This window comes from Sinohyriopsis cumingii, chromosome 8 (assembly GCF_028554795.1).
Source record: "Sinohyriopsis cumingii isolate HCF-2022 chromosome 8, ASM2855479v2, whole genome shotgun sequence".
NCBI lineage: Eukaryota > Metazoa > Mollusca > Bivalvia > Unionida > Unionidae > Sinohyriopsis > Sinohyriopsis cumingii.
In genome coordinates, this window is record NC_142968.1 from 47,855,794 (window position 1) to 47,927,882 (window position 72,089).

At 37.6% G+C, this 72,089-nt stretch overlaps 2 protein-coding genes across 2 annotated transcripts in view; one reads left to right on the forward strand and one right to left on the reverse strand.

Moving 5' to 3' along the window:
- The first annotated feature begins 37,366 nt into the window (after positions 1–37,366).
- LOC149793438 (immunomodulatory peroxidase-like) lies at positions 37,367–59,290 on the forward strand. Its single transcript, XM_089968999.1, has 16 exons — positions 37,367–37,453; positions 39,807–39,991; positions 42,189–42,463; positions 43,228–43,354; positions 46,529–46,740; positions 47,629–47,805; positions 48,971–49,019; positions 49,676–49,809; positions 50,158–50,268; positions 50,555–50,614; positions 50,729–50,935; positions 51,041–51,504; positions 52,021–52,220; positions 53,773–53,939; positions 56,624–56,720; positions 58,751–59,290. Exons 2-16 carry the CDS (start codon positions 39,981–39,983, stop codon positions 59,079–59,081), a joined length of 2,622 nt encoding a protein of 873 aa, XP_089825125.1. The 5' UTR covers positions 37,367–37,453; positions 39,807–39,980; the 3' UTR covers positions 59,082–59,290.
- Positions 59,291–66,967: 7,677 nt separating this feature from the next.
- LOC149793439 (salivary peroxidase/catechol oxidase-like) overlaps positions 66,968–72,089 on the reverse strand; it is an 18,098-nt gene continuing 12,976 nt past the window's right edge. Inside the window, exons 11-14 of the mRNA XM_089967440.1 lie at positions 71,483–71,682; positions 70,602–70,768; positions 69,354–69,450; positions 66,968–67,323 (exon numbers count right to left, since the gene is read on the reverse strand). Coding sequence (XP_089823566.1) covers positions 67,266–67,323; positions 69,354–69,450; positions 70,602–70,768; positions 71,483–71,682 — 522 coding nt within the window. The 3' untranslated portion in view covers positions 66,968–67,265. The remainder of the gene's footprint in view (positions 67,324–69,353; positions 69,451–70,601; positions 70,769–71,482; positions 71,683–72,089) is intronic.

Below are 72,089 nucleotides of genomic sequence, written 5' to 3' on the forward strand. Positions count from 1 at the left end.
AACAATTTCAAATGAGCACGAGTATTTTCCAGGAAAAAAAGGATTTAATCCTTTTGAATCCAAGCAATTTAAAATAACTCCAAACAGCACAACATACAACTTCCAGTGTAAGAGCCCAACTAATCCTGAGAATCTCTCCAAAACAAAGGTTATATCGTATTCTAAAACGCAAAAAGAGGGTCACGTGATCGTGTTCCAGAACCTCGTCGAAATTATGTACTTGTTAAAGATTACGTATACCCAGTGTGGTCCTGACGAAAACCAATCGTTTTACTCTAGGAAATAAAACTAAAAATATATTATTTACATCTTAAACACGTAGTCCCATCATGACCTCAACAACCAATCATTTTAAAATGAAAATAGAACTTATTTAAGTGGTTGCTAATTTTGAATAAAGGTCGGGATCTAGATCAAAATCTGGTGTTAACAAAACAAAGTCAAGGTCAAACTATTTTCTGGAAAAAATATCTCCATTGTATAAATTTACATTACAATAGCATGTAATGAAAAATAAAAGTTAAAACTGACAATTAAATTGAAATAAATATATATTAAATCAGATATAATTAAATCAAATATACATAACAATAGTTATTTTACTGTCAAAACAAAATTTAGTCGGTCTTTTAATATCCGTAAGGTGCATTAGTATTGGCATTTCGGTTATGAAACATTATACAGAAATAACCCCACAAAAACCCAGCTGGAGCCTAATTGTCAATAAGGAAACAAAGTAAAAAGATATCAACTTTACAAATGAGATGCGGTTTGATTGATCCCTTTAGGAAAATACTTCAAGCAATGGATATATGTTCTCTCTCCAATCGACCGTGTGTATTTATCATCCAATGTTTACGTGGATTTTTGCATGAATGTATGTGCTTCACAATCCGATAAAAGGGTTCACTGTAAAGATTTGATTTTGATAGACCGAAAATGAATTTCTTCCAAACTTTTTTTAACTTTTTTAGGGGAAATAAATCTTAATGTCCAAAACGTGATTCCAAAGTTCATTTTTTTTGCATTTTGCTTCTAAGGTATTGCTCTTCATTGGCGGTAGGTTGTCAATGTGTTTGAGCAAGCGTCCCTTACCTGTTAATCTTGGAACTTGTGAAAACCGGTCTCTGAAACTGAAGCGTTGCTTTTTGTAATTCTTTCTTATATTGTACTTGCCTATTGTTTCATCCAAGTAACATTGTGACCCATGACGTTAAATGGTGCATCGGAAATAAAATCAATGCATCACGAACGCATCATAAATAAAATAACTTAGAATATGTAAAATACTTGACGTTAGAGCATCTTGTTGTCATGTGGACTCGGTGACATGGAGACAATCGCATAGTGGTATGTGAGCATTTTCAGCCTGCACAAAGAAAGTGATTTAGCATAACGTGAAATAGCACTTAATATTGTTAACAAATATAGACAAAATAGACAAAATATTTAAACATATGACTTGCTGTTCACATATGTATATAGTTTGAGTATTCATTTAAATAAGAGTTTGACTATAATTTCGCAAGTGATTTTAATTTTAAAGGATGGTACGATATGGGAGATAAATGACCATGAAATTAATTCGGAATCCTCGGTCGTTACACATTTGACTTGAATGACTTCATGCAATGTTAACTATAGACAATGATCGGAGCATTCAACCTAATATGGACAATGATTGGAGCATTCAACCTAATGAATACAGTATTGATGTACTATAGCTGGAGTCTACCGCAGTAAATCATGAAGGTTTGGATGGAAAATAAAAACATTTCCTGTTTGTGCAATTGATAAGCCGCGCCCGCATTCATAACATCATCACTTCCGAAAACATTCATTTTAAAACAATGCAAAACATTCGATGAATGAACAAACGAGCGAAAGAGATAACAAAGGAAAGCATTTACTACTATTGTATTTTGGACAACAATAACATTACTAACAGCAGAAAAAACTAGTGCAACTAATGGGACTACTCCAACAACTGTATCAACAGCAGCAGATCTGAAAAACAAATGACCAGCGATTAGTTGCACCTGAATTCAGAGTAAGTAAAAAATAGGTACTTGAATTCAGAGTAAGTAAAAAATAGGTACTTGTTACGTTTTGACAACAATAATTTATAATAACGAATCTTGAAATGCCGAGTATTAGTTTTAACTCCTGACATTTATTAGAATCTGTTCTCACAATTACCCGGATGTTCGTCCGCCAAAAACTTGCCAGTTTGGAAAATATCATATGGATGTCGCGAATGCATGTTTAGGTCATAACTCACGATGATTAACTTTCTTGTGGCTGGTGATGCGCATGAGACTTAATGCAACACGTGATCGTTTTTAGCAGCCACAAAGAAAACCATAGGAAACTTTTGAAACTATCCCACATTACACGTATTACTGTGCAATATATTAGTAAAAAAAAAACAACAAACTATGCTTGCTCTTCGTTCCAAACTGATTGTTTTTGACTTGTTCGACAATATTGCTCCGCGAAAGAGCAGTGATCGAAATCAGCATAATGATAGATCTTTGACTATTTTCTAACGCAAAAACTTTGTCCTGATTCTCAATAAACGTCCTATTGACGAACCACTTTTAAAGCGTGTACACTACGGAGAATCTATATTTTGGTACAAATTAATACCTTGCATATCAATTTTTAAAGCGCATGGTGGAAATGTAAACAAATAGTTGCTCACTTTACATTGTTACTAAATTTTGTGTCTCAAAATATTACACAATCAGGCTAGGTGACCAATCTAAAACACATTCTTGTCACACATCACTTTCTCATTCGCAAAGGTATTTTCTCGAAATCGAGCACCGGCTCGGAATTTTCAATGTATTAGGATGTCTAACTGACACAATCTCAAACACGATGCAAATTATAGCAACAATCCCCGAATAATACAATTTGAATATAATATGAAATAGGCAAACTGGAGGAGAAGCCATCGCAGTTTCAATGGTAGAGAACCAACAGACTGGCATGTTGTGTCGACTCACAGAGCACTTCATAATTCAGTGGAATACAACATCTAGACCAATAAATAGATATGCACAGCGTTTATTTTTTATGGCATTACTTGTTTTGGTTTGTGTGCATGTGTGTGATTTGAGCTTTAAACGTAACGTGGACAATATTTTTACCCATATACCTACGATGTCTCCACTGCGGTAGTTTATAATGATGTTTATCAATGAGGCATCTTGCCGTAGACATGTAGCATCATGTCCCACCCAGTCATATTATCATGACACCAGGCCGACTCTAACACCAACCTATTCATGATAAGCGCCTAGCGAGGCAGCTGTTAGTACCATTTTATAAGTCTTTGGTATTACTCGGCCGGTGCCCTAAGCCGCAACTTCCGGCATACGAGGCTGACGCTCTAATGATTAGGCCACCGGAGCGGTCCTGGTTTTGATGAAGAAAACCTGGGTGGTGCATATGATATCGATTCAGTTCTAAATAAACTATGGAAACACCATGATATTGACAACTCGGTGTCATTCAACTTCTAAATACGCAGGGCCAAACCTATGTCTCGCAGCATATAATCATCTATGATCGAAGAAAAAACCACAAGCGCTGCGGCATCTTTTTAATAAAATTTAAGTCCGTTTGAACATGTGTCACCTATTACTCACCTAAAGAATCCATTATTAGCTTGATTACGTATGATACCTAAACTAAGCTAGCAAAAGACTTCCAAAAAAATGCTCCGGTGGCCTAGTGATTAGAGCGTCCGCCTCGGGTGTGGAAGGTCGTTGGTTCGATCCCCGGTCGAGTTATACCAAAGACTTACAAAAAATGTTACAAACAGCTGCCTCATTTGGCGCTCAATATTAAGAGGTTAGTGTTAGGACTGGTAGGCCTGGTGTCAGATAATGTTGTGACTAGGTGGGACATAATGCTACATGTCTGCGACATGATGCCCCAGTGCAAGGCATCACTATAAACTGCCACACTGCAGACGTCGTAGCGATATGACTGAACAATTGCTAAACCTACGTTAAAAATCCTAATCACACACACACACACGCACTCAAAAACATAGCAGTCCATGAGTAAAAGTTATTCCTCCATTCATATATATATATATATATATATATATATATATATATATATATATATATATATATATATATATATATATATATATATATATATATATATATATATATATATATATATATATATATATATATATATGTGTGTGTGTGTGTGTGTGTGTGTGTGTGTGTGATAGAGAGATAATTATAAATATACACCAGACAGAACGGAAAATGCTGTCCCTGGATTCTACAGAAAGCTTGATAATTGTAGGCAGAATTCATTAATACAAATAATAATATCATATAATGTCATACAAGTTAAAGAATTTTCAATTCTTACTCTACGGAGATTCGAATCTAGGTCGGCGGGTAAACGGTATCCATCGCCTCGCCTGCGTACGCCAGCCCAATTTCCATTACGGCTAAGCACATATCACCAAAAAAAAATGATGCTACTTCATCGAGGATACATGCAATCGTGTGTAGCAAATATATATATATATATATATATATATATATATATATATATATATATATATATATATATATATATATATATATATATATATATATATATATATATATATATATATATATATATATATGTATATATATATATATATATATATGTATATATATATGTATATATATATGTATATATATATGTATATATATATGTATATATATATGTATATATATATGTATATATATATGTATATATATATATATATATGTATATATATATATATATATATATATATATGTATATATATATATATATATATATATATATATATATATATATATATATATATATATATATATATATATGTATGTATATATATATATATATGTATGTATATATATATATATATATATATGTATATGTATATGTATATGTATGTATATATATATATATATATATGTATATGTATATGTATATGTATGTATATATATATATATATATATGTATATGTATATGTATATGTATATGTATATATGTCTATATATATGTATGTATGTATATATATGTATATATATATGTATATATATATGTATGTATATATATATGTATGTATGTATATATGTATGTATATATATATGTATGTATATATATGTATGTATATATATATATATATATATATATATATATATATATATATATATATATATATATATATATATATATATATATATATATATATATATATATATATATATATGTGTGTGTGTGTGTGTGTGTCCTGCCTCACGTTTGACTTGTATCCTGAGTCGTGGACTATTTTAACGGTCTCTTGCAAGGATACAGAACACGATGCAGAACACAAAGTAGCAAACCTTTCCCAATTATCACTTGAACATTTTCCCACGAAAATTGATTAATAAAACGAGTCCATTTTAAGAATATAAAACTTTAATCTGGTATCCATACTTTAAATGGTACAATTGTGGAATATAAGCATAGTGTACGCATGTTTGTAGTTCTGTAGGTATGCAGATGTGTACATGATAAAACCGCCCCGGTGGTCTAGTGGTTAGAGCGTCCGCCTCGCATTTAGGAGGTCGTAGGTTCGATCCCCGGGCGAGTCATACCAAAGACTTACAAAAATGGTACTAGCAGCTGCCTCGCTTGGCGCTCAGCATTAAAAGGTTAGTGCTAGGACTGGTCGGCCTGGTATCAGGATAATGTGACTGCGTGGAACATCATGCTGCATATCTGCGGAATGATGCCCTAGTGCTAGACATCACTATAAAACTGTCACACTGCAGACATCGTAGCGATATGACTCAAAAATTGTTAAAGCTACGTTAGAAATCCAAATCACACACGCACACACACACACATGATACAACCTACAGCTTTCTCTTTTATCTGTCTTCATCTTCGTACAAGCTTAACAACTGACCCTGAAAGTGCAAGAACGGAGAGAGAGGGTGGGGTACAGATATAAAAAGAAAGTCAAGAGATCCTGGTTGATTAGGATTTTAATAGATCTTCTGTTACAAAACTTTTTGACGACATAAACAGCCAACCTTTTGACATTACAAGCACAGGAGTGTTTTAACCGGAAGACAAACACAACTACAGATGTATACAAATAGGACGACTGGCAGACAAACACAACTACATGTGTATACAAATAGGACGACTGGGCAGACAAACACAACTACAGGTGTATACAAATAGGACGATTGGCAGACAAACACAACTACAGATGTATACAAATAGGACGACTGGGCAGACAAACACAATTACATGTGTATACAAATAGGACGACTGGGCAGACAAACACAACTACAGGTGTATACGAATAGGACGATTGGCAGACAAACACAACTACAGATGTATACAAATAGGACGATTGGCAGACAAATACAACTACAGATGTATACAAATAGGACGACTGGGCAGACAAACACAACTACATGTGTATACAAATAGGACGACTTGGCAGACAAACACAACTTCAGATGTATACAAATAGGACGACTGGCAGACAAACACAACTACAGATATATGCAAATAGGACGACTGGCAGACAAACACAACTACAGGTGTATACAAATAGGACGATTGGCAGACAAATACAGCTACAGATGTATACAAATAGGACGACTGGCAGACAAACACAACTACAGGTGTATACAAATAGGACGACTGGCAGACAAACACAACTACAGGTGTATACAAATAGGACGACTGGGCAGACAAACACAACTACATGTGTATACAAATAGGACGACTGGCAGACAAACACAACTACAGGTGTATACAAATAGGACGACTGACAGACAAACACAACTACATGTGTATACAAATAGGACGACTGGGCAGACAAACACAACTACATGTGTATACAAATAGGACGACTGGCAGACAAATACAACTATATGTGTATACAAATAGGACGACTGGGCGGACAAACACAACTACAGGTGTATACAAATAGGACGACTGGCAGACAAACACAACTACATGTGTATACAAATAGGACGACTGGCAGACAAACACAACTACAGGTGTATACAAATAGGACGACTGGCAGACAAACACAACTACATGTGTATACAAATAGGACGACTGGGCAGACAAACACAACTACAGGTGTATACAAATAGGACGACTGGCAGACAAACACAACTACATGTGTATACAAATAGGACGACTGGGCAGACAAACACAACTACAGGTGTATACAAATAGGACGACTGGCAGACAAACACAACTACAGGTGTATACAAATAGGACGACTGGCAGACAACACAACTACATGTGTATACAAATAGGACGACTGGGCAGACAAACACAACTACAGGTGTATACAAATAGGACGACTGGCAGACAAACACAACTACAGGTGTATGCAAATAGGACGACTGGCAGACAAACACAACTACAGGTGTATACAAATAGGACGACTGACAGACAAACACAACTACATGTGTATACAAATAGGACGACTGGGCAGACAAACACAACTACAGGTGTATACAAATAGGACGACTGGCAGACAAACACAACTACATGTGTATATAAATAGGACGACTGGCAGACAAACACAACTACAGGTGTATACAAATAGGACGACTGGGCAGACAAACACAACTACAGGTGTATACAAATAGGACGACTGGGCAGACAAACACAACTACATGTGTATACAAATAGGACGACTGGGCAGACAAACACAACTACATGTGTATACAATAGGACGACTGGGCAGACTGACAATAAATAGATTGTCAATGAGTGAAAGAGATCGAACGGACAGACATACTTTTGGCGAACGGGTAGATGAAGGAACTGATGTACAGAAAAACCAAATTTATAGGCGAATGCATAGGATGGAGGGACGACGTACAGCTAGGGATGAAAAATTTAATAAACATAAAAATATACGGAAAAAAACGACTGTCTGATTGAGACGGTATACAAACAGAAAAATGCATGCCGATTGAGTGGAGTTTCGGACAGAGATCAAATATGTTAATGAATAATTGGACAGTATTACCGGTGGACTTTCCAATAATTATATAGTATTATAATGTCACATTATATCAGAAACACAGTATCAAGGATATACTGATACGATATTCCAACTTGTAGTCACCGGTATCATTTAAATGCACCCCCTACTCCGAGCAACCATCTTACGTTAAATATGGACTAGTTTTGTGTATCGAGGTCGTTTTTACCCATACTTTATTTAGCTTTAAAGCGATCAATACAAGTAACACACTTTCCTAGTGTTACGGTGTGTATCTGTGTGAACTTTAGTACGCATACTATATCATTTTACCTCAGGATGGTGGTAGCAATGGGATGATATATTGTAATTGCTTATGGAGTTACCTGTTTATATGTTGTAAACCGATCAAGACGTTCTGTCGTTTCACTGGCAACCCCAAATATCGGCAACTAGGCAAGCAAACGCGTCGCAGGCAACACAGGCGACTATAAACCCATTTTGTCCAACTTACAAAAATTCTCCCGTGGTCTAGTATAGGCGCATAGTTTTCTTCCACAAAACCCTATGAAATGTATTCCAAAAATAAAAGACATGGAAAAGCAAACCACAAACGATGGCAGGTAACAAGGCAAAGGAGGGAACTAAACACATAGATGCAAACATCGAGACTCTAAAATTTGCCATAGAAAACGCAGTCTTGTCTGCGATGCTCGTACCCCCACTAAGGTAGCGCCACTGAAGTTGCAGATATGCCAATAGTAGATTTTGCAAAGAAAAACACCAACATTCCAGACACACTAGCGGAAGTAGGAGAAAAAGTTGAATTTATCCCAATTGAGGAGAATCAAAACGAAAATGTATCAGGAAGATATATCTGGCAAGAACAAGCAATCGAAGACGCTATCCTGGGTACGTGGTGCAGATTGGTTTCTTTCTTTCTGGATATATAATCCATACATTTTATCAGAGAAATACCTTTTCCGATTCCCATTTACTTACAACTGACTTTACTGACTTTCGGTGTTTACATAATGACAGTAAACATAAAGATAAATATATAACACATAACACGCAGTAGCAAACGTAGTTTAAGATAGGAAGAAGTTCAACTGCTTGGCTTCTAATAAGTACATATAAAATATCAAAACTCCCGCAGAAACTATGTCTGTCCGACAAAATCCGTTAAAGTTAATCTCATTTGCACTTAGATTAGAATGACTAATTGGATGAGGTTGAAGCTGGTGTCTCTATCTGCATGACTGATCAATTAATCCTAGTATTTTACCATGCAAATTAAAACCTGCGACAAAAAAAAAAAAGAAACCGATGATACTGACACACTTTTAATAGCTGGTGAAAACATGACATTTTCAGAATAATGACTTTATTGCTAACTTCTGCAAATTTTCTGAACTAACTAGAATGTCTCGATCCCATGATTCGATTCATTGAACGTGAAAATGTTTTCCCGGTGAAAATCCAAAAAAGACACGTCACGTACATTGATCATCAATTGATAAAGAGAGAGCAATTAATTTTGGCTAGGGATGAGGATCAGTATGCCATGAGGAGAAAGAAATTTGGTAAACCAGTCGAAAGAACCATAGTAACAGGAAAATTATATGCAAATTAATTTTACAGGACTCACTGAATTATGAACAAATGAACTATCAACTAATATATATATATATATATATATATATATATATATATATATATATATATATATATATATATATATATATATATATATATACAAAAACCCACATAATGGCTCATCATTATGTTCAATGTTTTCTTCACTTAGTTTTATGCTTTTGCCCCTTTGATAACTGACTCTAGAATGTTCCAGATATATGAATAACATTTAAACATTATTGAATATCGATTAAGCTTAAGATATGAACCTGATTTCAGTTATACATTCTTCCTTCACGCAATATAATTCGTAAAATGCTAAATACACCATTTTATGCAAATAATTGCAATACTGGTTCAATTATCAGCATTTTCAATTCATAATTATATGTAGTTTCAGTAGGTGTGTCTACTCCTCTGGAGGTAACTTAATTACTTTGAAGAGTACGTGAGGATGGGCGGTGGCTTACTGAGCGTAAATGGCGTCTGGGGCGACGATGATGGCCCAAAGAAGTTATGGTGCCCCATGACCTCTGGAGTCAATTGGCTTGGCGCCCCAAGACCTCTGGCGCCCAGTTTGCCCCTCCCCCTCGAAATTAGTACGCTACTGAGGACGCGGTATCCAACTGAGTTCGTCTCTGCACTGAAATATGATAAATAATATTCTTTAAATATGAACGCATAGATTGCCACGTACAGAAAGTGCAAGAAATTACATTATTGTCCCCATTAATTTTCCATGTTTAATACTGCATGCCAAACACATGCTACTTTGTCATAATGGGAAAAGGTCTAACAGACATGCAAAACGCACTTACCTCTTCAGTCGTGTCTTCCGTACAGTATAGAAACATAAATTTGTACGAGACATGGTTGACGGCACCAATAAAAGACAGCAGTTTTTGCTTAAGTGTGTACAAGACAGTTTTTGTGTAAACATGGAATGCCACATCGATCTGCTAATAATAGAAAGAATTCCATAATGAGGTCCAAAAAGGATCAAACTTTTGGATTGATATAGTAACACACTACATAACAGTCAATGGCATTTCATAGCAAACGACGTTATGAACCCCAACTCCACATTTATACCTACACTTTTTCACATCTGGAGGTCAGCTTTGACAAAAAATGATGCCAACACTGCAAACTATGGTCTTAAAACAAGTAATAGAATAAAATAAGAAGCAACAAGACCCGTAAAATTCAACAAATAATTTATTTCCCTATAATAAAAAGTGAAAATTAAGAAACTTACGGCATTGCGAATTAAATCCGAAATAATACTAGAATTACAGACACAAGTCATATGATTAAAATTCTGAAACAACTTTATTGGAAATCCAAACTAAATCAAACGCTGGAAGTATTTATGTACATGTCGTGACACGCGTAGTGATGATGTGCCAACATAAGTTTCTTGAATCACAAGAATACAGTCCAAGAATTTATCGTTATTTCAGATTTCAATATAAATTCAAGCTCTATTTCCAGGAATAATTTTGCTTGAAAAGAACTTTGTATTTCCAGTAAATAAATAGTTTTAATAAATAAATTCCAGCCGAAATGAACTACTAAACATGATTTATACAATTGATTATGCTATGATTTTAAAGCACGAATAAATAATTTCTAGGAAGACAAGATTATAATGTCCTCTACTTGACCCCAGGTCATAATTAACATTTTCTAAAACTGAACTTATTTCCTAATGGAATAAAACTTTGTATTAGCTTCTTAATGTCTACGAAAACAAAACTTAGTTATAATTAGCAGGTCTGTAACTAAAATTATAACATATTGTTATGTATATTTAATATTTTCTGTAAACAACTAATACGTAGCTAGATTATCATCTATGTGTATGGGTTTAAAATCAGAATAATTATTAATAGAAGTAAAATATGTTATTTTGGGTCTAGGTTTAGGTTTCGAATTTCCTTAGTGTAATTGACATAGTCCGGGTTCTGGTTTCTAAAAATAATTAACATTTTATTTTGTAAACATCAGGATCATTCCAGAAGGTTATTTTGCCATTGGGCAATAAGTTTTTTTTTTAGCAACTGCTAATTGTGACCTGATGTCAAGTAGAAAACAATATAGTTTTGTAAATGATGGGATTGTTCAGTCGTGCTTTAACATCTAGTACTTTCATGTTGTATATTATATTGTAACCAGTTGGGCTGGATTTTATTTTGTCAAATTAGTGAATTCCAGAATTAGATATTCAAGAACGGGGACAAACTTTCTGATATGAACACGATCATCTCAAAGCAAGGAACAGCAGTGGAAATGTATCATTTTTTTAGTCTTACGGTGCAGTTTTGATGTCGTTGTCAGGTTTAATGTGTGCAGATTTCCTGAACTGACTGCGATTAGTAAAGAAACCGACGGTATTGTAAACAAAAGACTATAAAAGTTAGGACTGTGATCATTTTGCATTTTTATAACAGCCGGCAAAACAGTATGCGACTTTTTTTTAATACAAATTATCTCTCGGTCATACACTTCACGAACGATTTGCTGAATCGTTGGAAGGTAGGAAATATCCATTTTAACATTTCCTCCAATATGGTCCACAGAATATACCCTATGGGTACAATACTGCTTTATCAGTATACAAAGATGTCGTTGGATGTCATACACCGTCATATATATATATATATATATATATATATATATATATATATATATATATATATATATATATATATATATATATATATATATATATATATATATATATATATATATCACATGCATGTGTGTGTGTTTAATAACATATATTATATATCTCTGTGTGTGTGCTTGTACGTGTTTGTGCGTGCTTGTATATGATGGTATGTACACATAAATATGTATGTTTATATGCAATTATGCGTAATCTGTTTAAGAACGTGTTCTTCATGATATACTTTTGTCGCTGTGTTTAATATCATATGACAGTAATATACATCTGATTTCTCATATGCCTGTGAGTGTTTAATATCATACTACACTATGCACACCCGATATGGCATATGCCTGTGTGTGTTAATATCATACGACAGGTATGCACACCCAATTTGTCATATGCCTCAGTGTATTTAATATCATATGACACTAATGCACACGCAATTTGTCATATGCCTGTGTGTGTCAAATATAATATTAGATTAGCGCCCACTCGATCTATCGTATGCCTCTGTGTGTCTTTAATATCATATGACAGTAATGCATTCCCAGTTTATCATATGCCTGCGTGTGTGTGTGTGTGTGTGTGTTATCACATGACAGTAATGCACACTCAATTCATCATATGCCTGTGCGTATTAAATATCATATTACATTAATGCCCACTCGATCTATCGTATGCCTGTGTGTCTTTAATATCATATGACAGTAATGCATTCCCAGTTTATCATATGCCTCTGTGTGCGTGTGTATGTGTGTGTGCGCGTATTTGTGTGTGTGTGTTTATCATATGACAGTAATGCACACCCGAGTTAGCATATGCCAGTGTGCGTTTAATATCATATGACTGTAATGCACCCCGATTTATCATATGCCTGTCTGTGCTGTTTGAAAATTTTACAAGCACTATCTACGCACACTGCCACTTGATACTATAAGCATTAAGTTCTACTCATGTCTGTTGCTCGAGATTTCAATCTCAGATAAAGTTTCTCTTCTTTTCTGATCGTTGGTCTACTGTTGATAACATTCACTGGATTAAGAATACAGATTTAATGCATCATACTCAAAGCAGGTGTTTGGACGTTGCGGGATAAAGCATATTAGCTTACATGTAATCCGTGTGTGCGACTGTTGAGCTTGCGGTGTATTGGAGACAACCCGTGTAAAAAGCGATATAAACTATTGATGTTTGTGGCCCTATTACATCCAATCATTCGGCTGCTTCATACCTAACATCGTCTGTGGGTAAGAAGGAATTTCACACCTACCCAAACCATAACAGTACAAAGTATATTAATTACATTTTTATTTCTTCATTACGATTTCCAGCAATTCGTCTGCGCCTTTCAGAATTTCTTTGTACATGTACAAATCGGAAAAGGACACGTTTAGATACGTCCGCTAGTTGCACTTTTTCAGATATTCATGAGTAGTGAAGGGGGATATTATAGGGTCTATGGGATTTATCATTAAAAACACCCTTGGGAACATATAGGGTCTATGTAAATTTAACATGGAGAAAAATCGTGGGAACATATAGGGTCTATGGGAATTAACATGGAGAAAAACCCTGGGACAATATAGGGTCTATGGGAATTAACATGGCCAAAAACCCTGGGACAATATAGGGTCTATGTATATTTAACATGGCCAAAAAAAAACCTTGGGACTGTATAGGGTCTATGTAAAATTGAAACAGGGAGGGTCTCTATTTTTTTAAAAGAAATAAAAAAACAAAATAAAAAAGGGGTAGGCAATGGAAAGGCTATCTCTTTTCGAGAAATATGGCTGGCCCTGAAAAGGGCCTTTGGGTTTATGTTAATGTATTCATTAACATAAATGGCACCGCATTGGTCTTCTTCTTGTCCTTAGGCTGCGTCTTACTGTTGGTCCGTACATCAGTACTCTTTTCAGGCATCCTTGTCTTTCGACGTAGATCCTACGTATCCACAGGCTGGTGTTTGTCCTGTGGACAACGGTCCACTTGGATCGGACATACATGAGCAAGTCTGTCCGAAACATCATGGAAGACACAAGGGTGGATGACTCAACTGTAGTCCACATCTTGAAGCGACGAGAACAGGTGAATCAATGCATTGAACGGCGCTTATTTATAGGTACAGGAAGGATTGAAACGGATTGAGTTCATTCACCAATCCGAACACGCGTTACATAATTCAGTCAGCCCGCATCCAATCCGAAGAGTGCAGTCTGTGACGTCACGTAGTCTATATAGATTTGCTAGCGCTTGTGTGCAGTCAATCTATGCGACAGTGATTCAACATGACGGAAACTCAGAAAACGATCCATTGGGGTGTACCAGCAGGGGAGACTGCCCAAGGGAACTCGGACTTACTTTCAGAAGAGGTGAATTGGGATTTTGTGGATTTTCTCTCCTCGCAAGAATTTGTTCCGGAACCTTCGTTACCTTCTTCATTACCGCAAGTGGAGAATTTTAGACAGAGACAGAAAGAAGAATTGGAGAAATTTATACAACGACAAAAGGAAGCGGAACAGGCTTTTCTCCTACAGCAACAGCAACAAGAAGAAGAGGTAAGAAAAAAACAACAGCAAGAAGAAGTAGCAGCAAAGAAACAAGAGGGTGAAAATCAAACGGTCACGGTACTGTTGGACATTTTAGCGGAGTTAAGAAGTCTGAAACAAATGTATCAGACTTCTTTATTACGACCGAAGAGAATACGACCTTCCCGAGCTAAACACGTCAACCCTGTGACTAAGCCTACCGTACCACCCTTAGTGATTTCAACCCAATCATTATCATCATCAACATTACGCAGTCCAGAAGTAGGCCTTGGCCGTGGCAAAGGCATAAAGCAGTTAAAGTTGATTGCTTAAACTCACCCCTTCACCATGAAGAAAAAGGCCCTTTTCAGGGCCACCCACATTTCTCGAAAAGAAATACAATTTCAATTTGCCAATAACTCAAAAAAAAAAACAACATTTTACCCTTATAGTACGTGTCTGTGTATGAGTGCGTGAGTGTAGCTTCTTATTTTAAAATCACAACTCAAAGACACTTACCTTATATCATTCATTTATTCTTTTCTCCATTTTCTACAATCCAATTCACAATTCACAACACAACACTTTAATAGAAAGTTCATTGACTTCTTCTTTCTCCTTGTTTACTCTCTCTGTTTTTTAAATTTCTTCACCGTCTTTTCCTCATTTTCTTCCCTTCTTCTTTTCTTCTTCTCCTGTTTCTTTGCCTCTTGTAAATAGAATTGTCTTTTTTCTTCCTCTTCTTCCTCTGAAGAATCCCTCTCTTCTTCCGAAGAATCCCTCTCTTCTTCTGAAGAATCCTTCTTTTCTTCTGACTCCTCTTGTTTCTTTTTTGGGCAATCTGGAGACCAATGTCCTTTTTCTTTACAATAATAACAGGTATCTTGACTTTTGTCTTTTTTATCCCCTGTTTTTTTTCTTTTTTGACGGTCTGGACACTCTGAAGACCAATGCCCTTTCTTCTGACAGATATAGCAAGTATCTTGACTTTTATCTCGAAAGGAAGAAGAGTAGTCCGTAGGCTGGTCTGAAGAGAATTTTCTAAAGACCCCTCGCAAAGCTCTGACGAAACGTTCCATCTGGTTAGTCTCTTCCATCGTTGTGCTCGGCTTGAGAGTGAAATGAATAGTGAAAGGATAAGACACACACCCTTTTATATACGCTGGTCTGCTATGACTATAAAGTAGCTCATGGTGTTTGAACTTGAGTCATTTGACTTTTTGCTTTCAAGATGAAACGATCCCATTCATTTGAGAAGAAAGAAGAAGAAGAAAGTAAGAGGCAGAAACGTGATCTATCGCCTCGAACCAGGGGTGAAATCTTGGCACAAATTCATGCCAGTGATTTTGAAGAGGACATGAGTGAACCAGAATTTGAAACCTCTAAACCAAGTTCACCACCTTTAGTCAACCCTGAAAAATACTATTCCATTCGAGAGACGGAAAAGCGCTCCTCTAGAAAATTTAGAACCACGGCTTACAAATACACGGTGAAGTTTAAAGATTTCAAGTCTGAAGTACCGTTAGAGAAAGCAGAAGGGTTCATCACCGGAGTGTGGGATTCTCTGCTCACTGCACTCAAGCGACAATGTCAACCCAAAGAAGACGACCGCTTGAGACTTTCCATACAACACGACGGTTTGAAATCCCCTGTTTGGATCGAGTTTAGCACCCCTGCAGAATTGACCGCTTCCAAAGTCATGGACAAGATTCAACACGTGCAACAATCTAATGACCAGTTTGACATCACCGATGGAAAAGCCACATTGGACATGACCCACGTCTCTCCTCCTCAAGGGACCGGACGCAAAAAGATGTTATTGGTGAACGACCTTCGCAGCATTAAGCGTAGCCTTGTCCAAATTCACAATCCTCATGACCAGATGTGTTTAGCCCGTGCCATCGTGGTGGGACGAACCTATGCCAACAAGAACGACACGGTAGAATGGAAAAGAGACTGGGAGTACATTCGACAATCGGACCGAGCCAAACAACGAAGTGAAGCAGAACTCCTGTTACGACAAGCTGGCATGTCCAAAGACACACCCTGTGGCATTCCTGAGATGCAAAATTTGCAAGATGCCCTAGCTCCACGATACACCTTGAAAGTGCACCCTCAAGAAGTGCGCGGGCCTTTGTTGTTTCGAGGGCAAGACTTTAAGGACGGAAAATACATTCATGTCTATTATCACGATGACCATTTCGATACCATTACCACTATCACCGGATTCCTGGGATACGGTTATTACTGTGAGAAATGTGACCATGGTTATAATAATCGAGAGCAACACAAGCACTGTGGATTGAAATGCTCAGGATGTTTGGCCTCTTCACCCTGTCTGAGCGAAGAACCAGTGCCTTGTTCAACTTGTCTGCGCACGTTTGTTAGCCCTACCTGTTACCAACAACATCTGAAAACGCAAGGTTCACAGAAGAAATGCGCTTGTCAACTCCTGAGATTGTGCCCTACGTGTGAACAAGTCATACGTACCAATAATACCAAGGCACACGTATGTTCAGGAAAGAAAAAATGTCACATTTGTCACCACATCGTGGACTTGGAACACCAATGCTACGTGCAAAAATACCAGCCCCCACCAGAGAAAGAGGATGGTCACAAGAAGAAAGGCAATTTCATCTTTTTCGATTTCGAATGCATGCAAGAGACCGGCATTCACATTCCTAATTTCTGCGTGGCTCATCGAGCGTGCGAGAATTGCATTCAAGAACCTATCTTCAGTCATTGCCCTCACTGTAGCAAGATTCCTGGAGGGCGTGAAAAAATCTTTCGGGGACCGAACACGTTAGCCGATTTTGCCCAGTGGGTCTTAGACCCCATTGACAAGACGTGGAGCCAAGAGGACATCGAACTTTACGGAGATTGTCATCGTCATGCCACGGTGATGGCTCACAATTTCTCCGGATACGATGGACAGTTTCTTTTGAGGTACTATACGGAACAAGGCACCGAGCGTCCTAAAGTGACTTTGAACGGAGCCAAAATCATTTTCATGCAAGTGGGACAAGTGCAGTTTAAAGATTCGATGAGCTATTTGGCCATGCCTTTGAGTCGAATGCCTAAAACGTTTGGAATGACAGAAATGGCTAAAGGGTACTTTGCACACTTTTTCAATACGGAAGCCAATCAACACACCGTTCTACCCCATTTGCCCGAGGCTCACTATTACGACCCCGACAACATGCGTACCGAACAACGAGAAGCTTTCTACGCTTGGTACCAGGCTCACGCCTCGGACCCTTTCGACTTTCAGGAAGAAATGCTAAAGTATTGTCGTTCCGACGTGGACATTTTACGGCGTTGCTGTGGAAAATTTCGAGAACTGTTCATGGAACACGGAGGGGTCGATCCTTTGAAAGAAGCTTGCACCATTGCCAAAGCGTGTTCCTTAGTGTATCGACAACGATTCATGCCTGAAAACACCGTGGCTGTCATCAGCCCTCAAACGACCCACTATGTCAAACGTCAATACTCGGTCAAAGCCCTACGCTGGTTACATTACTTGTGCGACAAGGAAGACAAGTGGATTCAGCATGCCCGCAACGGAGGGGGCGAAAAGACCATCGGAACGTATTCGGTCGATGGCTGGGACTTAGAAAACCCCAAGATCGTGTACGAGTTTAACGGTTGCTTATTTCACGGATGTCCTGTTTGTTACCCTGACCGTGGCACTAAAAATCAGTTTTTGCAACGAACCATGGAAGACTTGTACCAGGACACTTGTCAGCGACGCCTAAAGTTAGAACAGCAAGGATACCAGGTGGTGGAAATGTGGGAACACGAGTACGATCACCGTATGAAAACCGATCCCGAGTTTAAACGCCTCGTGGTAAGTTACCAGTTCATGGACCCGCTGAACCCGAGGGATAGTTTGTACGGAGGAAGGACCAATGCCACCTGTTTGCTGTACCAAGCCGACGAAGAGAAAGGAGAAGAAATCAAATACTTGGACGTGTGTTCGCTGTATCCCTACGTGTGCAAATATTGTCGCTTTCCTGTAGGGCACCCGCAATTGGTGACGGAACACATCGACCTGAAAAACATTCGACAATACGAAGGCTTGATCAAGGGCAAAGTTTTGCCTCCCACGAACCTATACCATCCCGTCTTACCTCACCATTGTCAAGGCAAACTGATGTTTCCCTTGTGCCGTACTTGTGCCGAAACGTGCAACCAAGACCAACCTTGCCATCACAGCCAGGAAGAGCGTGCCTTGACGGGAACCTGGGTCAGCGTGGAATTGTTCAAAGCTCTGGACATGGGATACCAACTGTTAGAAGTGTACGAAATTTGTCACTTTCCCAAGACACAACAATACCACAAGGGTGACCCCACGCAGAAAGGCATTTTCGCAGACTACGTGGATGCCTTTTTGAAATTGAAGCAAGAAGCCAGCGGCTATCCTTCCTGGTGTCACACTCCCGAAGACCAAATACAATTCAAAGAGAAATACTACGAACAAGAAGGCATCACTTTAGACGACATCGAGAAAAACGAAGGCAGGCGATCGTTTGCCAAAGTGATGTTAAATTGCTTGTGGGGTAAAATGGCACAACGACCGTGTTTACCCAAGACGGAATATTTGACAGAACCTTCCCGTTACTTCCAGATGATTCACGACAAAACCAAATACATGAAACACGTGGACGTCGTTCGAGAGAATTTGATCTTGGTCAATTACGAAGAAGATCTGGACTTTGTACAAGACGACCCTTTTGGAAATGTCATCATTGCGGCTTACGTGACAGCCCATGCTCGCTTAAAATTGTACGAAGCTTTAGAACTGTTAGGGGAACGCGTCCTGTACTTTGACACGGACAGTTGCATTTACATCCATCACCCGATTCAACATCACCCTAACATCGAAGGAGACCGTTTAGGAGCCTGGACAGACGAGCATCCCGACGACAAGATTTTAAGTTTCGTCAGTGGCGGTTCCAAAAATTACGGCTACGAATACCGTGACAAACAAGGAGAAGTGCACACGACGTGCAAAGTGAAAGGACTGACTCTGAATTATCGTACCAGTCGAGTGGTCAACTTTGGGGTATTGAAAGAAGCCTTGCAATCGGGAGAGGATGGAAACTTTAAAGTGACCACCTACCAACCGAACAAAATTGTACGTTTACCCACTCACCACATCGTCAGTCGACCCTTGGAAAAAATCTATCAAATTGTATACCAGAAGCGAGTTCGACTTCCCAATCATTTCACCTTACCGTACGGTCACGTCGGTATTGGTCTGTATATAAAAAGGAACCCTAGGCAAGATTGATAGTTCATCGTGACTACCAAGACCGAGCGAACAAGATGAATACTTTAAAAGAGACATCGTTCCAGTTTGGGGATTGTAAAAAAGTTGTATCTTCCTCTAGTGTGACTAATATTGGATGGATAAGACCCAGACATTGCGACGGAAAATGTCCGGAAGGAAACTGCGATTGTCCATGTGGTTACCATTGTAATTGCGTAACGGAGTTTGCAGACGAGTGCGATTGTGAGCCTTGCGATGGATACGATGCTGTACCTTGTGACCTGAGCGATGCCGTAAAGCATCATGGGAACTTTAGTGCCCCTACCCCTATCATGGAAAGTGATGCTGTGCGTGTCAAACCTGTGGGATGCGAAAGCGATGCTGCTCGTCCTCTTGGACATTTTACTGGGTTTCGTTTTAAAGGGGAATGTTCACCTTCACGTCTACCCCCCTACGGATGTCATCCAGCCCTGAACAAACTCCTGCCCATGTCACTCAACCCTCATCGAAACGAACCTGTGAAAGACGAATATTCGTTTCCTGTGCGTTTGTCGGAATACTGCGACTTTGAAAATCGTCTTCAATCGTTCAAAGGAAAATGGCCAAAGTATCTGGGAGGACCGACCCCTGAAGAATTAGCCAGAGCCGGATTTTTCTACTTGGGCGAAGGAGATAAAGTCAAGTGCTTCAGTTGCAGTGTGTCACTTCACCACTGGGAACCGCAAGATTCGGCCTACGTAGAACATGCTCGATGGTCACCGAATTGTCATTACTTACCCTTAGTGGGACCGAGACATTGAAGTAACTTCTTACCATAATAATCTGTTCATGGATACTTTACAAGAGAACATTCGTGCTTTGCCTGTGGAGTTGAGAGAACGCATTTATCGAGAACTGGTCAAAATACAAGTGAAACGTAAAGAACAATTGCATCCGTTACGTCACCGGTGTTTGAACCACTGGTACCTGAAGGCTATACAAGGATTGATTCAATTGAAAGTGTTCCATCGGACAGACATTGATCAACGATCCTCTAGTTTTAAAAAGGATTGGTTTGGTATGGACGATTGTAGTTACATCATTGTAAACGTACTGCATCGAATTCCAGAGGAAGAGTTAACGAATTACCAACATCTTGAACACAATGTCAACTTAGTGAAAGAGGAAACTTCTGAACGAATTGTAATGTGTAGATTAGTGACTCAACGATTTAAATTCGACACTGAAGTGAAACCATGTTTGTGCAAAGAGTACATTTCTTGTGTCAGACCAAAGAGGATTTAGTATGACCTATTCATGGATACTTTGCTAGAGAACATTCGTGCTTTGCCTGTGGAGTTGAGAGAACGCATTTACCGAGAGCTGGTGAAAATACAAGTGAAACGTAAAGAACAACTGCATCCGTTACGTCACCAGATCTTTAACCACTGGTACCTGAATGGTATAAGAGAACTGATTCGTCAGAAATTGTTTCAGTGGTCAGACCTTGTTCAATACTTCCAGGCCCCCGATGATTCACGTGTTGATCATTTTGGTTACTTCGAGATTCATCTAGAGCAACCCATTGAGGAAGACAAGGTAAAGGATTACCAACATTTGTTACGTGGAATCTACTTAGCGGAAGAGGAAACTTCTAATCGAACTCTGACGTTTCGGTTACAGTATGCAAGATTTACATTCCCCACTGGAGAACGAAGATCTCTGGCTAGAAAGTACGTGTATTCTTTTCGAAACAAAGAGACTATAAAAACAGGCTGTTATGCCACGACTTGTGTCGTATGTCATCCAACAGATTCCGTGGAAGGAACTCAATGACCATATTCAAACCGTAGATCATTACCATCAATTATTACAACAACTGTATCCATTCAATTTGGGACGACAAGTGGTGTGTGTCTTAGTGACTTGTTTTCTGGGATTTCGTTTACCAGCCGATTCTTTGTGGACTCTTTACGATCAGTACTTACCACCTCAATGGCCTTAAATGGTCACGAAAAACTCCTTTTGCTCAAAGCCTTGCGTTTTCATCTGGATACTTCTCGACCTCAACAGGAAAAAAAGATTCGTCAACTTTTAGCTACCCAAGACGTGTATGACGATGTGTGTGTAGCTTGTGACTTACATCCCCATTGGACAGATGTCCGTGCCTGGAAAGAATGGGGTTTTGAGGCTTGGACCCAAGAAGTGGCCCAGTATGCACGAGAGTTGTTCAAGGAAAAAAGTTACTTTTCAACCCGTGTTAGTGACGGTGCCAGAAGAACCCGTCACCCAGGACAGGACTGTCGTGGACAGGCCTGAAAGACCCTTTCGGGAGGACACTTGTGTGACCTTACCCCCTACTATAGAACTGGTTAGAACATTACCCAAAACATGTGATTGTTGTACAGACACTTGTGTTTATTCCACGTTCATCGTTATCATGTGCCTTTTATTGTTGTACTTAAGCCTTTGGCTTTTATGTATTTTTGTCTTTCGTATTCATGTTTGAAACATTCAATAAACGTGTTCTGAAAAAGTATATAAACTCTTGTCTTGTTTGTTTTCGTGTCACAAGTGACATTTCTCACACCATGGCTACCTCTACTGTCTCTGCTCCCTCTTCCTCTACTGTCAAAGTCATCGACGAACACTTAGATCGTGCCAGTTGGGAGGCTTTGTATCTTCGCCATCCCTTTAACATGCTCATTGCTGGACCTAGCGGTTCTGGCAAAACCGAATTCGTCAAACGTTTGATCGAACATAAACATCATTTGATCGATCGGCCCCCTCAACGGATCGTGTGGTGTTACAAAGAGTGGCAATCGGCGTACAGTCTCTTGCGAGAAAGTCAAGGAGATTCCATCGTGTTTGTGGAAGGCATTCCTAAAGAAGACGACGGCATCGTCTCTGACTCCCGTCAAACCCATTTGGTCATTTTCGACGACATGTTAGGAGAAGACGAAGAAGAAATTAAATTGTGGTTCACGCGCAAAGGGCATCACCGTAATGCCAGTGTCGTTTACATCACCCAAAATTTGTTTCAACAAAGTAAAGCCCATCGCACCATCAGTCTCAATGCGCATTACGTGGTCTTGTTTAAAAGCCCTCGAGATAAATCGCAAGTGCAAGTCTTAGCCAAACAGTTAGGAACGCCTTGGCTGACTCAGGCGTACGACGATGCCACTCAAACGCCACACGCCTATTTACTCGTCGATTTGAAACCTACGACTCCCGAGGATTTGCGATTTCGTACCCACTTGTTTCACCACTGGTGCCAAGACGGAGGGACTGTCCTGTACACGTCTCCGTCCTCGACTTCATTTCACTCCCCATAAAAAAAATCTATAAAAACCTCAGACCCTTTTTCGTCTGTCTCACACAGTGTGAACATGACGTCCCTTCAGTCGCATCTTCCCGTCAAATTGATTCGTGCCTTGTATGGCATCAGTCGAGAAAAAGATCCACAAACACGAGCTCGTGTCTTAGAAGCTAGTCTCAAAGAAGTCTTACGATGGTTCACGGTGACGGCACGTCAATTACTCCAAGGAATCATTCAGATTCCTCATCAAACCAAACGCTTTTTCGATCGAAACAAAGTCGCTTTGGTCCAACTGGCCGATCCCCGCATCGACACTCAAACCAAAAAACAAATCATTTTGAAACCTGGAGGGAGCGGTACTTTAGGAGGGGTCATCATTCGCTCACTCTTAAGATGGGATCCTAATGCCCCCAAAGTTATCCCCAAGACAAAAGTCCAACGAAGCCCCAAGAAGAAAAAGAAAAAGACCCCAAAGAGAAGAACTTCTCCAGTGGCGGGACCCTCCTCTTACCAGACACCACCCCGGAAAAAGAAAAGAAGCCCCAAGAAAAAGAAAAGTCCACAGAAGAAAACTAGGCACCTCGGCCAGGACGCAACCTTACACTCGCAAACCACGACCTGCCACGGCAGTGACTGCGCCTCCGGCAGCCTCACGTTTGTCCACTTCTCCGTTGATGTCACCAGGAACTGAAGAGTACTTGGAGACGTTGATCACACCAAGAACTTCTCCGCTGATGACCCCCAAAAGAACTTCCCCAGTGGCAGGACCCTCCCATTTAGCGGCAGTGGCTGCTGCTCACAAAGTACCTTCTCCCAAAATCAAAGTCCATGAAAGATCGGGCATGTTACAAAGTTTACTGGATTTGTCCAAGCAAGAACTGGCTCGATTTAGTCCGGTACGTACCCCTGCACGACGTGTCATGCCTGTCCTCAAACTGATACGCCGTAAAGACAATCAATGGCGACGCGTTCCAGTATAAAAAAGGCCTGTGACCGAGTAGGGTATCAGTGTTTTTAGGTGCTCCTAAAGACTCAAAGATGTCACCCTCCAGAAAACCCCAAGGAAAGAAAAGGAAAGGACTGCCACCACGTTTAGCCAAACACGGGGACCTGTTATCTGTCCTGTCCAAAGCTTCTCCACCCCTACGAAAAAAACTAATTCAAACGGCCTCCAAAGAGGTCATCGATACCATGTGCGAATGTTGTTTGAACGTTTTGAAAGGCACGATCCCTTTGTCCAAACACCAGAAACAATGCTTAGGCAAACATCGTCACGTTCTTCGCCAAATGGTTCAAAAGAAAATTCCCATTCGTCAAAAAAAGAAGATGTTAGTCCAACGTGGAGGTATTTTACCTCTCTTGTTAGGCCCCATACTGAAAGGAGTCTTGGGAACCATGTTGGGAGGACTGGTGGGAGCAAGATAAAAAGGCCTCGGAAGTTCCAAGATCTCAGAATCGACCCCTGACAACCCCATGGAAGGACGAAAACTAGCTTTAGTGCCTTACAAACGATGGATGGAATACCATCGGTGGCAAGAACAACGCACCCCGCATTTACCTCCCAATCCCAATTTGAGCGAGATGTCCCAGTTACAACACGAATTGCAATCCTTGATGGATCGCCAAGATTTGTCCGAAACAGAAAAATCGCAAAAGTACGGTCAACTCTTGCAAAGACTGCAACTCTTTCACCAGAAAGCTTTAGACGAAACAGCTTTACCCACTCTGAAAGATTTTAAGACCTTGATGAAAAGTCCAGCAGCATCATCATCATTACCACCACCACCACTACCATCCCCAAGGGTCACCAGAGATGCTACCCCACAAAGACCTGAGGAAGAAGAGATGCGCGAAGTGTTTCAAACACCGTCAGCAGCTCCTATTTCGAGTAAGATTGCAGCATCCTTGTTGACCCCGTCCCCCACACCCCAACGAGAAGAAATGAAAGCTTGGGTTAAAAAGATGATGTCCACGCCTCCTTCGACAGAAGTGAAAAAGAAAGAAGGGAAACCAGAAGCGAAAAAAGAAAAGAAAACCAAAGCCATTCCATTGCCACCTCCACCTCCACCATCACTACCTTCGACTTCTACTCCCGTAGCCCATCGGACACGTAAATCTGTTTCCAAACCACCCTTTCGTCCCACCCAAAGTAGCATCACCGAAAAGTGGGTGACTTATTAACACACCAATCAACACAAAAAATGGAAAAAGTCTTAGCCAGCATTTACTACGATCCCTCGCATCCTGCAGGTTACGCAGGAGTTCAAAAATTGTATCGTGCTGCCAAAACGCAACTGAAAAGTCTCCGTTTACCTCAAGTGCAACGATGGTTACAAGAACAAGCTACCTACACTTTACACAAACCCATTCGACGCAAGTTTGCCAGAAGTCGCACCCGAGTGGAAGGCATCGATCATCAATGGCAAGCCGATTTAGCCGATGTCTCTCATTTGGCCAGCTACAATCGTGGCTACAAATATTTGTTTTGTGTCATCGACGTCTTTTCCAAATTTGCCTGGGTCGTGCCCTTGTCTTCCAAATCGAGCAGCGAGTTAGTGCGAGCCCTGCAACGGGTGTTAAAACAAAGCGGTCGTCACCCTCTTCGATGGTAAACGGACAAAGGCACCGAATTTCTGAACCAAGCTTTCCAAAAAGAATTAAAGAAACGTGACATTCATTTTTTTACCTACGAAAATCCCGAAACCAAAGCCAGCATCGTGGAACGTTTTCAACGCACTTTGAAAGAACGCATGTGGAAATATTTTACGCATCACCACACTCTGAAGTACATCGACATCTTACCGCACCTGGTGCAAGCGTACAACCAATCTTACCATCGAAGCATCGGACGTGCCCTGCAAGACGTGACTCCCGACAACGAAGTGCTGGTGTTTGAGCGCCTGTTTGGTACGTCCCCGACGAGGGTTGTCCCCAAGAAAAGTGGAGAGTTGGCCGTAGGAGATTGGGTGCGCATTGGCAAAACCAAACGCACTTTCGACAAAGGTTACTTACCTAACTGGACGACTGAATTGTTTCGTGTCACTGGACGAGTGCATGGCCGTCATCCTGCCGTCTATAAATTGGAAGACATGAACGGAGAAGTGCTCAAAGGAACGTTTTATTTGCCCGAGTTACAACGTGTCACCAAAAAAGAAGACGACGTGTACGACATCGAAAGCATTCTCGAACGCAGAACCCGTAAAGTGGGCAAACGACGTGTCAAAGAAGTCAAAATACGTTGGAAAGGATATCCACCCAGTTTCGATTCTTGGATCGACGCTTCGCAAGTCATCGACTATAAAAAGAAGAAGTGACCATCATGCCCTTTCACACAGCAGACGCAGCTACGTCGACCACTCCTTCTTCACCTAGTTCTTCTGTGCAAGATTTACAAAAACAACCCTTGTGGGTGTGGTGTGGAGAACGTGTGCGTAAAACGCAAATCGTCTTTTTCTGCCAAATCTTCGTGGTGTATTGTGTCATCGGGGCAGCCATTGCCAATTTGAGTTTGCAACAAGGAGACAAACAATTGTGGACCATTTTATTGAGCAGTTGCATCGGTTACCTGCTTCCCAATCCCTCCCTGAAATTCTCCTCGAACGGGAACCTTGTGTCCAGTGCCAGTGTCAGTCACCAGTCCAACCACAATCAGAACCCCAATTTGGGCGGAGACACGCCTCTGACGTCCACTAACCCCTCGGACAGCCACAGAACTCTGGAATTATGAGTCACGAAAACCAATTTTACTTAACTTTGCCCAGTGACAGTTCCATGGAAGTGTTTCCCAACAACACATTGTGCTGTTACACGGCTAAATTACCTCAAGCCATCCCCTTAGATCACGAAGCCCATTGGGAAGTGGCTTTAGTAGAAATGATTCACCCGACCCAAGTCCTCAATGTCCTTCCCAATCAAAATTATTTTACGGTGCAAGTTCATGACGAGCAAGTGCAACAGTGGATGGATACCCATAGCAAATATCCCCATAAAAAACCTAACAAAGAAAATCCAAAGTGGACCGACTATCAGTTGTTAATTCCCTCAGGTTATTATTTTAGTGGTCAACATTTGGTGAGCACCATAGCCACCAAGTTTAATGGCGTGTTTGGGGAAGCTTTTAAGAATGTCAAGAACAAAACTGTCACCCTGGAATACCACAAAACAGCTCGTCGCTTCCTGATGAAATTTCCTGAGGGGCCCAAATTCATGTCTTTCTTATTTTGTCCTGAATTGTTTGACATGTTGGGCGGTGACATGAATCTGAAGAAGATAGTAGAACAACAAAAAGGCGAATTACTAGTCATTTCTGACAACGATACTTTTGCCAAGTATTTTCGTACCCCGGTAGAACTGAACCAAGGACTGAATTTGATGTTTGTGTACTCCGATGTGGTGGAGTACAACGTGGTGGGACACACCTCCGTGCCGTTACTGCGTGTCATTCCTTTCAAAGTGGATTCTGCCGCAAACGCTGACGAGGAAGGTGGAAACACTTATCACGTTCACCGCGAATTTGTCCATCCTCACTATTTACCGGTCAGCAAGTCGTATTTGGACACGGTCAACATTACTATAAAAGGAGATTTGGGACAAAATATTCCATTCACCAAAGGAAAAGTCACGGTGAAACTCCATTTTCGAAAACGGTTTTCTCACGACTCGTAAGTAAGTCATGTATCCAGTGTACCGAGGGGTGGCTCGACAGCGAGGACACGGTTTAGGAGACATGTTAAAATCGGCCTTTCGTTCGGTGGCCCCGGTGTTGAAACCGATGGTGACACGCGGATTGCACGCCTTGAAAGATGCGGCACTGACACAAGGCAAAGAATTTCTCCAAAATGTCATCATCGACAAACAAAACCCTAAAGAAGCCTTCATGAGGGCAGGCAAAAATGTCTTGCTGCAAACGGGCAAAGACATTTTAGGCCGACGAGACACACCTATAAATGCCCTGCACGCTACCGAATCAGGCATTCAGCAAGGACAAGGTAGAAAGAGACGACGAAGAAAACACCCTTTCACCAGACTTCAAGCTAGAAAGGCCAAGAAAAGAAGAACCGTTCGAGACTTAGACGTTTTCGATTATTGAAACACAGCAACAAAAAATGATGCACCGAGAGTCTTGCGCTTGTTCCAAGACGGAACTGGATCTGTTTGCCATGCCCCCTACCATGATGACGATGCAAGAATCCCAGTGGGTGGAATTTCACCCGGTCTCCTCTTTGACCGATTCTGCTCCCATCGAGTTCGAAATCAAAGGACAGCCCGAAGATTACATCGATCTGAATAGCAGTTACCTATACTTAAAAGTGAAAGTGATCGAACCACCCAACGATATCCTAGGCGATGATGATGCAGTAGCTCCCGTCAACAATTTCATGCATTTCTTGTTTAGCGAAGTGGACTTGTACTTGAATAACAAACTAGTCAGCAGCAGCATGGATACTTACCCTTACCGAGCGTACCTGGAGAATCTCTTGACGTATGGAAAAAACGCCAAGGACAGTCATCTAGATGCTTGCGTGGTATGGAAACCTGACCCAGCGACTAAGTTCAACACTACTGTACTTGCTGCGGATGCTTCACATTCAAAGGGATTTGTAGATCGACGAGCGAAAATTACTGGAAGTCGTAGTTTAGAACTGATGGATCGCTTGCATTTGGACATGTGGTTACAAGAAAAGTATTTGCTGAACGGGGTGGATGTCCGCCTGAGACTGAATCGCAGTAGTGCCGCTTTCCATTTGATGGCTGCTCGTGATGCCACTTACAAAACCATCATCCAAGAAGCCAGACTCTACGTGCGTCGTGTAGAAGTGTTACCTAAAGTAGGTAACGACATCAGTCAGACGTTGAGCAGAACAACCGCCAAGTATCCGATCCGACGTGTGGAAGTGAAAACGTTCACCATTCCTGCTGGACAGCGATCCATGATCCAAGATCATCTGTTCCAAGGACAGTTACCCAAACGTTTGATTGTTGGTATCGTCAAGAATTCAGCCTTCAACGGAGCCTACCACGAAAATCCTTTTGAGTTTCAACATTACAAAGTGTCCAAGATTGAAGTCAGTCGCGACGGCAAGACCTTGTGTACCCGACCTTTCGAGCCTAAATTTGAGCCCGAGAAGAATTACTTGAGATCGTACTTGTCCCTGTACGAAGCCACGGGACAGTTAGGAACCAACACCAGTCACGGTATTACGTACGAGGATTATGCAGGAGGCTATGCTTTGTGGGCTTTCGATTTCACTCCTGACCAAGGCAGCGACGAGGGACATTTCCACCCTATAAAATCTGGCCAGATTCGTGTGGAAATTCAGTTTGCAGAAGCTTTACGCGCAGAAAACACAGTGAACGTCATCCTGTATGCAGAATTCGACAATACGATAGAAATCAACAGTTTGAGAGAAGTCATTCTAGATTACTAGAAGCCATGGAAGACTGTTATCCCTCTTTACCTAGTGGAGAAACTTTGGACATGAAATGTGAGGAAACTGTGGCAAAAGAAGAAGTGATCATGATGAAGTCAAGATGGCCAGAACAAGAAGCCCATTTAGTCTCCTGTTTTGCCAAACACTTGGTCGACAAAATGACGGAATTGATCAAGAAAAATTGCTATGGATGTCAAAACGATCATCCCAGTCAAATTCAACACGATAAATGCCTAATGTTAAGTCAAGAAGAAAAATTGGATGAGTATCTGGACGAAGCTTGGAGTCTCATCTCGAACAAAGACGTGTTGCACCAGTGGTATAAAGACTTGCGTGAACATTCTTGTCCACCATTAACCACTCAAGAAATCCGTCGTATCGAAGCTCTCCTGAATCAGAGTGAGGAAACAGAACGAATAACCGTTTATTCGTCAGACATTTTCAAGCAAAAAGTCAGGATCGAATTGACGACTTATTATTACCTGTGAAGAAGAAGAAAAAAAAACACAAATCAATGGATACCTGGGAACTTTATTACCTTTTGAACCACAGTTCGTATACGGCTTCTTGGAATCCTGTCGTCTGTGCTAAAGATGAACTCCCTCATCGCAAACCTAAAGATCATCAAGCTTACGTGATCAACACGGACGACAGTCATCTCCCAGGAACCCACTGGGTAGCCGTCTACTTTCCTCAAGAAGGATGTGTGGAATATTTCGATTCGTACGGATTGCCCCCTTTGGAAGACGATATCATTGACTTTATGAGAAGAAATGCTCAGACCACCCGATTCAATAACGTGAAATTACAAGGCACAGATTCCTTGGTGTGTGGACAGTACTGTGTGTATTTTCTGCATCATCGCAGCCTGGGCTATTCCTTAGAACATTTAGTGACTCATTTTGACCCTCGTTCTTCTGCTAGAAACGATGCGAAAGTAGATAGATGGTTTTGTGACCATTATGCTTATCTTTTGTCTCAAGCTAGGAAACGTAGTGTCCATCAATGGCCTAATGATTTCCAACAGTGGAAATCACAATTTCATTCACAACGTTGTCAGCCTTGTTTAAAGTAGATTGTACATTGAGAAAAAAATGTTAGTGATTTGAAAAAAAATTGTTTGATGTTATAGTGTTGGATTATTGTTAAAAAATGTTAGAGTTGTTGTTTAGTGTTAAATGATTTTTGAATAAAAAATGTTGTGTTTTGAAAAACAAATGCCTTTGTGGTTTGTTTAGCTATAAGAATGTTGGATTGATGCTCTTTCATTTCTTACTATCCCTCTCATGACACTCACTGAACGTTGCGACTAGAAAACCGCTTTCATTTCTTACTATCCCTCTCATGACACTCACTGAACGTTGCGACTAGAAAACCGTGTAGGGGATGTTTTCCTTCACGTCCGCGCTTTGACTTTGAGAACCGGTTTGTTCCCAGTCTAACCATCCATTGTCGACTCATCCTCCTAAGAAGATGTGCTCCAAACTAGCTAAGCTAAACGAAGCCTACGTGAATCTGCATAGGTTCAGACACAGTCTGATACCGAAGCCAGAAGAAATAGAGAATGTGAGAATGTTAAAAATCACTGAAGACCTGATAGAAAAGCTCTTCAGAGAAGAAATGAACAGGGAAAAAGAAGAATGGACAGAGAAGTACAGACTTCAGAGACAGCAGCAACAGCAGCAACAACAGCAGCAACCTGAAGCTGACAGAGGCTTTGTCGATTGCCGTATCGACACCAAAGAGTTCTTCTTCTCTTTCCGAAGAAGCAGACCTATCGCCAGAAAGTCTATCCTCAGAGGACATCGCATTCTTAGAAACTAAATAAGAATGCCATAGCAAAACAAAAAAAACAGCCCTATTCAGGGCTACCCATTACTCTAGAAAAGAAATAACTATTAATTTGCCAATGTGTGTAGGTAGAGTAGTGTGAAAATAAACACTAAATCTTTTTCAAAAAAGTGTGAGGGTATGTGTTTGTGTATAGGATTGAGTGTTTGTGTGTTTGTAAGTGATCAAGTACGTTGGTGTGGATAGTAGATTAAAATGATGTTTGTTTTTTTTTTGGCTGTTAGAGGTGTATATTTGGAGTTAGATTGGATTGCTTTGCGTATGTGGATAGTCTATTGAAGTGATTTATAAAAAATTTTAAAATAGTGATGGGTAGCATAAAAAGTGAGTGAGTGTTTCTTTTAGGTCCGCGCGTTGCTGTTTTTTTGGGGTTATGATCTAGGTAAGATCAATTTTATGGTTTTAGGGGATGTTTTCCTTCACGTCCGCGCTTTCACTATAAATTGAAACTCGCTGGGCAGTCTAGCTACCCTTGTTGATTGATCAACACAAGAATGAATAGCAGAATAGTGAAACTGTTAGAACTCCAGATGCACCTGGAATATGCCAGGCGCATAGTAAATGAACTATCAGCGGAGGCTATCGTAGAAGAAGCAAGAATAAAGAAGGAAGAAGAGGAGAGAAGACAGAGGGAAGAGGTGGAGGAAAAAAAAAGAGAAGAGATGATGTCGTTCAATATTCCCGAGACAGAGGATTGGGGTGTTGAAGCGAATCATCCTCCCTCTGCGCTCCCCAGAAGAAAGGTGAAAGAAGACTGGGGAAGAAGATGCGTGTGTGGCGCCAGGCCAGGACGGTGCAACCATTAGATAGGTGCATCAGGAGTTCAAAAAAAAAACAGCCCTTTTCAGGGCTACCCAATACTCTAGAAAAGAAATAACTATCGATTTGCCAATGTGCGTAGGTAGAGTAGTGTGTATATAAACACTAACTCTTTTTTAAGATAGTGTGAGGGTATGTGTTAGTGTGTTTGTGTTTGAAAGAGCTCACGTAAGTTGGTGAGGATAGTAGATTAAGGGTTTATTTATTGATTCTTAGTGTATGTAGAGAGTATAGTTAGGGTTATATTATATGAAATGAGAAAGTAGGGGGATGTTTTCCTTCACGTCCGCGCGTTGTTAGGTCATGATCTAGGTAAGATAGATTTTATGTTTTTCAGGGGGATGTTTTCCTTCACGTACGCGCTTTAAGTATAAGAACCCACAGTATTCGTCGTTCAAACCATTCTACATAGAAGATGGCTTCAAACCACCTGGATAAATTTCAATCATTGCAAGACGTCCTTGACAATTTGGGCATGATATAACAAATGCTCGTACGACTCGTTGAAGACCACTATTCTTATAGTCCGCATAGAGTAAAAATGGAAATTAACAACTTAAGAAAAGCAAAGGACATGATCAGTGGTGTGATGAAGGAAATAAAGGAGGAGAAGGAGGATGAAGAGGAAAAGATAAGAATAAGAACATGGAACGAAAAAATTGAAAAAGAAGAAGAAAATGAGAAGAGGAAGAAAGAAGAAGAGGAGGAAGAGAAGAAAGAAGAGGAGGAGAAAAAAAAGAAGAGAAAGAGTGTTGGAGATAAAATAAGAAGTGGAGGAAAAGAAGAAATTAGAAGCAGAAGAAGAAAACCCAAAGGCCCTTTTCAGGGCCAGCCATATTTCTCGAAAAGAGATAGCCTTTCCATTGCCTACCCCTTTTTTATTTTGTTTTTTTTATTTCTTTTAAAAAAATAGAGACCCTCCCTGTTTCAATTTTACATAGACCCTATACAGTCCCAAGGTTTTTTTTGGCCATGTTAAATATACATAGACCCTATATTGTCCCAGGGTTTTTGGCCATGTTAATTCCCATAGACCCTATATTGTCCCAGGGTTTTTCTCCATGTTAATTCCCATAGACCCTATATGTTCCCACGATTTTTCTCCATGTTAAATTTACATAGACCCTATATGTTCCCAAGGGTGTTTTTAATGATAAATCCCATAGACCCTATAATATCCCCCTTCACTACTTTCATGGAGAATTAGGAGTAAAATATTTACATTCTTACTTGACGTAATGTTGGTCTAGATCAACAACGGGGGCAGTGCGATCATGTCATGTTTAAGGTGTATAATAAATAATGACGTGAAAAAATAACACAACCTGGAATTTAAAATCTATGAAAATGTAATGATGAAGTTGGAGCAATCAAAAATTTAGATAATCATCAGAGATATAATTTCTTGGTTTCATCAGGACTGTTAAACACATTATACGCTATGTTATGCAGAACATGTGGGAAATTAGTGCGTTTTCCAAGGGTCAGCCGACCAAGGCTGGTATAGGCATGTATTAGATATGTGACCGTTACGTTATTATATTAGTCCGACACTTTTTCAGCTGATGTGCTGCCGAGAGAGAGAGAGACATACAGAGAGAGAGACAGAGGACGAGAGACAGAGAAAGAGACAGAGAGATTCTAAAATGTCCCCAAAGTAAATGTTTACATATATATTATAGTATCCATTATATATGGAAAGGTACATATGAGTCATTTATTTAGACGAAATTGAATAATTATTTCGGTTATCGATTAGATCGCCTTGCATCTGTGCGTATAGTCATATTATCACATTTTAATGAAATTGCGACTTTAGCAAATATTGAAAGAAGTTAACATTTTCTTAAAGTATAAAGCCATTGAAATAAATAACTCGTTGAAACATACAGAACTTACGCTTAATCAGATTTCAGAACAGTGGTAGCGATCCTTGATTGTCCTCGAAAGGTTGTGTGTGTTTGTGTGTGTGTGTGTGTGTCTTGAGATAGGAGGACACCTGAAACAAAAGCTGTTGTTGGGAATCATACAGACGGTATGCTTGCTTTTGCAGTGGGCTCAATTTGATCAGGCCCAAATACATCACAAAGTACATCATCAACTAATGAACGGAATTGTGTAGTTTAAGACGACACTTCTTGTATAGAAAGTCAAGCCATGCGAGTTTGCAGCCTTAAAATGTCCGCAATCTCCCCCCTCTTTCGGCTACATGCAGACAAGCATGCATATTTTATTAGCTGTCGGAGGCGTTCATTGATATTTATTGCGGAGACGCGTGCTAGATATATTTGAAACGATATCAACAGCTACTTTGCCTTTTTTATACAGTAATTACTCGCAATTTCCCAACATCAACAAATTACCTCTCAACTTTAATCAATCTCTTTGATTCAGTGTTTAGTGTTTTGATCATTTTACGCATTGATGAGATGTTTGAACGTTTCTCCTGCTCAAAAGACATGGCAAATCTCATTCAAAATATTTTATCCTGCTCAAATAACATGGCAAATCTCACTCAAAATATTTTATACTGCTCAAAAAACATGGCAAATCTCACTCCAAATATTTTATCCTGCTCAAATAACATGGCAAATCTCACTCCAAATATGTGATCCTGCTCAAAAGACATGGAAAATCTCACTCCAAATGTTTTGTCCTGCTCAAATAACATGGCAAATCTCACTGCAAATATTTTATCCTGCTCAAAAGACATGGCAAATCTCACTCCAAATGTTTTGTCCTGCTCAAAAGACATGGCAAATCTCACTCCAAATGTTTTGTCCTGCACAAACGACATGCCAATTCTCACTCCAAATATTTGTCCTGCTCAAAAGACATGGCAGATCTCACTCCAAATATTTTATCCTGCTCAAAAGACATGGCAAATCTCACTCCAAATATTCTGTCCTGCTCAAAAGACATGGCAAATCTCACTCCAAATGATTTGTCCTGCTCAAAAGACATGGCAAATCTAACTCCAAATATTTTATCCTGCTCAAAAGACATCTCGACGTGGGTTCGACTATCGGGTTCGGACAAAGTTGGTATGTAAGAAAGCTTGCCAATAGCTTTCCTTTGGTCGATGTTTCTTATGGAGATTTCCTGGGTTCTTCCTCCACCAATTATACTGGCCGCCATGTATAACCTATTACGTCCTGGACAAAGGCGTTAAACCCCAAAACAGCACCAACAGAAATGTTTAGCATTGTAATGATGAGGGTCACCTTTCATTACATGCTCATTGGATAATGTGTTTAGATTTTTATAGTATATCTTTAATATTATATGTTTATTTTACGTCAGCAACCCCTTCGTTACTTATGCATCTTACTTGTATAGCCTGTGTACTGTGTATTGACGTGTGTGTGTGATCTGGATTTTTAACGTAGCTTTAACAATTTTTCAGTCATATCGCTAAGATGTCTGCAGTGTTGCAGTTTTTAGTGATGTCTAGCGCTGGGGCATCATGCCGCAGACATGTGGCATGATGTCCCACCCAGTCACATTATCCTGACACCGGGCCGACCAGTCCTAACACTAACCTCTTAATGCTGAGCGCCAAGCGAGGCAGCTGTTAGTACCATTTTTGTAAGTCTTTGGTATGACTCGGCCGGGGTTCGAACCCACGACCTCCCGCATCCGAGGGAGACGCCCTAACCACTAGGCCACCGGAGCGGTCGTGTATTGACGTCTTCCAGCTTATAGAATAAAATCTGTATTGCACTTGGTTAATATACCTGACATGAATGACTTGAGTATTATATTTATCAATAACGTTTTGTGTTTATGTTATGTTCTATTCGTTGCGGTTTGCTAATTGGCTCTCGAATTGTTCCTTCAAAAAAAAGTGTATTGTCATTTTTGTAAAATGGGGACTTTTTCTCATTGAACATATCAAATACATGTGGTTGCTTAAGAATCCAAAGAATTTAGGCATGTGGCAAAATGTTTATGTCAATCGGACATGGGATATGAAATTTATAAAGATTCAGATAGTATATGTTATATAGTTAAATTTTGTGTGACGTAACCAGACATTTTTAATCAACCTTACCAGTCGGACCACCTCGGCTATTTAAGCGAGACAAAAATATGGCTCGGGTGTATGTCGGAGCAGTGACTTACAGAAAATCACTTTGTTTTCCACTGGAAATGCCTTTACAAGAAGGAAATAATCTTTTGCGAAAAATAAAACAGCTCATCGCCTTCGCAACTTGTCAATCGATCTTATGATTAAGCAAATATCAGCGGTGGTCTGAATGGCAGTTGACGGTACACATTCTATAAATAATCGAGAGGACTGTGCTCTCGGTCACGTCTCATGACCATGTTTTCTGCTCGACCTACCACAACTGCATGATTAATTTCGAGTCACTACTGGGTAGACATGAAACAATACACGTTTGTTTAGATGTAATATGAGGTATTCATTTACAACTACACCTTTCTCAAGTTATATACAATATGACCTATTTGTTCATACTACACGTTGTATCAAGTTAGATGCAATATGACCTAATTATTCATACTACACGTTGTCTCAGTGTAGAAGCAATATGACGTATTGATTGCTAATACATGTTGTATCAATGTAGATTCATAATGGTATATTTATTACTAGTACAATGTCTCAAGCTAGGTACTTGCCATAACTGGACTTTTGAACTCTTTGTTTCATCCTCTCTACCACATGTGTGCGCACGGACTTTATGTGGCACGAAGTGAATCGATGACCCTTGGTTATTGAAGACGTGCAGCTAGCTATACTTACAGCATTATTGACACGGTAGACCGTGTAAAGTGTGAAACTAATGCATCACTCTGCATTAGGTGATATTTAAAACGTGCCCAGCGTGACTGAAGGCATTGAATTTAAAACTTTCCATGTAAGGTACTGTTTCTATCTTGTTGTGAGTATTATTTTGTTATTATTTGTGTTTAGTTGATTGTTTCCAGTTTATGTACAAGCACATACAGTATGTCTGCTAAGAAGCTTTGATGATTACCTCTTATGTCTACCAACAAAAAGGTGAAATTCTTGTCTTGTCAAAGTTGATTCATTGTGCAATCTAAAGAGACGTTCGAATGAAGCTTGCTATATATTTACTTGCGTTTTCGAAGAAGCACTCTTATGTTTACCCATTTAGGCTTTATTCTCCTTTGACATGCCGATTGAAGTTTTTTGTACTATACCATTCTTTTCTTTCCCTTCATTGCACTTGCTACGTATTTACTTTATTTTGGGGGTGCGAGGGAGGGATACAGAGTCTATGGAAGGTGCAATAAAATGTACTAGTTCCAAAGAGTATCCAAGAAGTTAAAATTGCATTTGTGCACGTATTTTCTTATTTAAAGCTTAAGGGTGATTGCTAATGCACAATTCAACACAGTTGGGTGAAGGTGGTACTCGGATTGTGAATACGTGGCTAAAAGTTATGGTAAGAGTGTTGTCCCTTTCGTTGATAACTGTGTACCGTTTAGCAGTGAGTGTGTGAAAGAATAACTTGCAATAAAGACCATCCCATAATTATTTCAAGACGTTGATGCAATGTACAATAATACGTATGTAGTGCCTATGAAATGAACACTAATGAATAATCCATGTAGTGGCGCGAAGTGGATTAGGAAAAGAACTTGGATAAATTGAACACGAGCTGGGGTTTTTCTTCTGGTCAGAAATAAACAAGTACGAAAGCTTGTATTGGCCAAAAAGAAGCACATTTTATGATGGCGACAATAACAATGTCAAAATTCTAATCACAAATCACTATGTTCCCCACCATGAGGAGTTAGAATATTTATATTCTTTGCTCATGCGTTTTATTGTACATGCTGAAATGGTAATCGAATTTCTAAATTTGATTGATTATTGAGTCTTCAGTTTACATCTCTAACGACCTTCTTGGCATCCTAATAATGGGTTGAAAGTAAAATGTACACAATATAAGACTTTGGTCTATTATTTTCACTTTGGGTGCAAAGGTCAGTTGTATTCAATATGAATATAAATTTGTCTCTCGCTCAGAGTAATTATTGAAGTAGCAGAGGGATGTAGAAGAGGAAATAACAAAACCAGTAAATGTATAGAAATTTTCTGGAATTTCTTTGGTGGGTTTTCTTTTTCAGTTTATTTTCTGTGACGATGTCGAGTTCTTTTTTGTCGCGGCTAATTGTATCCATGTAAGGCGATTAACTTGAGCTGTAATATTCATTATGGTAATCAAATTACACGATATCTTGTAGCCACATGTGTGCGTTTACAAACACCTGAGATAACATTGTGCTAAACAAGTTTTCTTCCGTTAATTTTAATTTTGCAATATTTACTCTTTACGAATGGACAACTTAAGATTGCGAAATTATGCCTAACATATGTTTGGTTCTAAAACTGCTTCATATACTCTGTTTTAAATTGTATGTTCTCGACCAATTCCAGATCAATACTTGTACAATCGTGGTAGATGGACCTTGCAAAGTTTACGCGATGTTCAAACTGTTCTGCACATCTTCCGAGATACACATTTATGCATTTGCATGTAACATGTAATCTTCATCTTGCAGTACTATTTTAACCATCTCGCTATCAGGGTGGTTGTCGTTGCGCGAAACCTGCGTTCGATATAAGCAGATTTATAATGGTCATATTGTGATTATATGTTAAAGCAGTGATTTACTTTGTATATGTATATTCATGTATACTCTTTGCTCATTGTCGTCTGAACTGCCTGGTAATAGTATTTATTTTGAAAGAAACACTCCTCTTGGTGCTTTTCCAATGACTTTTACTTCACTTTCAAGTATTTTCTGATCTATATACGGTATTGTAACGCAAATTTGATCTGGTTCATGTATAAGTTTACTAACAAGATGTCCAATTGGTCAAATAAATTGTTAACTTTGATTTCTAATGTTGTCGCGTCCCAACATGAGAAAATAAAATTCTATATTATACCGTTAGTATCCTAACATAGCTGTCACTAATGTTAATCGAAAATGGTTTATACCCATTTATCAATGATTGGTTATTGATAATTAATTGCTTTGATTGTTTCAACCATCTTCCATAATGGATATCTAGCATCAGTTACATTTCTAACTAAATATCTTCCTCAAAAACTTGCTGAACAAGTCTCGCATGTGCAACAACTACTACATGTTCCAATGACATAAGAACATTAAATGGATATTCACCTTAAACAAATGAGTGACCCGAATCCATTTCTAAATTTATGAATACCTAATTTTCAAATTCTCTTTGTATAGCCCTGGTGGATCTTTTCTGGTTATACGGGAACGGCTCCTGCAATCGTTGTTCTGAAGCTGACAAGTAACGGGTACAGTTCGGAAAGCTAAGGAAAACCGTTTCGACCATTCATAAATACTCCTATTGGAGAAGTCTTGTTTATTCGGAGGGAAGTCCGTCGTTTGTGATCGATAATGGATGTGTGGTATATTGTATTTATTCATTAGCATGTATTCGCAACATATATTTATATATGGAAATGTATTTGTATCTGTAATACTGGGGAACTCTGCCACTGTTTGAAGAATAAATCACGACAGTTTCAGCTTCAATATCTTCACATTCTGCTTCAGTATTATCTTTGGCTGCCTCAAACGTCCGACAAGGGAATTAAAATTTGAAACAGCTTTGTCTAGCAAGGCCAGATGAATACACTGCAAATTTCGTTGACACGTATCGACAGATCCAACGAATCTTGAAAAATATTTCTGTGTGCAGGTCACAGTAGTCTACATTATATGTTGTGTACTTTTTATACTGCAACACAGAATGTACACGAGCGGAGAAGAGCTAGCTTCGAATTCTGTAACCATAAAATGTCAGTATTTCTATTTATTTGTATTGATTACTCAATAACCGAGTTGACATAAAAAAGCCAATTGTCATGCAAATACTTGTTCTAATCTATATGTAAAGTATATATGTGTGGGTGTATATATGTGTTGTTGTTGTTGTTGTAGGGTTTAACGCCATTTCTCAGCACACGATAGGCTATACATGGTGGCCAGTATTAATGGTGGAGGAAGGTATATATGTGTGCCTATATATATATATATATATATATATATATATATATATATATATATATATATATATATATATATATATATATATATATATATATATATATATATATCTATATATATCTATATATATCTATATATCTATATCTATATATATATCTATATCTATATATATATCTATATCTATATATATATCTATATCTATATATATATCTATATCTATATATATCTATATCTATATATATATCTATATCTATATCTATATCTATATCTATATCTATATATATATCTATATCTATATATATATATATATATCTATATCTATCTATATCTATATATATATATCTATATCTATATATATATCTATATATATATATATATATATATATATATATATATATATATATATATATATATATATAATCTTTATATCTATCTATCTATGTATCTATCTATCTATCTATCTATATATGTATGTATATATATGTATGTATGTATATATGTATGTATGTATGTGTATGTATGTATGTATGTATGTATGTATGTATGTATATATATATATATGCATGTATATATATATATGTACATATATGTGTGTGTATATATGCGTCTATATTTGTGTGTGTGTATATGCGTCTATATTTGTGTGTGTGTATATGCGTCTATATATGTGTGTGTATGTGCGTCTATATGTGTGTGCGTATATGCGTCTATATGTGTGTGCGTATATGCGTCTATATGTGTGTGCGTATATGCGTCTATATGTGTGTGCGTATATGCGCCTATATGTGTGTGCGTATATGCGTCTATGTGTGTGCGTATATGCGTCTATATGTGTGTGCGTATATGCGTCTATATGTGTGTGCGTATATGCGTCTATATGTGTGTGCGTATATGCGTCTATATGTGTGTGCATATATGCGTCTATATGTGTGTGCATATATGCGTCTATATGTGTGTGCATATATGCGTCTATATGTGTGTGCATATATGCGTCTATATGTGTATGTATATGTAGGTATGCATGTATGTATGTATGTATGTGGATGGATGGATGGAGATAGATGGATGGATATATGGATGTAGATGGATGGATATATGGGTGTAGATGGATGAAGATGTGGGTGTAGATGGATGGAGATGTGGGTGTAGATGGATGGAGATGTGTGTAGATGTACATGTATATATGTGTATATGTATGTATAGAGGTCTATTTGCATATCTATCTATATGCATATATATGCATGTATATATATATATATATATATATATATATATATATATATATATATATATATATATATATATATATATATATGTAATTTGTATTTGGCAGATTTTCTCCAGGATAGATAGTTTAAGACCAAACAGTCGTAAATGTGTGTGTATGTGTCTATATGTGTGTGTGTGTGTGTGTGTGGAAATATTTGAAGTTTACATATTTTATTTGGCACGAAATTTTAAATGAGAAATTACACCTATCTCGTGATCCTAAGGAACCTGATTATTTAAGGACGTCATTTTGTCTCAGTTAATCGCTCGTGCCAACATATTTAGGAAATGTGTACTGAAATTAATTACGGTATATCCACATTTCAGGATCATGCATCAGAGGGCTCCTTTCATACTTGGATGTTTGGTGTTGGCATGTACAGAAGGACTAGCAGTAGGCGACAAAACTAGTCAGGGGCCTTCCGGTTCTACCATTAATCCGACCGATATCACTGATTGGACCTTTTCCCAGATGGAGAGCTCCACGCCCATTGAACAAATGCAGACAGATGCCCTGTCGAGGATTATCTCCGAATCTCTTCCAAGCATCGAGCGCTCTATTCGGGATGCTAACGCCCTGGACAAAACATTATTTGACAACGGTATGTACAGCATTACATTTGTTGTTTATAGCATTTGCCTTAAAGGAACGTTCACAATAACGATTTTATATCAACATGTAACCTCTATGACCACAGTAACTGATAATCACGAATGAATGGTACTGTTGAATTTATGTAAAATGGATTAAAAACGTAACTGCAGAGTATGTAAAGAACTTTAAATTAATAGTACGTAGATTATGTGTCGTTAATAACGGAACAAGCTAAATCCTTAACAGGCAAAAAAAAAAATATTGTGTACTTAAATCTAATTAGCACAAGTCAAATAATGGATATTTTTTTTAAAGAATTTTTTTTAGCTAAGTGTCCCCGGTTGGCGCAGAGGGGTCTAAATCTCTCGAATTTCCCGTTCGTTCCCGTCTAACCTGCCGGTAGCTTTCAGTGGGCCAATGGTTATTACTGGGATTTTCCCCGAGTTCTTCCTCGGCCACTACGTAAGACCTATCGTGTGACGAAAAATGGCGCTAAACCTAAAACTGATCAGCAAAGCTTTCTATAATATTGTCACAAGAAGAATAATATGGCGAATTCTAACCGTTTAGAAAAAGACTGCGGCAAATCCAGATAAATTACAGAAAATACATATTTTAAAAGAATTAAATATACAAAAACTGAATTAAACACTTCTGACGGCAATAAAACATTGTCGAATATATTGTATACAATGGTGTTTTTTTTTTTTAATTTTGAATTTCCTGTGGGTTCTGTTTCTTGTTCATGTTGCTAATCTGTATTTTAAACAGATATCGACTATAAAGGTGTAAGGAATAAAGATTTCTTCGGACCTCATCTGCTAACCAGCCCTCGAGCCAAAAATATTTCGTACGTAGGAATGCTTTTCATAGGAGCAACGAAAGCTGTGGTTGAGAGGTGAGTAGAAAACGTAAGCAAAAAGAGCAAACATCCCTGAACAAAAATGATCTATACATAATAAAGACGTTTGCAAGAGTGAATTTGTTAATAAAATATAGATGAATGGTGCAGAAATTGTGTATTCTTCAAATGTATACCAATATGACTAATAGGTTAGTGCTTGGGATAGAGATTGTATGCCGTAACATTGTCTAAGACACCTTCTCGAGACAAAGAGGAACAGTAAAGGTAAATTTCAGTGAACATAAACCGGAGTTTAAAATCAATAATACAGTGACCGTCACTATTATTTAACTTGGTCCTTACTGGAATACGAGTTGGGTGCATCTAGGACTGACAAGGTTTTCCATTACGGAAAGATGACCAGTAAAAATTGCTTAATTAAAACAGACTTTGCTATGTATGGAAATAACGAGCCATGAGTAAGCCTTGACTTGTGACAGAAAGCAAAGATGTTATAGAATTTAAGATTTCACCTTTACCCGATAATGCCCACAATGTCGAAACCATTCTGTATCATGTAGTAGATATTTCTTGACACTCAACCATTCTTGAATTCATGTTGCAAGGTAAACTGGTTGTACTTGCTGAATGACGTCAGTAAAAATTGTATCAGAACGTACATTATTGATACATTTTATCTCTGTACTTACAATACTCACGCAAACTAGTGAAATATGCATTATAGTATTTCAAATTAAATGAATCAATATTGGATATGTATGGATAAGCAAGCGAGACGAAATTACAAACCACGTTATGTATTGAGCTGAAATAAGAGAAGTAAACACCCAGCACTACATACCAGTCCGGATTGGAAAGACGCTTCATTAAATAAAGCAAGGCCTTAATACCGGATATCCTGTCGAGGATAGTCGACGGATATATCCAATGGAGCCCGCTGCTAGTCAAAGAGTCTTTAAATATCTCAAGAGGAAACATATATCCAAATAGACACAATCGGCATGATTATTGGAAAGCTTTGGTTTCCGGTGAACATGAAGACATTTCGGGAAGTAGTATGGTTTGGTACAGGATGGGTGATAAAACTGAGCTCAGCATTTCGTCCAGTGAATATTCATGACCATTTGGGTCGTTATTATTTGGTAATCATTCCAAAAAAGATGCCATTTACGCACAGGTGTCTTTTCTGCTTTTCTGCATAACCTGACAAGTGAAAATCTGTTTGCGGTATAGTATTTGAAAATTACCATTGCCTCTTTACGCCATTATCCCCTGTACCGTACAAAATCTGCTTTGCTACTTATGGAATTGACAAGCCAGAATAAGCGTTTGTTTCTAACAGAAGGCAAAGGTATTGTATAATATCGTCAGCACCACAATCATTCTGTACTGGCTGTAAATATTGATTGATTACCAAACATGTTTGATTACATAATACAAGATAAGCTGTTAATATCACTATGGTGGAATAAAACCGAATGGTACATTGTACGGAACAAAAAGTGATTAGCAAAAGCAAGATGGTGAAATGTATATTAAACTCTTAGGCTTAAGTGCTACATAATTCTCACAAAATACGACTACGTTTAGATGAATCATTAAAAATAAATTATTTTTCTTGCAACTTTGAGTGCAATAATTGCTAATCAGTCCTGAATAAAATCCTTTGCAAGCTAATGTCATATCAGGGTGGTAAAAATCACGATCGTTCGCTGGGAGTGTCAGATGTAATAAGCTGCAAACAGTTTAGACTAGTTTACTTTTTACCGAGTAGTCTGTTCCAGTCTAATCACTTTAGACCTCTCGACCACTAGGGGCCCACTTTTTGTGATGTCTAGCCGAACTGTTTAGATGTATCGTAAAGCGTTGTATTCCTTTCTTTCCGGCTTCCTGTTGGTTTTCAGTCTGATATCACACGAAAATACCGGAAAGCGAAATATCATTACCCACAGGTTTGGATTTGAAAAGCAACATTTCTGCGAATGTGGGACCTCTCTGGAGGGCTAGTAGTTAGAGCATCCGACTCGGATGCTGGAAGTCGTGTGTTCGAACCCCTCCCGAGTCATACCAAAGACTTATAAACACTGTGTTTACAGCTGCCTCGCTAGGCGCTCAACATTAAGGGATTAGTGTTAGGACTGATCGGCCTGGTGTCGGGATATTGTGACTGTGTGGGACATGATGCTACATGTCTGGTTTGATGCTCCAAGTGCTAGACATCACTTTTAACTGCCACACTACAGACATTGTGTTTTTTATGTACGAAGATATATTAAAACACTAATAGAAAGCACTGTGCAAAATGTCAACTATATCCCAGTTTTAGTAATATGGTAACAATTTAACGAAACGCGTGTCCCTTATTTCTAGTTATTGTGTTTGTGTTTGTATGTTAACGTATCTTTAACAAATTTCCAGTTGTATCGCTACGATCTCAGTAGTGTGGAAGTTCATAGTGATGTCTAGCTCTGGGGCATCATGCCGCTAGCGTGCAGCCTCGTGTCCCACCTAGTCACATTATCATGACACAGAACGATCATACCTAACACTAACTTAATACTGAGTGATATCTGCTAGTATCATTTTTGAAAGAATTTTTTTTATGACTCTGCCGGGATTCAAGTCCGAGACCTTCTGCATTCTAGGCGGACATTCTAACCACTTAGGGCACTGGAGCGGTCTAGGAGTTAATTGAGATAATTAGTTTCTAACAGAAAACTAAACACTGTTAATTGGAGTAGCTGATGCCATTCACCTTCAAGTTCTCATAATATTGATCGTTAAGTGCATTACTTTTGTGCAAGAAAAGGAAAGAAAATGACAGGAAAATATAGTTAGAGCATGTTCGCATGAAAGAATACATTTTAAAATGGATACTAAATTAAAAAGTTCAGATATGTTGTGCTTTCTTTTGTTTTCCTGAATACGTTTTTATATATTAATATAATTAGAAAGTAAAATGTCATTTTTAAAAACAAATCCTGGTTTAAAATTTAAAAACACAAACCTCGAACTCGGACGAGTCTGTTTTTAAACGATAACAGTCAAAGACGATTCGTAAACGGCCGAAGAACTTGTGACAATCCTAGAAAGGACATGTAACTTGTTTCCTTTTAACCATTTGTAGTATGTTTGTAGAATGAATTCATAGTTTGTTTTATAAAAATTCAATTTAATTTATACTATATGCGTCTTTGAAATCCACAGGCTCAAAATGTCATTACAATCCATCGAAGAACAGTTTCCCAGGCCACCACCAGTACTTGATCAGTGTCCTTTTCGAATCGCACCGGATTGTATCCAAGCTACAACGTCTCGGTACAGGAACATTGACGGCTCTTGCAATAATCTGAACAACGGATTCTGGGGAGCATCGTTTACGCCTTTCAAGAGGATGCTACCTGCAGTTTATGACTACTGTAAGGAAAATTGTCCATTTGTTGTAAAGTCAATCAAGATTAATTTACATTTAACCTTATAGCATTAACCTAGGGAATAAACACCTCATCACCCACCAAAGCAAAATCTAGAGTTCAACAGCGAATAGAAGATAATTTGTTTGGAACTGCTTTCAATAGCCGATTTATAACACAATTATGCATCTCTCCCGTCTAAACCAATCTCTCATTTCTTTGGCGTGATTTTGCGAAATAAAGTTCTTGACCTTAGAATTGGTGACAAAGGTAGTGTAACAGTACGAATTCTCATTTAAGAGATAGCGAAACCGTCCCTCTTTCCACACATGTGATTAGATGTCAATCTTTTTCAGAATACTGACCTATGAGATGCCATTTTGTTTTCTTCAGAGTTCTGATTAAGAGCGCTTTTTTTTTGTTCAAGACGGGTGAAGGATGACTGGATATGTTCTTTTTATTTGTGACTTTCTCGCATTCATAAAGTCGAATTTTTTTTATTGGTGTAACCGATATAATGTTTAGTGCTTTGGGTTTGGAAAATTATAACAAAAGTAAAAATGGCATATTTTCCGTTGTGATTGAAATAATATACCACCTAAACACTGTGGCTCATGCGAGATTGCACTATACCCATAGGATAAAGACATCTCCTCTCGCTTTTTGTACCTCGTGAACGGAAAATGCTGAGATTTCATAGGAAAGATCCATGCTTTGGTATGGGAGACAAACGTGTCACGACATATATCGAAAACAAGTGAATGCTTAAAACACATAATAATCGATTTGAGGGAGCTCGTTCTTACTTGCAGGTTATCCATACTACTTATTACCGCTTGATGAAACAGATGGACGGCAAACTTTTAAAATTAACGATTACGGATCTCGTTATAGTTGACAAACCAAGACAAACCAGTCTAAACAATCTACCTCTTCCCCTGGCGCGTATGGTCAGCACGCGTTTCCATCTGCCGAGTCTCCCTGCCAACCTGATGAAGGATCTTACTCATATGACAATGGAGTTCGGACAGTTTCTAAGCCACGATATTCAACGAAATGCTCTGGCAACAGGTAACGATATATATATATATATATATATATATATATATATATATATATATATATATATATATATATATATATATATATATATATATACACCCACACACACACACGTATGTATCTATGTATGTGTGTGTGTGTATGTATGTATATATGTATGTATGTATGCTGAACAGTTCTAGGAACCATGCACACTGGACAAACTGTTCATATGGTGAAGTTTGTTAATTTGTAACCTTCTGTAGCTGCCTTGATCACTTCGAAAACTAGGAAGAGGTATTTGCAAGTCATAGTTTATAAGATCTTCGAGTTTCCATAGAACTGTGAAGCGAATCCGGTTCAAAGACTGTCGTCTGCACATTACTGTCTTTGCATCCGTCCGTAAAGTCTCAAGACCCAATTAGGATCAGCATTTCTTGAATGTTATGTCTCACAGTATCGCACCTGTTGGTCTTTAAATAACCCATGCTGAGATCAAGATATTACAATTAAATCAAGGTCATCACATATTATACGTCACACTCCCATTTTGATCAGCCTTTGCTTTTAGTGTATTTTATAGGGCAATATTTTTTATTGCGTTACAAAACGTGTTGGGAAATTACCTGGGTAGTACACTCTTTGGTAGTCAGTCACGTATAATCCTGGTTATGAGGTTTATGCTTTCTATTAGGCTCGTGCTCAATTTTCCTTGGTTGCGGATTGTGTCCATGTAATTGTGTAAAGCTGTCTCTCGTCAAGTCACAAATGTAGTACTGTGATGTCGTTCTGTTGTTCAAATTGACTTTGAAATAAGACAAGTTTCATTGCGTTAGTGGTTTGCTTTGCGGTCATACCGGCCTTGGTCATTCATTTTAATCAAGACCATTGTGAAAAGATATTAATGCATTTGTTGAGTTTCCTGTATAGCCCTTAACGCATTTCAATCCAAAACAAGTTGCATATTTTTGTTTTAGTTATGTTAAGAATATGGTGTGTATTGCATTGAAAGTAATTTCAATGTAGGAAATACATTTTATTGCAGCAAGACCTTACAGATAATTACCTATTCTTAATGTTATACAATTCAACTAAGTTCACAAAAAATTCCCATTAGATTGTACCTTTTACATTGTGAAATTTCGCTATGCTCGGTGGTTTGTCAAAAGCTTTTTCAAAATGTGTTCTTTTCCAGGTTACGACGGCGCTAGGATTGAATGTTGTACAGATAATGTAGGACAAAGGTAACTGAAGATATAATGCAGTATGTTATTTATATTTATATGTATGCATGTGTATGTGTCTAGGGTGTGTTAAAACTTGGTGTATACCTAAATATCAAGGTAAATATTTACCCGTCCAAAAACATGGGACAATGCCTATTTGTATTATTTCTGACGTGCTACTCTAATGTATGTAACGTAACTGATAAACAAGTTTCTTCCTATAAGACTATTTATAGCCAACGAGGAAATGGTGCGATGAATAAGCGCAATGACATCGAAGAGCAAGCAGGAAATAATCATAAAAAATATTATTGATCATAGGTGTAATCAACCTCAACACTGTAGGGTTATCTTGTGAATTGATAGCACTTTCCTTACATTCATTTCGATATTATCATACTACGACAGTGATTATTTGCAACAAATGGCCGGTCGCTGACTATTTTGTGCATATTTTATAAGTTTCTTTATTATTACAGTGTTAAATTCACAGTTCAAGTAGATATTTTATGGAATTGGAATAACAATCTCATCTTCACCTTTACGTATGTGTGCGTGTGTGTGTTTGTGTGCATAAAACTACAAAGTTAATCTGATCGCTGGAAAGTAATGTAGTCATTAGAACATAGATAATAACATATGTGCATTGTTGTTTTTTTTTATATTAAACATAGACTTATCCTGAGCAGGCGACTTAATTGTTTTCCCATCGAGATCCCCACAGATGATCCATACTTTTCCCAGTTCAACAGGACATGCATGAACTTCGTCCGGGCTTTTCCGACCCCAAATCTGGATTGTTCTCTGGGTAACCTATTATTCAAGTACAATGAAGATCTATATTGAAAATACATTTGATTGATTCATATTATTTCTTCCTTTCTTAGGGGTCATGTTAAACGTCAAACATATTTTTATTTATATTGACTTTGTTCATGAGATTTACTCGTATATTTTTTTTTTGGACCGATAATGTGGGGGTAGAGGTCATAAAGCAAGGAGTAGGACTATGAACACCGCGATTAATCTATGATAAACGTTTATAAAACCTAACCACATAATTCCAAATGTGATTAGTACTTAAAATACATAAAATACGTTTGTCATTACTACTTTAATGTCCTGATACCGATGTTCATTGTTCTGTTTTTTACAGGTCAAAGAGAACAGTTGAACCAAAATACTCATTACATTGACGGGTCTCAGATCTACGGATCTGATAAATCTGCTAGCGATTCCCTCAGATCATTCAGTGGAGGCAAGTTATGTAAATGAATTTTAATTTGGTTTTACACATGGCTTTATAAACATGTTTTTTTCTGTTGTTGTTGTTGTTTTGCACCGCATTGATAAAACAGATTTTCATATCGATCATTGCCGAATAAAGCCACATAGCAAAACACATGTATTAAACCAGATCTGAAGTAGAGATATTAAGCATAAGATGATTCACTTGTATAGTTTAGGATAATTCAATATCTTGCTTGCTCAAAATATATTATTTCACAAAAGAATCGTAATTTTCCCCATTAAGAAAGTACTTTGTTGTTCAGTTGATCTAGATAACCATCTCGACAGTAAAATTTCGCTTGAAAATTGTGTTGTGGAGATAGGTTCGTTACCAGCGAAACAAAGATCTTAAATTATCCACGTATATCGCAGATTTTACCGCAACTAGTTTTGTATTTTGGGAATGGATGTAGAATTTGTAATCGGCGTAAAACTAGAGTTCGACTCGGATGTGAAAATCTGCACCTTTATTTTATATTTTCTTTGCTACTCTACTGATTTGCTACTACGGTGTTTTTTATGCACAGGTACATTAATAACTGGCCAGGATCCGGGCATTCCAAATCTGCTGCCAAAGGATACAAATAACAGTGCTAATTGCATTCTGCCTAATTTGGGCTCCAATGTCAAGTGCTTCCTAGCAGGTAAATATGCATCTCTTTAGATTGTCTTTTACGATTGTGGAGTCGCACGAAAGCATTTTCGCATAGGTTGCATGTTACGCCTATAACTTTATATTTGCATTTTAGGGGATGATCGTGTCAATCAGCAGCCGGCCCTTGCCACGCTTCATACAATTTTCATGAGGGAACACAACCGAATCGCTACAGGGCTTGATGCTCTGAACAATGGTTGGTCAGATCAGATTCTTTTTGATGAAGCCAGAAAGATCGTCGGCGCCATACTCCAACACATCACCTACAAGGAGTATCTTCCAGAAATTCTCGGTCCAGCTATCATGAATTCTAATGGCCTGAATCCTCTCACAACTGGTTACTTTAACGGTTACCAAAGCAGTATGAATCCCTCCATTATGAATGAATTTGCTACTGCCGCCTTTAGATTTGGTCACAGTATGATCCACGATTCGCTTAAGTATCGAGGCACATCTCTCTTGTTCAAAGATGTCTTTAATAACCCAACTACGTTGTACGATACAAATGGAGGTATTGATAGCATTACTAAAGGTCTTGTAGATGGGCAGTCTCAAAAGGTAAGAAATTCTGTCAAGATAAAGAAAATCCATTTTTAGTACAATGCTAGTGATACCATAGCTACATTTGATGTTTATAATCTTTGGTCTAGTTTTCATCTTACAATTCCTATAAACAAACTATAAAGTGTTTTAAATGAAAAGAATGACATAGTAGTCAAATCTTGAATATCTTGTGAGAACAACGGAGAGGTGATTTAATCATCCAGAATCCACAATGGTCACTGAAGTATTTTCATTGAACATAATGATCTTGGTATTAATGCAATATGATAGGACAAGTAGAACTACGTGCAATTAAAATTGTTTAGTTTCATACCACGTAGTATGTGTTTAAAAGGGTAGACCGAATTAGAGCTGGTTTCACAACACACCAAGTACTTTTGGAAAAGTCAGTTGTCCATTGGACTGATTTATAAGATAACTAACACTACTCGGGGCACTATACCCACTTGTACACAACAACAACACAAATGATTGCAAATGTCTCTCGAAGGCAGTATTTCTATTCTACAGGTTGACGATCGCATAAGCCAACAGGTTACTCGCTATTTATTTGAACGTCAACCTGGGTTTGGTGCCGACTTGGCAGCCATTAATATCCAGAGAGGAAGAGATCATGGTATTCCGCCCTATTTACTCGTCAAAGCAATCTGTAACGTTACCGGTAATGTCCACAATCTCAGCGTCTGGTCTTCGCTTTCCGATATCTACAAGTAAGTCCACATTTTAAAACTATAAAAAATGTTGACTGTTATATCTTTGAAGTACTTTACCTTTTTAAGGGTATCATATATGTGTTATGTATGTCTAATTTAATTTTGTTTTTAATTTTTTTATTCCGTTACATGCTTTTGTAATGTAACATTGTTTCCTGGATTTGACATCGTAAGAAATTGAGTTCAGTTCTGTTTGACCTGATTTATTGTTTTATTTTTTTCAGCTTCATTTTTTTGAAGAACTAATATTATAAACAGTGTATCTCGTTGCAGACCTTGTTCCAAAAACGAGTGACAGTTTTGGTAACAACTTTTTTAATTTCCATTTTAATCTATCTCAGAGTAAGAATCGTTGAGTCAAGGTCATACCTTGATTACGTGACAACTATCATTTGTCGATTGGTAACACTTCTATTCTTCCATAAGAGTGAACTTTTGCCCTTCATCCGGAAATCTGTTTCGCTCCTTAGTTTGTCGTTTAACTATTGTTTTGATCAAAACTAGTCAATTGGGCTTAAAACATCTGAACCGTTAAGTTTTATTTTTTTATGACCAGTTTGGGCTGAATTTTATTTTTCTTTAAATTCTTGAATTCAAGTGAATGTTTCCCTGGAAATACAAAAATGCTCTGATAATTCTTGGACATAGACATTCATTGGAATTTAAACTGAATTCAAACCTGGAATACTTTTTCTGTGATTCAACAAGAGGCTGTTGACACATCTGCAATTCGTGGGTTTATAGAGACGGCATCGCCTTCCATCTTGAATTTCATCAGGAATTGAACTGAGATTCACTTAGAACTTTTTATTGATAGCACATGTGTCTTAATTCTTGAATTATATTTTTGGATTTAATTCGCAATATCGCATGTTCCTTTTTCTTTCTTTTTTTTCTTTGTATTCTAGGGAAATATGTTTGTTGTTAAGTTTGTTGTCTAACTCTTTTCTGTTACTTATTTTAAGAGCATACACTCGTAACGTATGAAACGTCATAAATGTCCATATTATATTGATCAAAGATTATTTGCGAGACGAGAACATATTTGTATTTCTGTGTACAATATTTTGATTTTTCTCTAGGATTTCCATGGGAGGTCTAAAGTGAAATTGGTCATAAACGTTTTAACTAAATATTCGAGACAGTCGATGAAACGTAAACAAAAATCAGTTGTTTATGTGCGATCACGGAAGTCTACGAGAACCAATTAACGTGGTTGTTGATGCTAAGACTAGATTTCACATTACACGTGGACAAGCAAAGGAATCGTTCAGGTATAGCAGCACATATCAAAGGCTTAGTTTAAAGGCCATGCCCACTTGCCTGGAAAATAAAACGTTTTGCATATCCCGTTGATCTATTCCCCCATCTATTATTTAACCTACCTGGCCAAAAGATGTCCACTCTATATAGAGGCCAACGAGTGCTGCAAGTAATCTGTGCATTTTATACGTGTCTTATAAACTAACTCGTAGATATAAAATCATTATACATTCAAAAGGGCATGAAGCAAACCAAGTTTTACATATGCAGTAATTTGTCTTTCTAGTATACCCGATGACATAGACCTTTTCCCTGCTGGAGTTTCAGAGAACCCTGTAGCTGGAGGCAAGGTTGGGAAAACGTTTGCCTGTATTATTGCCAAGCAGTTCGAAGCATTGAAAAAGGGAGATAGATACTACTATGAAAACTCGGGTAACCAAGCATTCACACCTGGTAAGTTGAATCTCGTTTATACGGGTATTTGTTGGTTTTCAATTACTTTTGAATTCAGTGGAAAGATTTCGTACCGTTAACTACTTCTCAAGCAAACAATTGCAAGTTACTAAGAGAACAAACTGTATTGTTTGAAGCCGATACCATCCCTATACCTGGCTTAAAAATTGTATTTGTATCCTGCCTCAGAAAGTACGATCTGTAAACTAAAGTGATTGACTTCGGTGTTTGCTTGCTCTTAAATTGCGTTATAGCTCCTGCCATGGTAACCAAATGCTTACTGGTATAGGTAGCAAAACTTAAAAGACCATTTGGGCATCGCTTGTTTCGAATTTGTTGTTTCGTCCTGATCGAAAAAAAGACTAGATCATGTTTGAAACAATTTATCTTTTGTTCGATTGACTACCGAACCAGTTTATTCATAATCATTTACGAATCTTTGAGCAATAAGGAGAAATGGAAGTTTGATACAAAGAATAGTTGTAAAAGTAAAAGATGATTACACCCCCCCCCTCTTTTTAAAACAATGATATATGCCCATACTTTACATGTCAAATCCGGACCGCTCTGGTTGCGTAAGTGGTAATGTCGCGGGTTCGGACCCCGACCGAGTCCTACCAAAGACTTGTAAAATATATGCTAACAGCTGCCTCGCTAGGTTCTAAACGTTCATAATTGAGTGTTAGGACTGGTCGATCCGGTGTCAGGATAACGTGACTGGGTGAGATATTATGCTTCCTGTGGCATGATGCCCCAGCGCTAGACATTGCCATAAACTGCCACACTGTATACATAGTAGCGATATTACTGACAAAAATTGTTATAGTTGCATGAAGTGAGTTAAAAATCCAAATCGCATATCAAATCCAAAGATGCGAGTCTACATCTGTTCCACTTGATAAAATAACGTGTTATGTTTATACTGGAAGAGGGTCATACATTTATTTTGCAATATTTGATATATCCGGAAAATAAAATATATACCTAATTTTTTAAAGGAAAAGGAAAATTGTTCAAACTCTGCTGGGATAATTTGAGAAATGATTTACATGTGGCACTTGTTAACGCATTAGCGTTGAATGCTACTGAAAGTTACGTATATTAAGCATTACATGACTTTATTTGTCAAGAATTTCGGAGGGACTTGTACTTGAATGAGAAAATAACCGATTCGCATCGCAGTCTCCTTGACGCTCGAATATAGATATCCCATGACTTAGTTATGGCATATATAGGGGCGTGATCGTAATCTAGAGGGTAGGGGATTGGTGTGCAGGCAAGGCGACTATTATAGTATAATCTGGATCGAGATCAGATTATTGAGAAGGCACTCGTCAGAAATTCGTGAATAATTATTTATACTGTGGTTAAAGATTAAGGCCAGTAAACAAACGTGTGCTTATAAATTTCAACAACGATTTTAACAAAATTGTGCGCGCGCAGTTAAATATCGTAAGAACAATATTATACATTTTCTGTACTTAATAACGGAACGTAAAATCTAATATTAAACAATAATAACTGAATAGAAATTCAACGCGAGTTTTATGGATCTTGCATCATGGAGGATTAACAATTAAATATTAAACAAAATAATAAAAAAATGATTGATCTAGCACTGGGGTGACCAAAATATGGATGAACACAAATATAAAGAGTACACTTACCGGTAAAATTTGATCCAAAAGTAGGATGTATGCAGGTATAGTGATATATTAATAAATTACACATTACACAAAGGAACATAACTTGCGGCGTCCAGTTGACAACCATAATATGTCAGTTCAACCGCTCTCTGGGATGATAGGTAGAAACAATGCATCATCCGCCCCTCTAACTCGGCTGAGGGTTTCCTCATGAACCCTCCATGTTCACAGCTGACCCGGTGGTCTCGAAGCATTAGTCCCTAACATGATATAACTACACTCTTCCTCCGAACCATTGTCATCACTGAACAGATGCATACAGGTGATTAACAAACCCTTAAAGTGCAATGACTGTACATCCATAGTAATCGTTCTGATATCTAGCCTCCACCTTCATGCGCACCCAGACGGCCATACAGTTCTACCGCTTCCAAACAACTAATAATATAATGTATCAAACCGTTCAGAATGTGAGACGTGGTCATGTACAAATGCAATGGTGTACTTTACGTATATGCGCAAGTGAAACTAGTTATTTATAAAGAAATTCATTTGATCGGGACTGCTGTTTACGATTATCGCAGTAATCAGGTTTGTATATGAATACGCATCTGACAAAATCTTAGGGAACTATAAGAATACTAACATTTTATATCCTTTATCACCAGCGTTTGGTGTTTGGAAATAATGAAGGGTGTAAATAAAACTCTATGCCAGCTCTGTACGCGGGAAAAGAAACTCGGGCACATTATAGTTCAGATAAAATGCATCTAACATGAAATATACACAATTCCCTATCATTCATGGATTCCGTAACATGTGGTTCCATAGTAAAATATCAGTAGTGGCACTATGTTAACTTTCTGTATAATTTCGTTTCCTAATAGAATGCATTCTCCTATAAAGTCCATATATATCTTCCCATCTGTCTTGTGTATGTGTATGTTATGTTGTATGCTATACATGTTATATCCGAGTTAATGTTCTAACGAGTTTCCTTTCAGTAAGTATACCACTGTTTTACTGCATCTATTCTAGAGCAGTTGGATGAGATACGAACAACAACCTTGTCAAAAGTTATCTGCAGAAATACTGGACTGTCTTCCATCCCTTCAAAAGCCTTCAGGATAAATAGGTAGGTATTCACTTAGCAGCAGCGGAAGCTGTTTACAAACTGCAATGTAAATTGCTGCTGTGCAAATATATCCTCACTAAACTGGTCAGTTTCTAACTAAATCATTTATCAATCTTTCCTTTTGTGCTTAGTGCGTTGTACAAAGGGAGACCGTCACAAGCAGTCGTCCCGTCCCCAGACTAAATCATTCGTCTCGCAGTGCTTCAAGGCATGCATCATTTCCTCATCTTAAGAATGTTCTTTTTATGGATTTTTTTGGTATCCCTCTTTTACTCCAGCAGGTTTGATTATATTTAAGTCCTGATTTACATCACCTCTCTGTTGTTAAAAAATCTCATTTCGGATGATGGTGCAGGCACATTATGGTTGAAGTTCCTCTGATGTTAATGCTACCTGTGTGTTCTTTCCAGTTTGTACCTTTTATTCTTGAGGTACTTGTTTCCAATTGTGACATAAGGTACAAAGTGTGTACTTTTACAAAGTGGCTAGAACACAAGTGCTTACGCTCTGTTCAACCTTGTCATCCAGTCTTGCCTAGCTGTTAAATATATTGAATATTGATTAACATATTGATGTATAACGACCTTGTTTAGGGACATATCCTCGCGGTTTATCCGACTAGTCTAGACAAATTTCTAATCATCACTCGCATGGATGCCATTCCGGCACGATGTCCACTTAGCTATAATGATCCAATCGTTTTATGTGAATAAGTTTACGTTTTATGTGAGTCGTACGTCCGCTATTAGTTTATACAAATATTCTTGTTGAAAAAGTTGTGATCGGTGTTAACTATATAGATAATCGTATACATCCAAGGTGTAGAGAGGTGCATTTCTGATTTGAAATCATGGATGACATGTAACAAGCTGCAGATGAATGATGATAAAACTGAGGCCATTCTGATCACAACACAAAGACTTTCTCATTCACATCCTTTGCCTCAAACAATAAATATCAGCAACACCAACATTAAATTCACACAATCAGTACGAAACCTAGGTGTTACTCTGGACAGTACTCTCACTTTGCACCAACATGTCATGAACATATGCAAGGCTGCATTACTTGAGCTGAGACGCATCAGCTCAATTCGCAAATATCTTTCAGTTGATGCCACAAAAACACTTGTGTGTTCATTAGTACTTTCAAGACTTGACTATTGTAACTCAGTTCTGTCTGGTTCATCTCAATATATGCTCCAGAAACTTCAAAACGTTCAAAACACAGCTGCTCGGATCATACTTAGGGTACCACGATCAGATCACACCTCCCCGCTGCTCTGTACCCTACACAGGCTATCCATTCGATCCAGAATCAAACACAAAATTTGTTCTGTGCTACGTTTCACTGTCGAATTCTAGTTCAACATACCTATCCGATCTCACAAATGTGTACACACCAGCAAGATACTTACGCTCCTCCTCTGACAATCGTATACTCATTATTCCCACTATGAAAACAGTCATATGGACAGCGTTCTTTTGCATACCAAGGCCCAGCAACGTGGAATGAATTGCGCACTGAACTTAGACACAAAGATACAGTGATCACATTCAAGAGGGCTTTCAGAACTCACTTATTTCGACTGCAAGAACAAACTTAAAAATCTAATAATATTTCCTACCTGAAATTTTCTCAGCATGTTTTTTATTTTTTGATGTTTTTTCTATTTTCATGGTGTTTGGTTTTGTAATATTATATGTTTATGTTATAGGTGTTGTCTAATGTTGTAAAGCGCTTAGAGCTTCTAAAGATTAGGCGCTATGCAAAGTCCTCATTATTATTATTACTTGTGTTTGGACACTATTAGTATCACTGCATGCATCAATTTGTTGATATTTTAATCTGTTGGTATATTTGAAAACAAATTTTAAATTGTTGTAAATTTGCCGCAATGGACCAAGAATAATCTACGATGACGAGTGATGTGCCACGGAGATTTATAATAAACTAGCATTTTACATTTGTTTCCAACAATATGTGTACAATATATAGAGTTTACATGTTCCGTCAAAATATTTCTACAGCAGTCCCTGGCTGACCTGCAGCAGTGTTTCCGATGTAGATTACAACAAATGGAAGTGCGGCTGGTCAAACTGGGAATCATGGACACCATGTGCAAACTTCATCCGTTTCCGATTGCGTACATGCACAAGGCCTAAGCCATGTTCTGCTAATGTCTGTAGCGGAAATGCTTTCCAAGTGGAAATGTGTGATTCTTTTACCCGGATGAGTGTACCTATCATCCAGGCCAGTATCCGAAGGTTTGAATCAATACTTAGTCAACAACAAAACATTAATGGTACTGTTAATATATCTGTTGCTCGGAATCTACTCCAGACATTATTACGGCAGTAGAAAAAAAAAATCATTGTGTTCACAAAAGTTGCTTTATGAATATATCTCGACAATTATTTACATTTGTAAATAACAAATTTGTTTTGGTTAATCAAAATGCAAAGAAGAGTCAGCCTAGGACGCAACAAGACAGCTGGATGCTTAGAAAGTCTATTCTTATGCTTGCGTAATCCTGATGTGAAAATAAATAAAAAAAATCATATCGAAAATGCTCCTGATATCAACATTCTTCAAATTTTGTAATTTGTTGATTTTACCTAAAGCCCTTGATTTTCACATTGGGCTAAACGATTAGGAAGTAAAGTCCAATATTTGACAATCTAGTTCCTACTTTTGACCTTGAAATTCATTTGGTAAACAGTAGGAGGTAATATTGTTGAAAATAACCGACCTTCATCATAAGGGAGCCAAGGACATCAATTTTTCGACACGTATCCTTGCTCCTTTGCCTTTATGGTCAAAGTCTACCGTGTAAAATGTTAGGGTTAAAGTTGTAGGTTACAGCTATAATTATGCATTGCTTGTTATGAAATTTCTTCATACGCTAAATTTAATATGAAAAGACAATCAGCGACATGAACAATGAAACTGATTTTTGTGTAAAGGTCTTTCAGTAATACTTTGATAATGATCAACACGTGCAGGTCCTGTATATACATATATCCATACTTCCATGCATACATGCATGCGCATTCACAAAGGTATTCGCACATGCACACACACGTATGTTTTTCCATCTTGTGCTTTATATAATTCATTTTCATCTCGCGTGAAGCTGTTTAAATCAGATGAAACTCTCCGTTTAAATGAAGGTTTTCTCAAAGGAACCAAGCGTTCGTGTCCAATCAGTGAATCGTTACCTTTTCCAGTGCAACATGTGGAGGCAGGCAATGTTGGCTGTAAAGGGGTAATTTTTATCTGAAATGTGGTGATTTGATTTTGACATGTATGTCAAGTTGGTGCACTTCTCGTGCCTAGCTAACCCAGACACTAGGTAAGTAAACTTGTGGCATGGTTCTGTCTGACGAGCGTCCGCAATTCAGCGCATTTTAAGCAGAATGAAAACAACTTTAAATTGTGAACTCTTGAGAGTTGAATTGGCTGATTTGTCCATAAATCATTTCCTAAAGATGCTATTGTATAAGAAAACAACTCCTTTTTCTAAATTTGGCGTTATCCGATTGTGCAATATATACGAAAGTAAATATTTTCATATTCGATGTCTTTTTTTCTCCGCTTTTAACTCTAAGGACGCTTTGATCATGCTATATTCAATCTTAACTCCAAAGGAAACTTGCATTAATATGGTGATAAATGATCCATAGTAACTGACAATCAAAGGGTATTTCCAACTTCGTTTCCAACACCGCATCATGTACAGCTAAATGTCACTATCTTGTGCATTACCCGTCCCTGTTCGAATAGTCATTTTCATTCATGTAGCCTTGTTGATTTGTGTGTTTTTACCGATTAAGGTATTACAAATTATTGTACGTGATACAAATGTTATAGTCACTCAACTAGAAAAGATAGTCTATATCGTATGATAAGGCGGCGTGCTTCAAACCGTTTAACCCAAATTTGGTATCATAGTTTTGCATTTTTCGTTCCCTTGATATACGACATGAAGAAACTCCTCAAAAATAAATATATTTGAAGTTACTTATAGCATATCAATCTACGAGGTTTGTCAGTCCGAATAAGGTTAATCGACAAGTACCACTAAAGATTCCACCTTGGGAGAGCTGAATTCATTTATATTTATCAACGTAGTAAAATACGTTTTGCGATTCAGGCAAAGAATTCTATCGTTTGAAAGGATATGTTCCAAAAAAAGCTGTTCTTCGATTAGTGAATCCAAAGATCATTAAAAATTGTATCGTGTCCGTTCTGAGAGAACTCCATTATGTCCGATAACTATGACATTTGCATTACATGCAGTAATTTGTAATACCTTGTATAGGTTTCGGCTTCGGTATATGTGAATCAGTAATGTTCTACATTGAGGTTTTAAACATCTAGAGGCATTAAGTTCTTTACATTACGTTTCTCCAAATATCGTACGTTTTTAAACAGTCTGCTGAAATAATCACTATAATGAGCTAATTTGTTGTTATTGCATCGTATTTTGGTGTCCTTAGGAAAATCGCTGATTTTGTTCATGCTCGCCTTTATCCCAAAGACTTGCTATGTATTGGAGAATAATACTTGCAGTGAAAATGGAATGTCTTTAGCATCAGTCTCTGATCTATTGCGTAGGACGATAGAGCAAACGGGTGTTCAGTTAGTTCCTGAATGGAACCTTGTGCTCGAACAAAAAAAAGGTAGTTTTCGGCATGTTTTTCCGAGGTCACTTGCACCAAAACATCATTTCAATTTGTCATTTCCATATAAAGCATCATGTAGTCTGCTAATTTTTAATAAACTTAACAACTATATCTAACATACCTAAAATGATCTTGTTGCATCCGAAATTTTAACTAACGTAACGGATTTCCTTTAAAATTAGAAACGGTGAAGGGAGTTTATATGCAATTCAGTATAATTGGTGGTATCTAAAGAAACACGCAGTCCTCGCGTCTTAATTGTTCTTCTAGAAATCCATCTATATCACGTAACTTGAACAACTATTTGCTCCATCTTTAACGTCTCTAGATCGTAAAGTATGTAACAAAATAAAGTTTAACCAACAATTTATGTAAAATCAACAATCAATTTATTTATCTAATGCAAAGTGAAAATGCTAGAGACGGTTAAATTTTTTCTCGACCGCTCCGGTGGCATAAGCCTCTGATGCAGAAATTCGCGGGTGCGAACCCCAGCTGAGTAAAGGCTCGTAAAAAAAATAAACAAGTGCACGTACATTTATCTTTGAATATTATGATGTAACTATAACTTACACACATTGCTACACCAGCAAAACTTTTTGAAAATTTCAGCGAGTATACTTTAATAACTATAAAGAGCAGAAGCTCTGTGACTAACTTTTCCATTTACTCTATTGATTTGATGTTCCAGTGGTCTTCTAATGTTTCATAAAATGTACATTTTTCATTCATTTGTCGTGACTGTAGAAGGAATAGCTGTAAAATAAATAAAAGTAGTGAATGGAAAAATGTAAACGGTAGCCTATGCATATTGCAGATGAATATTAATATTAATATTGAATTATTATTAATATCATAATCTTATTATTACTAATCGTAGTAGTAGAATTAGTATGTCTTCCATTTTTATAACAGAGAAAGCTTTTAAATGTTGTTTGTTTGTTTGAATCTTTATGTTGGTGTTTTCACGGAATTATTAGTTATTCAAAGTAATGCAAATGTTGGCAAACACGGCCACTTGAATTTACTTCAGATGATATCCTAACATACTGAATTATCATATCTGTAATAGTGTACTGGACTGTAACTTTGTTTTGCATGCAACTATTATACAAAATATCACTTTCCTCTCTCCAAGAACGCAAATTGAGGCGTACTTTGCAAACAGAAACTAAACCCATATTTTGGAAACACCGTCTATGAAGTATATATAAATCACGATAGCAGTTGCACTTCTAACAGTGCAAACTATGTTCACTATGGGCACAAACAGACAAAATGATTTTAGGTTATAATATAGCAGATTCCGTGGTAGGGCTCTGCTAAGCTGGCTGAAGTAATTCTGTTGTATAATGGTTTTAAACGTCTTTTGTGTGATCTGATACCTGAAAAGAGTTTTTAAAAACCAGGCATGTAAACTAAAATTCATTAAGCTGAATGCATGCACGGTAAAGTAATTTCGAGCAAAATAACTATATTGTGACTTAATGATAAAAGATATTTGATTTGATTATGCAGATATAAAGCAAATGATGCACTCAATTGAAAGTGAAAAGGGTTAGAAAAATATACATATTCACCTTTACTCTTCTAGTTAATATCCAGTAATGACAGCTTCATTCATTATAGTTCATGCACATCCATTCCTACTTCATTAATGTAAAATATCGTTGTGATTTAATTTTCTTCAAACATCGACTCGAAATAAGGTACCATCTACAGTCTAGAGCCTTTGTGCAATGGTTTTGCGATGCCACTCATTATATCATATCAACTTACTTAGGCCAATTTCCATAGAGGTTGGAAGCAACTGGCTCCATATTTTTGTGTCCTATCTTCTACTTCTTATTGTCAAACTGGACAGGCAACAATTGTAAAAAACATGACCAAAACTGTGTACCGAGGGTTAATATTAATATTAATAATATTTATCAATTAAATTGTTTGCCTGATTTTGGTATTATGTAAGGAATAGACAGTATACCTTTATTGTGTTACATGGGTCACCAAATGTAGAAATAAACTGGAGATTAGGTTTAAGTATCTTCTGATTAGTTTTCCTACCATTTGACATGTCTGGCAAGAGCTAACATATTTCGAATCATCACTTTTAAGTCTAGGCAAATACATAATTAAGTAACATATTATGATAATATATATCGACTATTCAATGAGCATCAAAGGGCATTTATTGTTCCAAATTAAGTATTTCCTGTAAAGATGACCCCAGGGATGACATCGTTATAGCGATCTGACAACTTGTAACCATCCGGTACCTGGGGTGATCTCCACTGGCACACAAGAAGCCCATTGTTCGCTAAGCAACAAACTGTTACGTGTATATTTTCCCTTTTTCTTACACCCTCTGAACCAAACATTATTTCTCGGGATCTTGTTTCTGTAATTCAATGAGTGATTGTCTTGTGTCACACTGATTAGAATGAATATGATGAGTAGTAAAAAAAGAATGACTGTGATCAAAATGTATTGACCGTTATAAACCAAACGCAAAGGTGGCCTAAAAACACTGACAAATATAGGTGTCAGCTAAAGAGATAATTTCCAGATAACGTGGTAGTCATGGCTCATTTTACTATTACCATATTTACTTCACAAGCAGGATACAATTCAATAGTTTCACTCTCAACAGGATCAACTGTTGATCCAATCAAGGCTAATCGGCTGCTGGATTGTAGGTCACTGCCTTAGCTCCAGAAAATTATTTAACTAGTAATAAATATATACCTTCTCTAGGTAGCGAATAACTGCTATAACAGTCATAAGCCCTAAAACTAAGTTTGATGTCAAATTAACATGATGGAGATGAACATCAAAAAAGCCATACTCTTCACCCTGAATAAAAAAACACGTTTGCTAGAAGATGACGTATCAGATGGAACGTACATGCTAACAAAAGACTTTAAGAAACTCGTGTTCCCTTTAATATTTTAATAAGGATAGACTTCTCAGAATCAAGAGGCCTATAAAAACTGACCAATATATGGGTCAGCTAAAGTACAATTTTCATATTAGTTGAATAATTGAATGTGATATAGAACCTTCCGACATGAATAGTTCATACGTCTCCAAGTATAATCAGACGACGGTTTGTCTGACCGAATAGAGGTATTACCTTAAATAACATGCTTTTATAATACCTCTGTCTTGAATATGTGCCTTTCGTTTCAAACTGTAACAATCCAAAATTACACGTCCTTTCGTTTTACAATAAGTGTACGTACAAATATATACTGATTTCTTTATAAATCTTATCAGATGTTTGATTTATAACATTTGTGCCAGACTGAGATTTGAACACTCGTATATGACTGAGAATTGTTTTACTAGAACGCTTCTGAGAGGAAGGCATGCTGACAAATGAATCTTTGTGAGTGAGTCAAGGAATAAACATCAAGTGTGCGAGCAGCATCTTCCATCGTTTCCAGCTATTGCTCATCAAGCTATCAAGAGGTAGAACATATTGACATCACTATGGATGCAATTCTTGAACTATTCAAATAATATGAATTCTCTGAAGTGATCGTTATCAACTTTCTTGTCTGAAAACCATCTATAAAATCTTTGTTCTTTCTCCATGACAAATGCAACATGGGTTTGTCAAGTTTCTTTTTTACAATTCCTAAAATTTTATGATATGCCTCAGTAGTAACAACTCAAATACCTTTCAGATACATACCTTGATGACAATATAATCTGCACTCTGTTACACGGACAGCTATGTTTAGAATTCACGAGCTTTGCAAAAAGAAAACACACTTTGTAACAACATAATCCAACGATTTCTTGGCATTTATGTTTACAACAATTTTTGCAAAGTGTGGAAAGTATTTATGCACGTCTTTTAGCCAGAAAATGGGATACTAGCCTAATATGTCTGTTATTATGATGTCATCAAAACCTGAACGCGTGTGTAAAGTGGTAGAATATATTTCTCCATCCAGTTGTAATTATTTTATTTATTTTCATGATGTGTAGTTGTAAATGGATTTAGGAGATTGTTTTGCCCATCTACTGCAGGCACACATTCCATATTTTTTTCCTGGATGTATTCACCACTCCCCCCGCATCTCTTTCTTTTTAACATGTCTTTGAAATCAAAGTATGTTTTCCTCTATTGGTTGCATACAAATCAATATAATACGTGTGATCCCACGCATAAAACACTTAAATCAATGGACAGTGGGTAGAATTTTTCGATCGGTCACATTAATCAGCGAGATTTCCTTGTCGACGATACACAAATGTAATTAAAGTGTTGAATAGTGTATATGTGCAACACTAAAATGTATGTAATTGACTAGAACAAATATATGAAATTAGAGTTACAAACCTGTTAATTTTTCTCAAGTTTGAACTGATATCTTTGATGTCGTAGTCAGTTCAATTTTCCTCACCTATACGGCGATTATTTCCTGTTCGACTGATCATCGCAAGGTATTCTCTCAAGTGGCGTCGAATTGAAATAAATATAGTAAAGGTGAGGACATAGCTGTTGATTTTTCTTACATGTTATGTACGAGTTTGACAACTAATATGTAGGTCTGTTGTGTGATACTTATTGTGTAAATATATCCAACATTGTCTTTTTGTCTACAGTCGTATGAAAACACATTTTAAAGGTGTTTATTTTATTGTTAAAGGTGCAATATTGAATGTTTTAACGTCGTTAGTGTTAAATTGATAAATCGTTCTTACATTAATGCAACTTTCAAAAGATTATGTTCAGGTGTTTAGGAAAAATTTGTTTGTAGTGGTTTGTTCATATTTTAATGGATAATATCAATATTTGGTTGTAGATTGACATACTGTCTATAAAATTGAATGGCATTTTGTGTACCACAATGATTCAACTCAGATTTGGTCAAATCGATTTGTGTAGAAAGTTTACAGGTTTATTTTAAAAACGGCTGATATGTTGCCAAGTTACAAAAGCCTTTATGCTAGGGTATTTTCTCTCATATTCAGTAAAATATGGTTTAGTACTTTGTGCGAGGACGGACGCAGTATTTAATAGCAAAACGATACCATTTATGTAAATCTTTGAAATGATTTTATGCAGAAAGTTGTCCACAATCTGTGAAGAGGTTGATTCAGTAAAGTTGTTTATGTTTCGGCTTTTTAAAAAATGGTGACAATATTTTCTTGCGGATTAATTTCCGATCTAAATTGTCCGTTATGTAACAATGTTTCAAATCTATAAAGTCCGTTATTTAACAATATTATTTTTTTTAAAGGTTTCTCTATATTTAATTATGACAGATTCATATCATTTGAGCATAGTTCAAACGCTTTTAAGTTAAAACCATTTGTGTTTAGATTATTTTCGCATCGTTCTAAAATAAAAGTAACACAAATAAATATATAACCTCTCATAATAACAGTACGTACTTAAAATATCAAACCGTGAGATTGGTAGGAGATATAATTCGCATACGAATCATTGAAATTCTTGGTGGAGCAATTTTGAATTAAATAGATCATACAAACAAAATAACAAATAATTTGTTGTACAATTACAAGCACAAGAAAGCCTCGAGGTTCACAAGCATTACAAGTTTATTTTATACAACTTTATTGGTTAAATTGTCATGTTCATGCTCACATATTTACCTGCATAAGGTCGTGAACATTCATTAAATGCAACATTTTTGCATAATATAAGTCGGAGCGCATAGAATGAATTGTTTGTGTTGTATGTAGTCAAATCAGATTTATTCATGAGACAATACGTTAGTTATTGATTCATTAAGTAAGACATTTAACTACATACAATTTGTCTACAAATCTGAGAAAAAGTTCCATTAGATTCTAAGCCTCCGGATGAAATCCACATATCCTATAGCCACTTGTTGTAAGCGATATCGGAGACACGGCTGCATGTCAGCATTGGGGTGCTGTAAAGACGAAATAACTTTTAGAACATATTAACAAGAATATAAGTTATAGAAATGCAAAGCAAAAGTACTTTCTTTTGTAAGGTGTTACAGAGATATTGTTCACATACATTTTCGGTCTAAATTGGAGAAACCTTTCCACGTTTTATTGATTTCACTCTCCTTATATATATGTGTGGGATGATAAAGAGTAGTATCGTACTGAATGAACAATTTTCAATAGTTCTCTTCTGATATTCGAACCCAATTGATAGGATTATGGCATAAATCTACCTTTCTGCAGGAACCAGCACCCATACACTCTCGACTAAGAAGGCATTCCTAAGAAAGAATGAAATAGCCGTGGGTATATACATCTGTTTAGCAGCAGACACCCCTTCACGACGAGGTAGTTTTTACATATTTATCTGACAGTAATCAAGGCATATAGACATTAATACAGACAGATACAAATATACACCAGTCACAATTGATAGTGCATTATATTGATCATTGGATCCTACAAGAAGGAGCATAATAATACTAATTTAAATTACATATGGGGAAAGAATATTCTCACACAGGATATATAGTTTCATGCGATGGTGTGTGTCAGGGGCAAGATACAGCCTGGTGGAGCCCATCCCTCTCCAGATTGGATGACCACAGCCGAAATCCACTGATATAGTGTGGCACGCCCTGGCTCTGAACACATGGTCGTTGAGATCATCTTGGAGCCATTCCGCCCTGGCCGTTGACTTCATCGAAGAAAACTTCCACCCAGTAGTGCTGGGCTAGCATGGAATTTGAAGACTCCCCAAGGGCAGTAGAGGACAGGGAAAGATGGAGCAACTTGTTTATGAAGTTAAATGTGGTGCCAAAATAACCCATGGGTTAAGGGTTTGACCTATAATTTACTATTTTACCTATAATTGGGAGATTCGTGGGGGCGGGAGCGTTTTATTCCATCACGTACGGATCCAATGGACCTGTACCATTGCCCGAGAACACTCGCATCGGATATGAAAAGAAGGATTCAAACCTTCGAAATGAGATGCTACCGCAAGATCTTTGGCATCTCATACATTGACCATATAGCCAAAGAAGAAGTCCACAACAGGATCCAACGAGCCATCAGATCCTATGAAAACCTCTTGACCACTGTAAACAAAATTTTTTAAGTGAAGTGGTACGGTCATGTCCCAAGATCATCTGGACTGACAAAAGCAATCTTGCAAGAAACATTGCTCGGGTGCAGAAGTAGAGGCAGATAGAAAAAGTGGTGAGAGGACAATACTAAGGAATGAACAGGCATGGAATCTGAAGACTCCCCAAGGGCAGTAGAGGACAGGGAAAGATGGAGCAACTTGTTTATGAAGTTAAATGTGGTGCCAAAACAACCCATGGGTTAAGGGTTTGACGATGCGATAGTTTCAATTCATCAACTACTGAGATTCAAACATGGGTCCACAGGCCACAGCAGACATCACCTTGCCTGTACACACCAACCCTCCGCCCTCAGGACTAAGCTCACATACCCAAAAATGAGTTGAAGACATTCGTAAACATAGGCATTCGTCCTTAGCAGACACATGCACATAGCAAACCAGTATGTACGTATCATCAAGGTAAATGGTCACTCTGGATTCCAGTAACAAAATTCAATGCGTATAGAGACGAACACAGAATCTTATAAATACACATGAAAATTGTCTCCCTGAATCTTACAGGAGAATGTGTGATAATGTGTGTGTGTGTGTGTGCGCGCGTGTGTGTCATAATTTGTTGTTACACATCATTCTATCAATTGATCAACATAAAAAGACAAACTGTACGCCAAAACTGAAGGACTATGGTGCGTAGACAGCAAGAAATGTGTGGTTTACTTAAGGGTTTAAGTCATTTCTATATATTTTCAAGTATTTAAGTTGCAAATAAATATAGTTTAGTCAGAAAATACTAAGAAATCATGTGTTTATATTGTTTGGCATCGCTGCGAATCCTATTCCATTTTGGAAATGAATAAATATATGGGAATGTTAAACATATACCCATTTTTGACTAAGGCTCTTGACGGGATGGAAGCGATTCCAGTATTTCGGCAGATGATCTTTGCTAGGGTTGTTTGTCGTATCTCATCTAATTGCGCTAGAAGAAAGAAATTTAAAAAGGTTGAGTGCTTTAGCGAAATGAAGGAAAATTAATTAGACAGGTAACTAATATCGAAAACATCTTTATAAAACTATAATTAGTTTTTTAACAATACATATTGAACATTTTTAATCACAGAACTAAGATGACATGGAAGTAATTAAATACGATGCTGCAAATGATCACTTCAATCTACATTTTCTCATTCCGACTAAATTAGACAAGAAATCGTGTACCTGCCTCGAAAGCATATATCGATATTTAAATCAGCTGCTGAATCGAAATTTCTTACATTATTAGCTTTTTCAATTTTTCTTGATGTGCTTTCACTTAATACTATGTTTGCAAATTAAAATCTGAATAAATAGTGCATGTCATTCACTGAAGGTTTGAACATGAACATTTCACAATATATCAACATATTCTTACAGTTTTGCTCTACATCGAAATTTAGATCTTTATGCCTATCGTACATTTGAAAAGTGTTTTTGCAAGCAGATGGTTACATCTAGTTTCTGAAGATTAAGTTCCACTGCAAAAATAGATCAAACTAAAGTAACAATAGAACCAAGGAGACAGGTTTATAAGTACTCCTTTCGCCTCTGCCAAGTCATATCCGAAACTTACTAATATCTCGGCCATGTCTTGCAGAATTTCTGACCATTTTGTCATCCACAATAATGCTCATATCTCTATCTCTCTCTCTCTCTATCTCTCTCTCTCTCTCTCTCTATCTATCTATCTATCTATCTATCTATCTATCTATGTATCTATCTATCTATCTATCTATCTATCTACCTATCTACCTACCTACCTACCTACCTACCCTTGTGGAGAAACTGCATCAATAGCAAGACCATGATATCCAGACCATGCGTTGCTAAAGAAAATAGTAGATCAGTTATACAGATTTTAATTTGGTAGTAAAAATATTAAGATTGTTAATGGAAAAGAAAAGGTTGCTCATCGATGGCCAAGTGACCAATCTATTCTGCTATTTCTTTCGAAAGTCCATATATATATATATATATATATATATATATATATATATATATATATATATATATATATATATGCTGCTCTTTTTTAACTTTTAACATAATAATATGTGACATACCAAATTAATTTCTTCAGAAGGTTTTACCTACCAAGGGTGAATGCTTGGCTTCCGGAGTTTTCGTAGAAGTATCTATCTCCCTTTTTCAAGGCTTCGAATTGCTTGGCAATAATACAGGCAAACGTTGGCCCAATCTTGCCTCCAGCAACAGGTGTCTCAGAAACTCCCGCAGAGAACAGGTCGATATCTGAAGAGTTTCTAGAAAGACGAATGACAAATAATATAAACTCAAATTGTATATTACTGCCATTCGAGTGTTCAATGCGCACATATGTATTGAACAAACAACTATAAAAATGCACACACTTTGCTGGGCTTGTGACCACAAAGTAAGTCAATAAAATCAGCTCAGTTTCCTGTAACTCTGATAGCGGAAGCTTTCGGCCTGAGCATAAGTATCAAAGATTTGCTGCATTTGTAAGTTTTTAAACGGTTCTGTATAAAAATCGAATTAAGATATTTCCAACAACAGCAACAACAAGTTTGTTATCATACACCTACATGACTGCAAGTAAACAGCAAAGTATGTTACTTTTTTCTTTTCTTTCATTCTGTCTCCCACAAAAACAGTGTTCAAGCGTGAATCACTTACACTCGAGATTACTGATGGTAATCCGAGAGAAATACAAAGCATTATTTTGGATGCAGAAATATAAGAATGTTCCATCTGAAAAATAACGTTGCAAGAACCCCGGATTTATACGGGATATTAAAGACTACTTTGAAATTTCATTATTGCGACTGTCACATAACAAACTATTATATCTCGAATAAATAATACAGTCAAAAATAATATAATGTACATTCAATCATGAACTCGCAAGCAAATACAATGTAGCAAAATATTCTTAAAATCCTACGTATTTTCTTAATTTTAATACAAACATTATATAAGTTTAAAAACTGACTAACTGGTAGAGAGCGTTAAGTGCGTTCCAGACTGTCTGATCGTGGGCCAAGCCATTTACGTTACACATGTCTTTCACCCGCTGATAAAACGGAATGCCATGATCCCTTCCTCTCTGTATATTTGTGGCCGCCAGGTCGTCACCAAACCCTGACTGACGTTCAAACAAGTGTCTGGTAAGTTGGTCGCTCAGACGCTCGTCAACCTGAGGAAGTATAATTTGCATTAATCAAACCTGATTTACATTGCTTTCGTACATATGTAAATAGGAAAGTTAAGCGGTTAAGTTAAGTAACCAATTTCGAAGTATCAGAAAGTGTTCGTGAGATAGACATGTGCCTGTTCAGGCTCGAAAACCACAAGCAAAGTATGTTTAACATTCAGAAAAATGACAAGCAATAAAAGTTGAAGATGTTCCCATTTTAAGACATCTTAATATTATGACTGTTTATCGGTTTGTCTGTTTGATTGCTTAAAACAAAATATACGAAAACCTAACTTATCTAAAGGACACGCTTTGCTAAAAGAATAATTTAAACCTTGACTAAATTATGTGCAGCCGACAAATGAACAAATGTAATAAAACATATTTATTGGGATGGTTAATATTTG

Bases quoted from the DNA above. Each gene is read 5' to 3' on its own strand.
- LOC149793438 (XM_089968999.1), top strand. The intron at 49,810-50,157 runs GTAACCTATTAT...TGTTTTTTACAG, and splicing joins AAATCTGGATTGTTCTCTGG to GTCAAAGAGAACAGTTGAAC. The intron at 50,615-50,728 runs GTTCGTTACCAG...GCGTAAAACTAG, and splicing joins AAATTGTGTTGTGGAGATAG to AGTTCGACTCGGATGTGAAA.